Genomic DNA, 72089 nt, shown 5'->3' on the forward strand with positions numbered 1-72089 from the left:
AGACGACATTATTTTATGCACTTCCGCTGACAATATTACATATGTTTTGAACGAATTCAACAATTATAACGATAGACTACAATTTACATTGGAAAAGGAGGATAATCGTTGTATAAGCTTTTTAGACATAATGATCAAAGTAATAGATAACAAAATTTATTTAGATTGGTATCACAAAAAGACATTCTCAGGTAGATTACTTTCATTTTTTTCAAATCATCCGACTTGTCATAAAATAGGAACAATTTATAACTTGGTAGATAGAGCTTTATTACTATCACATCCGCAATTTCACAAAAAAAATATAGAGAAAGCTATTAACATTTTGCTATCCAACGGTTATCCTCTTGATCTAATTTTCACAGAAATAAAACGCAGATTAAAAAATCTCTCAACTAAGAAATTTAACAAGCCTAATAATAACAATATAACAGATACTAATAATACTAATACTAACATTAAATATTTTGTCATACCATATATAGAATCAATATCTGAGAAAGTTGCTTCAGCAATAAGAAGACCTGACGTAGTGGTAGGATATCGTTGCATTAAAAAATTGAATGACTTCATAAAAGTTCAAAAGGACAAAAATAATTGCCCCACGAATTCTAACGTTATTTACAAATTGAATTGCAACGATTGTGACGCCACATATGTCGGACAGACAAAAAGACAGTTAGGAACGAGACTTAAAGAACATAAAAATAATATTAAATTAGACTCTGCTAGACATTCGGTTATCACGGAACACATTCTAAACGAACAACATACATTTGACTGGGACAATATTAAAATTATGGATCATGAAAAGAATTACCATAAAAGACTAATATCTGAAATGATCCACATTAAAGAACAGAAAAATGGAATTAATTTAAATACAGACACCGAATTGTTAGACAGTAGTTATTTTGACATACTTAAAAAATTTGCTGAATCATAATTTAGAAAAAACATTGGTAATAAATAAATACATCACGCTCTCTATTTTGACATTTGGTATTCAGACTTCGCAACACACACTTGAAATATCGGGGAAAAGGACTTGTTAAAACGATAATGTAAGTTGAAAGATTTTTTAATTTTTTCTGACATTGATTTAATTCGCGTATTATATCCGTAGCATGCTCAAATGTCGCATAACTTGGCATCTCAGACCAATCGCCTTGCATATCTATTGGTCAACAGCGAAGAATCGTTTCAATTTTATATTTTAATATTTAACTAACTTTGTATTTTTAACATCTAACTTTATATTTTAATATTTAATTTTTATGTATTGATAAAGACTGTAGTGCAGTCGAAACGTTTACAATTTATATCGATTCTGTAACGGAATGTTAATTTAATGATTTAACTATTAATAAAAAAATTTTTACATCTTATTTATTTGCTCGTTTAGTTGGCCTACTATATATGATTGTTTAATTTTGTTTAATTTATACGAGCCTTTCATTAATTAATTTTATTTTTTATTTTTTATTTACACACACAGTAGAGAGGGTTTGGAGTCATTAAATACCGCGGAAGTGACGAACCGCGGGGTCCTCATCTCTACTGCAACACATGTACAAGTACACACACGCATACACACATGCACATACTCTGACATATGAGGTGTAAATCCGACCGGCAACCTCCACGCGGTACACCTCGGGTAATGCTAATGCCGGCGGTAATATATTAAATAAAAAAATATTAATATAATAAAATGTTTATTAATTTAAAAAAATGTTTCCCTTCTTCTTTCCTTATAGAAAAAAATATGTAAAAAACTAATGTAAAAAAAAATATGAATAAAAAGTAATGAATAAAAAAAAATGTTTTTCCTCCTCTCCTTCACATCCCTCGCCGCAACATCTCTCTCACAAAATCCAGGCTTGGATCTCTCTCGTTCACCGTCGCCTCTCTCGCCGTCGCCTCTCTCGCCGTCGCCTCTCTCGCCGTCGCCTCTCTCGCCACATCCAGGCTTGGATCTCTCTCGCCGCGAGCCGCCGAATCTCTCACCGCCGCGCGCTACCTCTCTCTCTCGCTCCGACGGGAGAGCCCGTATACCGCCGCGCGCTGAATCCAGGCTTGGATCTCTCTCTCTCGAATGCATGCTGAATCCAGGCTTGGATCTCTCTCTCACTTCCGCATCTCTCTCGAATGCGTGCTGCATCAAATGCGTGCTGCATCAAATGCGTGCGTCTTCTCTCTCGCCGCTACTTCCCTCTCTCTCACTCTTGAATGCGTGCTGAATCCAGGCTTGGATCTCTCTCTCACTTCCGCATCTCTCTCGAATGCGTGCTGCATCAAATGCGTGCGTCTTCTCTCTCGCCGCTACTTCCCTCTCTCTCACTCTTGAATGCGTGCGTCTTCTCTCTCGCGCTGCGGCCCGTTTTCTTTCTCTCTTAAGAGACGGTCGCGTAAACCTCGTAAGATAAAATTATCGATTTTTTCTCGCTGAATGCATTGTCCTTGACACAATAATTATATCTCGCAAAGTATGTAACGGGTGGCGCGCAAATAAAGTACACCATGATATATACATATAAGTATTTATTTGTCTTATATTTAATACATAATTATATAGTTTTATTACATATTAAAAACTAAAGCCACCAGCTCGCAATCGACAAGTTGGTGCATGTTGAAGGCATTGCTAGCGCGTATTGCATTCGACAATTCTCTCGCATTCGTTACAGTGGATGCAATATTGGAGAATTGCGTATGTTTGATATCGACCGTTGCGATGAGCCTCGTCAATCGATCGAACATTATTTCGATGCATGAATCGAGCTCGAACATACGACGTAACGTCGATTCGACCATCATCATGCGCACGTCCGCTGATTCGAGACTTATGAGCTTGGTGCCGTTTATCTTGTGAAAACGTACTGTTAGCGGCCCGACACTTATGCAATTATACACATCATTGCTGGGAGAGTCATTGTTCAGGTAATTGTGAATAGCGTGGCGTTGCTCGTAGAGTCCTTTCCACGTTTCGAGAGATAGTACTAGCTGTTTTCCTCGATGATCTCCTATGGCGATCTCCACGTAACTCGGTGGATCCACTCTGATGCCGATTTCGAGGAATTTGAATTCCGTGGTCGTCAATGCGTATCGTCTTCCTAGTATACGAACCGCACGAGACTCCAGCGAAACGCTGTAAAATTCGGAAAAAAAAAACTAAATTAGGAAAAAAGAAATTATAACTCGTAAAAAAATATAAAAATAGAAAATAGAAAAAATATAAAATAAAATTAAAAATATAAAATAGAAAAAGTTATACTTACTCGTCGCATTTCTTCTCGCACGTTTCTTCATGTCTCGGCATGTAGTAATTCATGCTGCTGCTTTTTTGGTGCAGAATATTTTTCTCGAGGGTATTAAAAAGTGAACCACCAGTCAGAACAGTTGACAAAAGACTGATTGTATAATAAGGTACTAATAATCGAGTAACGGTCATTTTTAAAATATTAGGAGAAGGGGATTCTTAGAAATATATCTGGAGGGAAAGAACAAAGAGAAATATTTAAAATATTAGGAGAAGGGGATTCTTAGAAATATATCTGGAGGGAAAGACAAATTATTAAAAGTAGTGGGGGTAAAAGAAATTCTTAGAAATACGATTGCATGAGAAATTTTTAAAAGTAGTGGGGGTAAAAGAAATTCTTAGAAATACGATTGCGTGAGAAATTTTTAAAATATTAGGAGAAGGGGTAAAACAAATTCTTAGAAATATATATATATCTGGTGAGGGAGAGAAATAACAAAGAAAATAGTATGTAAATAATATGTTTATTCAAAAAACGGATGATCGTCGGATCCAAGCCTGGATTTTGCGGCCGACCACCAATTAAATAATTTAAATACATTTTGTAACGCGCAATTTTTTACATGTTTATTACATCGTAGAGTATATGTGGGATCTAATTTATTTAATGCAGGCACATCTTCATATATGGCATCCAAGGTCTCAATGATGAAACCGCTGCACACATCGTCCACTATTTCGGCAAGCCACTCTCGCTTTTCGAGTCCTTTTACATACACGAGAGAGGACTCTTCCTCCTCGTCTTGTTCATTTATGCCATTGATAGCTGCCGTAATCAAGCGCTGAACCATGCAGTATGGAACATTTCCATCCTCCCATTGCAAGCTGTGATGATGTTGAGTTAGCCACGAGGCCTGACGCCTTTCCGACTTTATAAGCACGCTCCATGGCACAGGGCATGCGAAGAAATAGTGCGACAGGATATATCCTCTTCTCAGGATTGCCGCTTCCTTCACGATAAATCGCTTGTTTAGGATAAATCCTTGCAGGTCGACAAACGTTGGTGCGGACATGATCTCTTCGATGCGAGTCAGTCGAGAGGTATTACTTCACTAACATCAGACATCTCACATTATCTTGATTATGTATCCTCCTCCCCCTCTTTCACACGCGTATTTGTGTAAACATTTTTTAGGTGATTTTGCGCACAACGTTGGTCAACGGGTTGTACTGGATCACGCGATCGTGAATGATGAGGCAGTACGCAGTGGTATTATTAGGTATATTCTCCTTACACTCAAATTCCAATCTCACATCCACCGTTGCGCTCTTGACCGAATCGTTTTGTCGAGAACAATCGATAATCACAAACGGACCATTTTGTAAAAACCGTGTGATGGTGAGGCTCGGCTCGAGATACTCGTATCCGTAATAATTTTTGCAGAAACGCGCATACGTGTCATACAGAATCGACCATCTGTTTCTATCGAAATCCAGATTCATATCGTCGTACGGATAACATTCCGAGTTCAGATAGAGTTTCACGTTGGTTAATTTACAGTCGTCGAATCGACTCGTATCCTCGGACATGACATTTTTACGCCCCGTCTGCAGAGCAAAAATTACATATCGCGGCTTCTCCAGTTGAGTCGCGGTCTTAATGGCCCACGAATGCTTGGTCGTACGCTGCAATAGCGGAAATTCGTATAGATGCCCACGAACGGAAACCCATGCTGAGGTAACGTCCGCTTTCCAGAGCGCGCAGCATCGACAGCTTCTTAATCTCGCTCAACAACACATGTGGCATTCGCCATTGTATCTTGAATATGTTGATCACAGGCTCCAGTGCAGAATCTCCATACAGGCAATTATTGTCGTTGCGCGCTCGTATTAGGATCAACTCATGACGCGCATTAATAACAACGCGTTTGTAATCCTCGCAAAATCCCAGCAACATGTGCAGCGGCACACAAAAATTAAAGTATCCATTCACAGTAGTCGGGCTATCCCAGCCTGCATTTCGCATAATCACGCTTCTATCGGATGACATTGTCACATAGTTTTTCAGCAGACTTGTTATTCCCACATTCCTGTTGCGATCAATCTCCACACCATCGAGCTCATAGCGAATTTCGTCAAACATGAATGCGACGCAATTATTTCCCAGCATCACATTGGATCCCTCAACTGGATGAGTTATCCGCAGTTCACCCTCGATGTAGAGGAAACTCTCATACGGCAATGTATATAAATCCTGTTGTTGTATGGGTATTCTTATCTCGTCGCTGTATCCAAATGTTGTGTTGGCAAACGGGTTGTATGTGTGAGTCTCAATCTTCACGATGCGATCGTCAAAGACTGGCTCGATGTTGAGAATCTCAGTCATTGTTCAGATGGCGCGCACCGCAAATCCCAAAGATTGTAAAAACGCAACGTTTGACGAGGTGTGTCTCTTCTTCGTAGTTGATTTGATATTAGCGAATGATGTTGCTGCTGGTCTGATTGTGTTCTTCGTGTCTTTATTCAACACGAGCATCCCGTCGCACGAGGGTGGCTCGCCGTCGTACGTGCAATCTAATTGTTATTTCTTCACCTCGAAAATCGAGCAATCGTCCCTCCTGATCAGTAACGCGTAACACTAAATCAGTAATGCTCCGTACGAAGACCGGCAGGTAAATGATCTGCGCCGGCGTTTCCGATATCTTATATCCTGGTGGTACCCTCGGTGAAAATTCGTGTATCGTGTGAACGAGTTTATTGTTGCAGTATGCACCCGCGGTCACGTTACACTCTATGCGGATAATGTTCACGTTGATAATATTAATCGCCATGTTCGATTTGTGCCATTTTCGCGGTTGCAGTATACGATTCGAGAATCCCAGCAGCGATCCAAGGTTGTTGGGCATGCTAAAATTTATTCTGTAGGCACACTTGATCTCGCTTCTCATCGTATTGTAATTAGCGCGGAGCACGATTGGGTAATCTTCATCGTCGACACCTTTATCGCTAACAGCATTATGTTTTCGGGAAAGTGCACGTTTCAAAAATTCATGTATCGCTTGCAGCTCGTACGATCCCTCGGGAATCGTAATTTCCGCGTCGTCTGTGCCGTAGTAAAATTTATTATTCGAGGAATTCACATTCGATATAGTGTGATAAGTTTCAAAATCCGTCAGACCGAGCTCGTAGTCCGCGTCGCTCAAATCTATGGGCGGAAAGTAGGTCGCCGCGAGAACGCTACTCTTCCCAGTCAATGTTAGTGTTAGCGACATGTTGACAAAACTGAGTGAAATAGCGCAATGTCAGTCTTTAAATTCGCTGTAAGTTGAACTAAAATTCAATCTCTCGGAGAAACTGCAAGCACAACTGTCCACAGATACTCTGATCATACGTTTGATAAGAGGTGTAATTGTATTCCAATTTTGGCACATTTAAATATCGCACCAATTCCTCGGGTGGTCGAAGATTGCCAAAACTGTCGAAATAAATTGCGCGATTTCCTCTTTTTGCATACGCCACCCAATGGGACCGTCTGTACTGTCTAGATTAACGATACCACTCTCATTTTCTCGCGCGCCATTTATCGGTAAATTATTGCGCATAAATACACCTCTAAAGTATGGAATGTGCATACGTTTTGCAAGTTGTAGCAATTGCACATTTGTAGTTACACCTTTCGGCATTTTTAACGTTTTTTTGACGTTTTTTTTTTCTTCGCTCCTCGTCCATATTTGTAAGGGGCGAGATACAGTCCGCGGCCTTCCATGGCGCAATTGTGGCGTAGTATCTCTTGCAATTGACGTTGCGCGGCTTTATTGTCGTTTACCGCTTTTGCTACGCCAGCCGCTCCGCCAACCAGGGATCCGAGCGCGCCCAGCATTGGTAAAATCGGCAAAAATCCGCCTCGTTTCGCTGCCGAAAGTACCCTCTTCTTCGTCTTCCTCTTTTTCGTTTTCAAGCCCATGCCGAGCTTCGTCTTGGCTTTCATCGCTGCCCAGACAACTGCGGCCGCTGCTCTCTCACCGAGACTCGAGTTTTTCGCGACGATGCGAGTTTTCGCTTTCTCGGCGAGTACCTTATCCGCCGCGTGTCTCTCGGCGAGTTCGCTGCTCCGAGAGTACGCTATATCGTGTTCACGGCACGCCGCGTCCAATGGGTTGACACCTTGATCATCTCTAGCCAATCGCTTTTCCAAACGAGTTCCCGGGCCGCAAAATTGATAGCCGGGAATATGAAGCTCGACCGGAAGTGCGTTTATCGCACGATTTAATACACCTGTGCCTATTTTCGTTGACATCCGTTGCAATCTCTAGACGATACTGAGCAAAGCGCGAGTCCGCGCAGCTATAAATAGGCGGACGTTGGAGGTCAAATCGGGAGTGAGAAAATGAAATTCGTGCGACAACCTCTGACGATACGAGTGATGAATTACGACGACAGAGTACGCTGCAGCGTGAACGAAGGTGTGCGCAAACACGGTACGATGCTACCGACAACTATACGCGCGATCGTTTGCGGCCCCTCAAACTGCGGTAAAACCAACGTGTTGATAAGCCTGCTGGAAAGTCCGCACGGTGTGCGTTTCGAGAACGTGTACGTGTACTCTAAATCGCTGCAACAGCCGAAATATCGCTATTTGGAAGATTTATTGACGCTGATTGACGAAATCGGCTACTTTACATTCTCAAATAACAGTGACGTCATTCCACCGAGCGAGGCATGTCCAAATTCAATTTTTGTCTTTGATGACGTGGCATGCGACAAGCGAGATACGATAAGAGAGTACTTCTCAATGGGGCGCCACTCGAACATCGACTGCTTTTATCTCTGTCAGACATACGCGAGAATACCGAAACATCTTATACGCGACAACGCAAACCTGCTAATCCTGTTTAAACAGGACGCCACCAATTTGAAGCACGTGTACAACGATCACGTGAATACCGACATGTCATATGACGATTTCAGTAATTTATGTCGTACATGTTGGCAACAAAAGTATGGATTTCTAGTGATTGACAAGGACAGCTCGCTTTCGAACGGGCGATACAGAAAAGGATTTAACGAGTTCGCGATACCGCAGAGCCATTAGTCGTCGCCAACAATCCTCCCGGTCGAGAGAAACTCTAGAGAGAGTGCTGCCGACATGGCTGATAATATTCGCGAGTGTGAAAAGGTTGCCAAGGAGATTGCGAAGACGGCCGAATCGATCCGCAAGAAACATCGCGCTCTGAAGACCGGAAAAATCGATGATGATATCGCCGTCAAGACTCACTTTAAACCTATTATCGAGCCGCTACAAAAGATTGTCGACAACGCGACGATTTCGGTGAAAAACGAGCCTAACACCGACGACGACGACGGTGTGAAGATCGAGACACGGTATGAGGGGGAAACACCGAAAAAGAGTAAACATAAAACCATCAAGCGATATAAAGAGGAGGAGGAGGAGACATTGAAAAAAAGAAAATATGATATTTTGAAGCCATTGGACGCTTCATTGCCGACAACATCTACACCGAAAAACGCACAACCTGTGATACCCAAAATACTCGTAGACGAAAATGTTTTCGAAACCACGCGTAACCCGCCCGAAATATCCCTTCGACACTGGTTAAGATCGTCGGAAGGTCGACAAATGATGCGAAAGGATTGGGGGTCATTAGGACAAAAGTATATGGACGCTCTCCTCGGTGCTGATGAGAAGAAAGAAATTGATAATGTATACGGAGTCTATTTCGACGAGAATGAAATGCGCATCGGAAACAAGCGATTCGCGATTGACAAAGATGACAATATAATCATAGGCGACACGCGGTACTTGGAAAACGCCCGGGGGGATTACGAGTTGTTTTTTTCAAGATGGGAAAATTACCGGGGAGAAGATTTTGGAAAAACAAAAACATTATTATTGGGACAAACCGCATAAACGAATTTGTTTGCGCAAGGTGTGTGAAATTAGCAAGGGGGGGACAATAAAAATAATATCGCCCCCTTTTGATCGGGGAAATCGGACGACCCAAAATCCGGCGGGGGAATTTTTCGCGTGGGGACGAACCGACAATAAATTGATTGTTCACGGGAAAAGACCCCAACGAGAGTGCGGGGACGCAATGGGGGCCCGGGGCCCGGGTCCGGCCCGCGAGGTTTCCAATCGGCCCGCGACGTCCAAATTTTTACCAAGAAAAAAAAAATTTAAAATTTTTTGCACATAACGCCAAATTGGGGTTTTTTTACGTATAGCGCCCGGGAAACGAATCCCAAACCCAAAAACAACACAGTTTTGACAAGGGAAATTCTTTTTACAGGCCGACGCGGGCCGCCACGAAGCACGCGAAGGGGGAAAAATTTGCCCCCTTTCCCCGCGCTATCTTCTCGCTCTCCTCTTTGGTTTTTATCCCCACTCCAATCTCCCCTCTTACACCGTCACATGTCTCAAAGGGTCCCCCTCGTGCGTATGGAAGCGTTAGGGGGGAAACCGCCGGTCAGACCTTTTAGATCAAATTCAAAGCCACCGCTTTACTCGATTAAGAGACTTTGCTTTCTTGGCATTTACGTTTGTCGGTTCGGTGGAAAGAAAATCGACTCTTTTTTTTGTTTTTTTGCTAGCCAAAAAAAGCCGAGGCATAGGGACGCTTGAAACAATTTCGGTTGATGATTGTTGAGAGTCGCTTTTACGCAACAATCTTTAATTTAGTTGCGGATTTTTTTTTTTGTTTTCTTGTTCACGATGTTGAGCAAAGCGTGAAAATGATTTCAAAAAATAAAATTTTTAATAAAAAAATGATGAAAAATTTTCTTTGTTCTTCCACTCCAAAAAAAAAAAAAAGCAAAACCCCACATTTTTTAATTTTCCCACGAAACATTGTGTGTGCAAATAGCAAATTTAATCCCCATTATAAAAACAAAATTTAAAAAAGTTTTAAAAAGATTTTCCAAGGGTTTTTAAATTAGAATTAAAAAAGTTAATTCCTTTTTCATCTTTTGAACCTCTCAAATGGAAATGAAACGTTCGATTCCGAACAGGAAAAATGCACTGAAGTTTTTTACGTGTTGCAGGTTTTTTGGGCCAAACATAGGGGGCCCTTTTTTCCCCCCAATTCCGAGATAGTCAAAGAATTTTTGAGCAAGTCTAAAATGGGGTTTTTCGATAAAAGAAAAAATTCGAAATTTTTAAAAAAAATTTCCCAAATATCTCGTGATTCCGCGTTTCGTAAGCCCAAAAAATTTGTCCCAAAATCAGTTGTAAAAAGTATTTAGCAGATCTTACTAAAACACATTTTTTTCCCTGGATTGACGAATCTCAGATATATCTGTTTTGTAGCACAAAGGCGGGTTTTTATTTCGTTATTTTTTGAAAAATAATTTAAAGAAAAACTCTTGACATTTTTGGGCCATTGCATATCCCCAAAGCAAATATTTTTTTTGAACGTTTCCAAAATTATGAAAATAATGGCCTCTCTATAAAAAATTTTTTATAGTCACTGAGGGCACCACAATGGTAGGAAAAGAAAATGGTTTTGTAACATTTTTGAAGCAAATTTTTTCAAAAAATTTCATTAATTGCTAATTCACCAACAGTTTTTGTGCAAACTTTTTGGGGGATTTTCAAAAAAGTCATGAATACCCCAAATTTGAAAAAATTGTAATATTAGATCTCACCACATAAACTCGCTTTTCTCCCAGCATTTTTTTGGGGAAGAAGCGATTGAAACATTGTTTCTTTTGTAAAACGTTTCGCTGGTTGGCAAAAGGGAATGATCAAAATTTTATAATTTGTTTTTGAAAATTTTGGGTTTTCTTAAAAGTAAAATACAAAAAAAGCTCCAATTTTTGAGTTTCTTTTTAATTCAAATAATGTTACAACTTGCTTTTTGGGGGACATGTTCACATACAATGACCAAATTTGGCTTTGAAAGGAAAAAGGGGAAAAATGATTTGTTATGGGGAAAAATTAAACTTTAAAAAAAATTAAAATTTTTTGAGAATGATTGAATTTAAAAGCTGTTTTTTTTTCCTTTATTAAAAAATTTTAAAAGCAAGAAAGAAATTTCCAAAGTTTGGGAATACGAGGTTTTCAAAAAAAAATTAAAAATTTTAATTTTTTTCCCCCTTTTTTCTGATTTTGATAAAATTGGGACTTTTAGAGCAATAAAAAACCCTTTCAGTCTTGAAAAAAGGTAATTGGATTAAATACAGGAAAAATTACTCTTAAAAGGTAAATTTCAATTGGGAAATTTGTTTTTAAGAGATATGGGGCGGGGAATTTTTTCCACAACAATATAGCAAAATTTTTGGTAACACCCCCTGAAAAAATTTTTTTCCAAAAAAAAAAAAAAGGGGACATGCTAGACAATGTGGTTTTAATTTTTTTGGAAGCGTTTTCTAAAAAAAAAAAAAAAAAAATATCGAAACAAATGACCGACGACATTTGCGCGGACTGCATGCTAGTAGCCATACCACTTATGAACCAAGTTTCAAGAAAATAGCACAGAAGAGGAAAGCAAAATTTTCACATTAAAAATGCCTTTTATGGACATAAAAAGTGAAGTAAATTGCCTTGTCACGAGTTAGAATTTCGATCTTGGCGATATTAATATAAAACAAATAACACAAAATATATAAAAACAAAATAAAAACATAAGAAAACAAGAAAACAAATAAAAACAACAAAGTGAAAAAAAACAAAAATATAAAAAGATAAACCATAACAAGAAAAAACATAGTAAAGTATAATAAAAGAGAAAACCAATAAAAAGACAAAAACAAAAGTCCCTTAACCCCTAACCCCTAACCCTAAATACACCCTCCCTCTTTTCACCCTCCCACCCCAAAGGGATTCGACGTGCCTCACCTCCACGTGGTGATTCCTGGGTGATGCAAAGAAGGCAAACATATTTTAGCTATTGCGGCCCCGCAGTATCATATCAAATTTTACATTTGGCCCGCCACAAAATTTAGTTGCGTATTCCTGAGCTAGTGGATCGCCTACGATTGCTCGACGCTTCGCGCCAAGCCGGCAACAACGCGCACGACAACGAGATTTTGTCGATCATCGAAAAACTGCGGGAAGCGGGCATTATTATAAATTAAACGAAGGTCCCGACAATCTATTCAGTCCATCGCGTGACACTTTACAAAGCATTGCAAAAAATGTCTATCAATAAATTTGGATTATTCGAGAGAAGAATTGATACAATCAGCGATTATTGGTACACATTGATGAGAAAATGTGTGCGTAAAAACGCTCTATGTCGCGTCGCTACAGATTATGACGCGATATAGCGCAAGATTCGCCGTGTAGCGCTACCTGAGGCGGATACCGATGCCGTCAAACAAATTGTACTTGGAAGAGTGCTTTTAAAACATTGATGATCCAACAGAAAGAGTCAGATGAGAAGCTGGCTGCGTTAGAGAAGGATGTACGAGCGTTGGAGGACTGCGATAAAAGAACTTTTGCGTGCGCCAAACACTATCTCAGACATCTAATGAGCGGTTGGCTCGGAAACGTCCATCAAACAAACGTCTAGAAGAAGGGATTCTCGAGTGGTTACGATCGACGTGCTACCAAACAACAATGAGTGGTATCAGTGACCGACTCGGAAGCAGCAGCTGTGAACGACCCGGAAGCAGCAGTGAACGACCTGGAAACGGTGGTAAACGCGACCGCTACGATCGAGGTTACGATCATGTCAAACAGGGTTGCGAACGAGGCTACGAACAAGTCCTTAAAGGTTACATACAAGGTACAAACGTTGGAGGCTGCGATAAAAGAACTTTTGCGTGCGCCAAACATTACCTCAGAAATATCTATCTAATAAACGGTAGGCTCCGAAACGTCTGTCACAAATGGCTGGAAGAAATAGTTGCAAACAGTTGTCGAGCAGCTACGAAGGATTATCGGCGTGCTACCAATCTACAATAAAATGAGCAACGAGAGTTTTGTGACCGCCGAACTCTGCAGTAACAAGTATAGCAGTGAACGGCCTGTCGATTGTTGCGAACAAGGCTACGAACGGGTCAGACGCGGCTGCGAACGAAGCTACGAACAAGTACTTAAAAGCTACGATCGCCTCAGGTACAGCTGCAAACGGGGCCCAGGGCGGGCTACGAACGAGTCAGAAGCGGACTGCGAAAAAGGCTACGATCGAGTCAGGAGCGATTTTCGAAATTGTCAAGGACATGAGTGAACGAGAATTTAACCCGAAAGAACGAGAATCTAACCCGAAAGAACGCGAGCGTTAAATAAAGAACCAGAATGAATAGTAAAGATAACAACGAGCAACATAGTTTGGAGAGACGGCAGTTGGTAAACGAGTTGCATGCGTCAACGAGAAAAATTTCCCTTGAAGGCATGTCGTAGTGCGGAGATACGATGATCTGTGGCAAGCCGACATTGTCGAGATGCGTCCATACTCCCGTTTTCAACAAAGGATATCACTACATACTCACCGTTATCGATGTGTTGAGCAAGTATGCGTGGGCTGTACCACTCAAGAGTAAAGGAGGAAGCGAGACAGCTGACGCAATCGCCAAGATAATTCGTGATAGCAAGAGATGCCCGAAAAATATGCAAACCGATAACGGGAAGGAATTTTACAACGCCGATGTGCAACGGCTTATGCGAAAACACAACACTAATCACTATTCTACATATTTGGTATTGAAGGCGTCGGTCATCGAGCGATTCAATCGCACGCTAAAGAACGATATGTGGAAGATGTTTACGCTGAATGGCACGTACAAGTGGATTGACACGCTGTCGCGCCTCGTATCGGCTTACAATACACGCAAGCATCGAACGATCGGCATGCGACCCACCGACGTTACCCCCGCGGTCGCCGAAAGACTCTTGGCTACCGTGTACAATCGTGTAAAAATCGCAGGCCCGGCAAAGTTTAAAGTAGGTGATCAGGTACGCGTCAGCAAGTACAAACAACTTTTCGAGAAGGAATACACGCCAAATTGGACAACCGAGGTGTTTAAGATTGTTAAAGTGCAGCATACTAATCCCGTAACATATCTACTTGAAGATTATCATAAGACATCTATCGCTGGAGCGTTTTACGAGCACGAGCTGCATCGCGCAAATTATCCGGATGTGCACCTCGTGGAGAAAATACTGCGCAGGAGGGGTGACGAAGTTTACGTGAAATGGTTGAACACGAGCTGCATCGCGCAAATTATCCGGATGTGTACCTCGTGGAGAAAATACTGCGCAGGAGGGGTGACGAGGTTTACGTGAAATGGTTGAAATTCGACAGTTCGCACAACTCTTGGATACATAAAGACAATGTTATTTAATGTGCCTCATATTATATTCACTCATTTTATTGTATAAGATATATAAAATATATGAAATATATAACAAAAACAATATAATCCTTATTACTACATCCTTACAACATATACATATAATATTATAAATATAATAAATATAATTTACAACGGTATTCTATAATGTCCCCACGGCAAGGTGTCGGTCGACTCAGGTACGACATACCGTTTGTCGTCGTAGGGACTTAGAGTAATTTTTGTCTCGCTGACGGTATACACTTTATGCAATTTCGATCTTATACACGACTGCTGACGCGTCATTTCAATCTCGTCGTTAAGGCAGCGCGTATAATCGTCGAACGTTATCGTTCTCGCGACAACATTACTTTTGACATCTTTTGTTTTCTTCGTGTCCTTTTTACTATCCACCCTCACCGCGTACATTTTTGCTCTAAACCGGACGGATTCGGTCATTATCGCGCCGTTATTCTTATCCTTCATCAGACCCAGCACCTTTTTATTCGCGAGCGGTATACCGTACGCATTATTCGCAGCGCAATTGCTTGTATCAAATCGATCGATATCGCGTTTCAAATTTTCATTAACATCCTGGCATTTAATTTGATATATTAAACTGTCTGTGTCGGTATACCTTACCCGGCATTTGTCACGATAGAGCGGTGACATGTATTCATGGTGGAATTCGTAAAGACATACTTTCGATATGTTGAGTATGCACATGCCGACATAGATTGGTTTGTAGAATATAACTTCGAGTTTGCGTAGTTCTACGGCAACCAATTTTTCTGAAAATATGCTTCTACTATGAAAATTCGGTTTCGCGATTATTGCCTCCGCGTCGTATCGTCCGTCCTACTTTGTTATTAATTTTACGTCCACATAATTACGCACATTTTTCATTATTTTGCCGAATACCGCATTATTCATTAATTTATACAAATTTTTTTCAAAATCATTTTTCGCTTCGGTTCTAAACTGTGTGTTGAGTTCGATGTATTTTCGAAGCCACTCTGACTGCGTGAATTGTAGTATGCGGTATATTTTTGTTATGTGTAGCCCGTGGCGCGTGCACTGCTGCAGATTACGATAGTGTATTACGTAGCGCTTTTATCGTAAAGCGTTGCGAGGAGTTTATACTCCCGCTTGCCGGGCGGCTTATCGCGCGTCGGGCAAAACGGTAGGTCAATGTGCGCGTCATGAAGATGCCGCGGATACTCTAAATCTACTTCGAGAATATAACCTGTAGGCGAATCTTGCGTGATAGATGAGACGTCGAAATTTGGCACATCGTCGACCCACCGAAAATCAGCATACGGCAATTGCTGACACATTGCCCATCCGTACAAATTATTCACATCAAAATACATGAGGTAGGATGAGGGTTTCGATGGGTCGTACGATTGCATGTACTTGTTATTAGCACGCGCGTATCGGCCTGAACATTGACTAAGACCGCCGCGTATACCCCGATAAACATAATCATGTCAATGTCTGTTAATAATTCGGATGTAATATTTGTATGTTTTAATATAGCGTCACATGTATATCCTGGGAGAGTATAGTAATACGCGGGGGTCGAGTCCGTAACTTTTTACACAACTATCGTGAAATTTTTCAAATATGTCTGCCAATAACAAGATATCAATTTTTAAATATAAATCGTTATATTCGCCTAGCGTTCGAAGGGAGAATCGGCTCCAGACGGTCTCGGCGTGCGTGTAATCACTCTCGGATACAGTGTCGCCGGTCAGGGAGCTGTAAAATGAGTCGCGCGACAGTAAACATGTGTTTTGTAATCTGTCCACGCAGTCTATATATTCGTACGGAAAGACGTCCTTCCGTGTCAATAAATTGAACGTATTTGCCGATAAATTTTGGAATTCCGATTGTAAAATTTTTAATTTATTTTAGTAGGTATACTATGGGGGTTCTAGACCAGGGGCAATGAGGGGGAGTGAGTGGTGGGGTGAAATCGGGGGCGAGGGGGGTGACGTCACGCGGGGGGAAGTAGTCTTATCAGTAGATAAGCTTATCTTTTGTTTATAAACATATCAGATAACCTGATAAGGGGATCATGTTACCTGATAAGGGGATTATGTTACCTGATATGTTTATAAACAAGATAAGATAAGGGGATCATGTTACCTGATATGCTTATTTATAAAATAAATTCTGCGAATGGCTGCCGCAAAATCCAAGCTTGGATCCCGAGCGCCGACATTCAGATATCTATTACTAAGGGGGTTGCGTTTCTTCATCTAAATTTTCTCTGAAAATAAGATAATTCTGCGAATTATTAAGAACAAAAAGTTTGCCGACAATCAAGCGGGTTGATCCGTACAGGTTGCGACATGTCAATCCGATCCGGCGTGTCTTGCCGACGGGGTGAAATGAAATGGCGGCCTTATCTATGTATTTCTAAGAATTATCAGCGATATCTAAATTTTCTCTGAAGATAAGATAGCGCAAATATTTCTCGCGAATTAACAATTGCATCATCATCCCCACGAACAAAGGGATGACCGGAATATATAACGAAGACCGATGCAGCTGCCGGGCCATAGTACCACTGGCGAGCGCACGCTCTCTTCATTCAAAATGTTTGTAATACTATCAAGTGCTTCCGACATTCTCAGTTTAAGTGCCGAACAGTTGCAATATATTCCGAAGATTGTTTTACTGCAAAAATGCGGCTATTTCGTAGAGCATTTGTGGGACAAGCTTCCGGAGCATATTAAGACGGATCCGGAGGTTCAGACATATCGTCGCTGCCTCGAACACTACAATCGGCCGTGGATGCGAACGCATATTGACGGTCCAGCACCGATGATCAGGGATTGCAGCGAATGTCAGCGAAAATAGGCTGAGGTTAAAAGTGCGAATAAGTGATAGACATCGAAAAAATGGAGAGCGCACCGCAAAATCATGCAGAGTGTTATGAGAAGGGGTGTTATAAGACTGCCGAGAGATGGTATAGACTGTTACGTCCGGCAATTCACCTTATGGTAAATCACCTTATGCACAAGTCGGTCTTCTCTCGCGTCTACCTCGGTAAACGTTCGAGAAGCTGCTCTCTACTTTTTTAGGGCAACCTGCTAGGCCGGCTATACCCTGCGATGCCGAGAGCTTGAGATTCGATTGAGAAAGTCGGATGGAGAAGGAAACTGACGGGTCGGGTTGATAAATAAAGATAATTCGTTAATATAATATCGTTTATTTACTCATAAAACCTTCTCGTTGATATAAGGGTTATAGGTCCTGACGTGGTTCGTGGGGAACTTGAAATCGAGTTATAATATTGCTAAGTTCCTCTTCCGGATTGTCAGACTGATTAAGGTATGTAATAAAAGATGCGAAGTTGTCCCGAGCTCCTTCGGGGATGGAATCGCGAGTGTCGTTGAATGTGAGGTTAGCGGTGTCCTCGTCGAAAATGTAGAGGTCTTGTTCGTTATGAGGTTGTAGAATGGGATCGTATGATGATACGATATGTTGGCTTGGATCCGGAATATAATATTCGGGATCGGGTAAGAAATTATGATTCGTATTTGATTCTGAATGTGGCGGATTCGGAAATTGCGGATGAGAATAATCAATGTAAGGCGGAAGATTATTTATGGGCGAATAAACGTCTGGAGAAGGAGATCGAACGATTATTCGCGTTGGAAAGATCTGGACATGTAAATTAAGGGGCCTTCTTGTCCTACGTTCGCGTAGTCTATGGAGACGTTGCTCGTCGCGATCAATTTGATTCCTCCTTCGGAAGGGAGAGACCATCTAATGGTTGGATAATTTTATATGAATAATATGCATTATAGATCAAAGAATATTTTATAATGTAGAATAATTGAATTAGACTCACGTTTATATCGTGATTTACTCGTTAACGAAATCAAAATGAGATGAAAGGTTAATCTATGCTAGGATGCCCTTCACCTGTTAATTAATTAAGCCTTGTGTCAATTGTTGTTATAATTAAATGATATTAAACTGGAATTGATAATAAGGTAGAAAAAGAAAAAGGATTCTGAATGCGTATTAATATCTATATCATAAATAATTAAAATCTTAAATATTGAAGTAATAATTCTTAATAATTATCAAGACCTCTGTCATTCGGTTTGGTAAAGTATTTGCAACTATTGGAAAATGCAAGGTAATAAAAGCGTGAAGGCGATAGAGAGATAGGTGTTCATCCGGCTAGGCCGGGTTCTCTGGTCCTTGTCTTAATAGGCTAATGCGACGTTCACTTTACTAAACGTGCACCTCAGAGATGACTTGCGAATGTACCTTATGACAGGGTATATTTCTATTGGTATTAAATAGGGTAAGGTGGAGTACACTTGTCAAATAAATTTAAATATCAATATGCAAGATCACTGTCAGTCGGTGTGGTAAAGTAATTCGCAATTATTGGAAAGTGCAAGGTATTAAAAGCATAAAAGAATAGAGAGGTAGGTATACATCCGGTTATTCCGGGTTCTCAGGTCCTGGTCTTATTAGGCTAATGCTACGTTCACTTTACTAAACGTGCATCTCTGAGATGATTTGCGAATTTACCTTCTGACAGGATATAATATTCTAATGTGTACTGAGGAATTAGCGTTATTCAATTCGCTAATAGGTAGTAAGATACGGGATTACATGCATATATAAGTGAGCAGTAATACAATAAAATACATATATAATATATTTATATTGCAAGTACAACGAGTTAAATAGACATGCGATATCTGTTAAATATAGTTAAATAGTATCGAGTAAAATATTGAATATATGGACGATTGTAACGCAGGCGTATGCAGATACGAATCGTAAATCAGAGTAATATATGGCTTATGTCTGTATTCAAATTCAGAGTTCGTAATGTGAAATAAGATTGAGTTCGAAATTCAGTGGTTAAATAATTAATTAAATATAATGATTAAATATAATGAGTGTCCGTCGCGCTTTACTATTTAGGGATATGTGAACTGGCTTAAATACTCACAAGGTTAGACAATGTCTTATGTGCCTTGAGGTGGTACACTTCGCTACTATGTTCTTCCCTCTGAGTTGAAGAGCTGAGGAGCCTCGGTACCTCGGTCCGAAATGGCAGCTATGTCTCGATGTCTTCAGAGCTCCGTAGTAATTGCTTGGTTGGTTGTTGGATAACTTTACTTCTTAACTGCGGCGGGATCACTCTTGAGTGATGGATGGCGAATTCACTGCCGTTCCGTGCCGGGAGCCGGGTTTATATACCCAAAAATGGGGGTCGCTCCTCCCAACGGGCGATGTGGCTCAGCCAATGGTAGGAGAGATGTGCCGGGGAAGTACCGGAGATAATCTGTTCCAGGTAGAGATTGCGACGGTTAAGTCCCGGAGAGATGGCTTCTTAGTAGCGATAGCGGCGTTCCTTTGATGACTCATCGCCGGGCGCTCCGACTTTCCTTATCCTATTCTCGGTAGCGATAACGGTTGGCTATGCGTTACGACTCTCTTTGTTCCGTTATCGGTTTGCAGGTTGCAACTTGCTTCTGCGTTGCATCATGCATTGCATCACGCTATCGTTCTAGAGCCTTCTAGAATCTTCTGGATGTTTCCTTGCGAGTAAAGTCGAGTTCACATAGTAAAGCAGCTTTCATACATAATTATTTAATTATTTAGTATACTTCTTTATAAGCGATATATATATATAATTATATTTTCAGGTATAAGAAGTTTTGTGTGTTAATATATATATATATATATATATATATATATATATATCGTGCACATATTTAAAATTTAATACTATTGAATAATACATATTTAATATTAGTAAAATGAATATTATATCTTATACAGTCATTGAAATCGCCAGAGAATACTATATGTCTTATACAGTCATTGAAATCGCCAGAGAATACATATAGTGTCGTCAAAGTATACGATTGACATATATATATATATATGTGTGTCTGTTTCCCTTGTATATACGTTTAGATATGCAATTCCTATATGTATATACATAAGTCTTCCAGGACTGTCCCGGAAACTGCCATTTGACATATAATTCTTCCAGGTCAGGCCCGGAAGCCTGCAAATGTCAATAAGTGTCGGGAAGTGTCTTTTTTTATCTTTTTACTATTTTATACCTATGATTTTGAAAATCATGATAGACGGATAAAACTTGTCGATTTACCATTACTTTTCATAATTAATGATAGATAATTCGCGTGAGGAATGAATTTCTATATTTTCTGATATTTTGTATTTATGATCTGGTAATTACGATAGGCGGGTGGAAACCCTTAATTTACGTTTATATTCTTTAGTTAAATGCAAATTGGTACTTACTGTATGAAAGATCATAACCAGGATAAAATACCTTATTTAGTACTTTCGAACGTGTGACGGATACAATGTTACTACGCATTACGTGTACGATTTTTAAGTCTCTTGAATTATGAATAGTTATAATATAGGCATGCTTACTCTTATTTCAGGTTTATGTTTCCTAACGAATGATCGAGAGTAGAGAGTCTTTATTAATTATGCCTTTTATGTTATCAATATTATTAAAATTAAAAGTGAATTATTACTCTCGTTGTCATTTGTGAGAAGACATGTTTTAACCTGGGAGTAATTATATTTGTGATTAAATATTCGTTATTACCGGTCTTTCATGCAGGTTAGAGATTGTCATGACTAATAGATTAAAGAATAAAGTTTTGAAAAAGTTTGAAGTTTTGAAATTTGTCTGGACGTTACAGACATCTCGAGGTATGCTGTCACAATGAAAAAAAAGATAACCCGTTTTGTAATAAACGTGAAGCGGCGACTTCAATTGTATAATATGTACGAAATCGCGAACTTGGTGTGCGAAAACCGCATACAAGACGTGTAGCCCAGTTCCTGGAAACGCATGAAGACATTGTAAGAATGGCTGGTGATTTATCTAAATGCACCAGAACGTCTAAGCGACGCAAGCAAGTCGCATGTTATCAACGTCGATACAAAAATTGTGTCGATTATTTCACTGTAGACAACTATGATTTTGGCTACATGGACATGCCTTCACCATCGGTGTCATGCAAAACACAATCATCCGAAAATGATTCTCACCAAGAAATGGAGGAGGAGTCAGATAGGAGAGAACCGTCATCATCATCATCATCATCGCCAGATTTCTTGTCGGCAGCCTATTTATCTTTTCTGTGATAAAATAGGTGTACAACATATGTGATATCAACGTGTTCTGAGAGAGAGAGTAGATATGTCTTCGCGGAAGGTGTAAACATGTCGATAGACAACTACTGAGCAGCCGCTATTTTTGTTTCGTCGGAGATCATCTTTCGGAGATAATTGCATCATTGCATGAACAAAGGGATGACCGGGATATATAATGAGGACCGATGTCACTGCCGCGTCATAGTACGGTGACCACTGGCGATCATAGAAGTAGTGAGTGAGTGAATTGTTTTTAAAATTAAAAAAATGGAAAAAAGCGAGCAAGAAGATGGTGATCTCCGACGATGAAGAGATGGAGGTGGTCGTCGTCCCGGATGACGAGATGGAAGTCATAACCATCTCCGACGACGACAGCGACAGTGATGGTGCGATGTACGACCCTGTGTACGACAGGGAGGTGAACAACGTCCTGAATGAGATTGAGGAGATGGAGGTCGATATCGTACCCATTGATGAAGACGGCGATGACGATGACGATAACGATGACGATGACGATGACGATGACGATGACGATGAAGATGAAGATGAAGATGACGATGACGATGGGTACGATACTGACAACGCTGTCCGGGAGTCGTGCAGGTCCTATCTCTCATCAGGTTCTATCTCTGTCCGACATACGCGAGAATACCGAAACATCTTATACGCGACAACGCGAACCTGCTAATCCTATTTAAACAGGACGCCACCAATTTGAAGCACGTGTACAACGATCACGTAAATACCGACATGTCGTATGAGGATTTCAGTGAGTTATGTCGTACATGTTGGCAACAAAAGTATAGATTTCTAGTGATAGACAAGGACAGCTCGCTTACGAACGGGCGATACAGAAAAGGATTTAACGAGTTCGCGATACCGCAGAGCCATTAGTCGTCGACAGCACTCTCTAGAGTTTAGGATGGCTGATAATATTCGCGAGCGTGAAAAGGTTGCCATCGAGATTGCGAAGACGGCCGAATCGATCCGCAAGAAACACCGCGCTCTGAAGACCGGAAAGATCGATGATGATATCGCCGTCAAGACTCACTTTAAACCTATTATCGAGCTGCTACAAAAGATTGTCGACAACGCGACGATTTCGGTGGAAAACGAGCCTAACACCGACGACGACGACGACGACGACGGTGTGAAGATCGAGACACGGTATGAGGGAGAGACACCGAAAAAGAGAAAACATAAAACTATCAAGCGATATAAAGAGGAGGAGGAATTGAAAAAGAGAAAATATGATATTTCGAAGCCATTGGACGCTTCACTGCCGACAACATCTACACCGATAAGCGTACTACCTGTGATACCCAAAGCATTCGTAGACGAAAATGTTTTCGAAACCACGCGTAACCCGCCCGAAATATCCCTTCGACACTGGTTAAGATCGTCGGAAGGTCGACAAATGATGCGAAAGGATTGGGGGCCATTAGGACAAAAGTACATGGACGCTCTCCTCGATGCTGATGAGAAGAAAGAAATTGATAATGTATACGGAGTCTACTTCGGCGAGAATGAAATGCGGCTCGGCAGCAAGCGATTTGCGATTGACAAAGATGACAATATAATCATAGGCGACACGCGGTACATTGGAACGCCCGGATTGTACGAGTTGATCTTCAAGAAAAGACCCGATTACCAGGAGGACGATTTGCAAAAATACAAGCACATATTATTGGCGACAAACGTGCATAAACGCAATTTTGATGTGCAAGGTCGTGTGAAGGGTAACAAGGGGGACAAGTACAAATATATAATCGCACCGTTGACGCGGGTGGAGAGCCCAAAATCTGGCACTGGAATGCCTCGCGCTATGACGCTAACCGACAATAAGATTGATTACGTGCACTGGGACAACCCTAACGAGCTAGTGGATCGCCTACGATTGCTCGACGCTTCGCGCCAAGCTGGCAACAACGCGCATGACAACGAGATCCTGTCAATCATCGAGGAACTGCGGGAAGCGGGCATTATTATAAATTAAACGGGGGTCCCGACAATCTATTCAGTCCATCGCGTGACACTCTACAAAGCATTGCAAAAAAAATGTCTATCAATAAATTTGGATTATTCGAGAGGAGAATTGATACAACCGGCGATCATTGGCACACATTGATGAGAAGATGTGTGCGTAAAAACGCTCTATGTCGCGTCGCTGCAGATTTTGACGCGAGATCGCGCAAGATTCGCCGTGTAGCGCAACCTGAGGCGGATACCGATGCCGTCAACAAATTGTACCTGGAAGAGTGCTTTAAAACATTGATGGTCCAACAGAAAGAGTTAGATGAGAAGCTGACTGCGTTAGAGAAGGATGTACGAGCGTTGGAGACTGCGATAAAAGAACTTTTGCGTGCGCCAAACACTATCTCAGACATCTAATGAGCGGTTGGCTCGGAAACGTCCATCAAACAAACGTCTAGAAGAAGGGATTCTCGAGTGGTTACGATCGACGTGCTACCAAACAACAATGAGTGGTATCAGTGACCGACTCGGAAGCAGCAGCTGTGAACGACCCGGAAGCAGCAGTGAACGACCTGGAAACGGTGGTAAACGCGACCGCTACGATCGAGGTTACGATCATGTCAAACAGGGTTGCGAACGAGGCTACGAACAAGTCCTTAAAGGTTACATACAAGGCTATCACCAACTCAGTAAGGGTTGCGAACAGGTCAGGGACGGTTACGATCGATTCAAAAGCGGCTGCGAACGGATCAGAAACGACTGTGAAAAAGGTTGCAAACGAGTCAAAGACGATTTTCGAATGGGTCAAGGACGGGAGTGAACAACGTGGCACGAACGTGAACGAACCCCGAAAGAACCCCGAAACAACGTGAAAGAACTTCGAAACAACGTGAAAGAACCCCGAAACAACGTGGCACGAACCTCGAAACAACGTGAAAGAACCCCGAACAACGTGGCACGAACCCCGAAACAACCTGAAAGAACCCCGAAACAACGTGAAAGAACCCCGAAACAACGTGGCACGAACGTGAACGAATCCCGAAAGAACCCCGAAACAACGTGGCACGAACCCCGAAACAACGTGAAAGAAACCCGAAACAACGTGGCACGAACCCCGAAACAACGTGAAAGAACCTCGAAACAACGTGAAAGAACCCCGAAACAACGTGGCACGAACGTGAACGAACCCCGAAAGAACCCCGAAACAACGTGAAAGAACCCCGAAACAACCTCGAAACAACGTGAACAAACCCCGAAACAACGTGAAAGAACCCCGAAACAACGTGAAAGAACCCCGCAACAACGTGAAAGAACCCCGAAACAACGTGGCACGAACGTGAACGAACAAGGATGAATAGTGAAAATAACAACGAGCAACATAGTTTGGAGAGAAGGCAGTTGGTAAACGAGTTGCACGCGTCAGCGAGAAAAAATTTCCCTCAAAGGCATGTCATAGTGCGAGGATACGATGATCTGTGGCAAGCCGACATTGTCGAGATGCGTCCGTACTCCCGTTTCAACAGAGATTACCACTACATACTCACCGTCATCGATGTGTTGAGCAAGTATGCGTGGGCTGTACCACTCAAGAGTAAAGGAGGAAACGAGATAGCTGACGCAATCGTTGAGATAATTCAAGACAGCAAGAGATGTCCGAAAAACATGCAAATCGATAACGGGAAGGAATTTTACAACGCCGATGTGCAACGACTTATGCGAAAACATGACATTAATCACTATTCGACATATTCGGTATTGAAGGCGACGGTCGTCGAGCGATTCAATCGCACGCTAAAAAACGACATGTGGAAGATGTTTACGCTGAATGGCACTTACAAGTGGTTCGACATACTGCCACGCCTCGTATCAGATTACAACAGACGCAAGCATCGAACGATTGGTATGCGACCCGCCGACGTTACCCCCGCGATCGCCGAAAGACTCTTGGCTACCGTGTACAATCGTGTAAAAATCGCGGGCCCGGCAAAGTTCAAAGTAGGTGATCAGGTACGCGTCAGCAAGTACAAACAACTTTTCGAGAAGGGTTACACGCCAAATTGGACAACCGAGGTGTTTAAGATTGTTAAAGTGCAGCATACTAATCCCGTAACATATCTACTCGAGGATTATCGCAAGACATCTATCGCTGGAGCGTTTTACGAGCACGAGCTGCATCGCGCAAATTGTCCGGAAGTGTACCTCGTGGAGAAAATACTGCGCAGGAGGGGTGACGAGGTTTACGTGAAATGGCTGGGATTCGACAGTTCGCACAACTCTTGGATACATAAAAACAATGTTATTTAATGTATTTTATTCAATCATTGTATAACATAATATATATATTGTATACCATATATAAAATATATAACAAAAAATATATATACTTTTCATTAATACATCCTCACAATATAATACATATAATAAATATAATAAATATAATAAATATAATAAATATAATAAATATAATAAATATAATTTACAACGGTATTCTATAATGTCCCCACGGCAAGGTATCGGTCGACTCAGGTACGACATACCGTTTGTCGTCGTAGGGACTTAGAGCAATTTTTGTCTCGCTGGTGGTATACACTTTATGCAATTTCGATCTTATGCATGACTGCTGACGCGTCATTTCAATTTCGTCATTAAGACAACGCGTATAATCGTCGAATGTTATACTACGCGCTACGACGTTACTTTTGACACCTTTTGCCTTTTTAGTCCTTTTTACCATCCACCCGCAAAGCATACATTTTTGCTCTAAGCCCGACGAATTCGGTCATTATCGCGCCGTTATTCTCATCTTTCATCAGACCCGGCACCTTTTTATTCGCGAGTGGTATACCGTACGCATTATTCGCGGCGTAGTCGCTGGTATCGAATCGAGCGATATCGCGTTTCAAATTTTCATAGACATCCTGACATTTAATTTGATAAATTAAACTGTCCGTGTCGGTGTACATTACTCTACAATTGTCACGATAGAGCGGTGACATGTATTCGTGATGAAATTCATAAAGACATACTTTTGATATGTCGAGTATGCACATGCCGACGTAGAATGGTTTGTAGATTTTAACTTCGAGTTTGCGTAATTCAATTGCAACTAATTTTTCCGAAAATATGCTAGTACTATGAAAATTTGGTTTCGCGATCATTGCCTCCGCACCGTACCGTCCGTCCCATTTGTTTAATAATTTTACATCCACATGATTGCGCACATTTTCCATCGTCTTGCCAAATACCGCATTATTCATCAATTTATATAAATTTTTTTCAAAATCGTTTTTCGCATGTGTTCTAAACTGCGTGTTGAGTTCGATGTATTTTTGCAGCCACGCTGACTGCGTGAATTGTAGTATGCGGTATATTTTTGTTATGCGTAGCCCGTGGCGCGTGCACTGCTGTAGATTACGATAGTGTATCACGTAGCGCTTCTTATCGCAAAGCGTTGCGAGGAGTTTATACTCCCGCTTGCCGGGCGGCTTATCGCGCGTCGGGCAAAACGGTAGGTCAATGTGCGCGTCATGAAGATGCCGCGGATACTCTAAATCTACTTCGAGAACATAGCCAATAGGCGAATCGAACGCGATAGATGATACGTCAAAATTCGATCGACCCACCGAAAATCGGCATACGGAAATGGTTGACACATTGCCCATTCGTACAAATTATTTACATCGAAATACATGAGGTACGATGAGGGTTTCGATGGGTCGTACGATTGCATGTACTTGTTATTAGCCTGTGCGTATCGGCCTGAACATTGACTAAGGCCGCCGCGTATACCTCGTTCGACAAACATAACCATGTCAATGTCTGTTAATAATTCAAATTTTATATTTGTATGTTTTAACATGGCGTCCCATGTATATCCGGGGAGAGTATAATAATACGCGGGATCGAGTCCGTAACTTTTTATACAACTATCGCGAAAATTCTCAAATATATCGGTCAATAACAAGACATCAATTTTTAAATATAAATCACTATATTTGCCTAGCGTTCGAAGGGAGAATCGGCTCCAGACGGTCTCGGCGTGCGCGTAATCACTCTCGGATACTGTGTCGCCGATTAAGGAACTGTAAAATGAGTCGCGCGGCGGTAAACGTGTGTCTTGTAATCTGTCCACGCAGTCAATGTATTCGTACGGAAAGACGCCCTTCCGTGTCAATAAATTAAATTTTTCACTAGTTAAATTTGGTTATTCCGAATGTAAAATTTTTAGTTTTTCTTTATCCAAAAATGACGCTAATTTGTCGAGACTAGCGCTGAGAAACTTGTACGAATCGATAAAGCGTAATTTAATATAATTTTTCGAATTATTATCTTGTGTCAATCTAACAGTCTTCGAGAATGAAATGTATTTTTCCTTTGTTATCGGCAGTAATTCGATTTCCCCTTCGAACGCTGTGGCTATGTCCTCGATAATAAAATGTGCGTCGTAGCCGGACAGATTGTGAAAGACTATAGGGATACAAAATGATTCTTTGTAATTTAAGTTACAATTTGAATGCGCAGGACCCCTGTACCGCCCGGTGAGGTGGCAATGATCGCGGACGCGTATATCGTCTTTGTCAAACGGTTTTTCGCAAATGTGACAATGCGTCGCGGTGCGAAATTTTAACCACTCGTCAGGCGTTAAATTTACCATGGGGACATTGGTCGTTAAAATATTTTTTACGCGGATTGCTAAATTTTTAAGCTGTTCGGCGAACCATGCGACGCAATCGACACTACGGCGGGAATTGTACGCGGATAACGAACTGTCGTACGAACACTGTACATAGTATGCGATGCTGAACACTTAATGGTGTTGATGATTTTTGGCATCTTCGGTCTTTGCCAAAACACACTCGAGGTCGGCGTACACTACAAACGGCAGCCGCTCCTTCCTCGTGTAATTGTCGAAGCTGAGCCACTTGTCATTCTCGCTCGGCAACCGGATAGCGCAGTCGTTCAGTTTCCCGCAATCTTCCATATGCGTCTGCAACTGGTCCTCAGAATAGAAATAATGTAGGCATCTGTAAAAAAAAAAAAATTTAATTAGAAATATTTTAAATATAATTTAAGTTTACTATATACTTACCGATCGCAAATAAATTTTCTACATTTGTGTTTGCTCAGTTGCGAGCTCACGAGACGAGACAGATTTTTAATGCATGTGAAATGTCCAACGCTGTTTTCGTCCTCCACGTACAGCAGATTGACGTGCCTGTCCTTCTTTTTTTCCGAAAGACGCAACGGGACGATGTTCTCGTTCTCGATGATGTACACGTTTACGGAGATGTCGTTTGCAAGTTCGAATTTTTTAATTTGATTCACAGTCACTGAAAACTCAATGTTTTGGAGGTTCAGCACTGTGGTGTAATGCGGATAGGAGGATTCTCGATCCACATGTATATCAGCGGGGTACAGAGCGGCCACCACTGACCATGCGAAACACGCATTGTCCGCTGATCGCACATTAACAACCGCTCTCTTTGTTACAATTTTTTGCGGTAATGTGATACGACATCCCGCGCGCATAGGATTATACTTGTTGATATTTACTGTCAAATCTATTATCCGCGACAATGCCCAGCCGCTATCGCGTTCCTGGAACTCTTCTAGCGATGCTAGCGTGGGCTCGATTACGCGGCGCTCGTACCACTCGCGTACATCGGACGTGCGAAAGAGTTCAAAGATTCTCGTGTTAATACTTTTATTGGCGCGCTTGTCACCGGACACAAATTCACCGTTGAAAACAGTGTTCACTTTTACACTGATGTGTCTCTGCAGCACATTCTCCACGTTCTCGACTACAATGTCTGCGGCATTTTAAAAAAACTGACGCGGTTCGATGTGGTCTGCGTTAATTATCGCACCGGTAAGTATACGGCTATCGAACGCCGTATCGATTTCGCGCCAAACGAGTCTTTGCGCGTTATTGCCGCCGCCACTGAATCCGCCGCCACTAGGCATGGATTCACCGACATACCGTCTCTGCAAGCGCATCTTTGCACCCTCGAGTCGCGCTATTCTCGCCACCAGAGATTGTCTATGTCCAATCGAGAGACGCGGACGCTTGGCACGGCTGCGTTCTTCCAGCTCTTCGATAAATTCTTCGCACTCTTAGCCATCCGAAATATTCGCCCAAGTTAGCAACTTGGCGGGAACGCTCCAACAGGTCGCGCTCAATGTTCTCCATTTTTGTAAAAAATTTACTTTTTCACACTTATTACAAAAAAAACTACTTTGCACACTAAACTTTTTTTCTTGCACCTCGAATAAAGCGTGCGCTCGCCAGTGGTACTATGGCCCGGCAGCTGCATCGGTCCTCGTTATATATCCCGATCATCCCTTTGTTCGTGGGGATGATGATGCAATTGTTAATTTGCGAGAAATATTTGCGCTATCTTATCTTCAGAGAAAATTTAGATATCGCTGATAATTCTTAGAAATACATAGATAAGGCCGCCATTTCATTTCACCCCGTCGGCAAGACACGCCGGATCGGATTGACATGTCGCAACCTGTACGGATCAACCCGCTTGATTGTCGGCAAACCTTTTGTTCTTAATAATTCGCAGAATTATCTTATCTTCAGAGAAAATTTAGATGAAGAAACGCAACCCCCTTAGTAATAGATATCTGAATGTCGGCGCTCGGGATCCAAGCTTGGATTTTGCGGCAGCCATTCGCAGAATTTATCTTATCTTGGGGTAATACATATCTATTTGTCGGCGCTCGATCCAAGCCTGAAACGGCGGCAGCTATTCGCAGAATTTTTATCTTATCTTGGATTTTCGGAGAAAATTTATGAAAACTTAGATACCGCTCAAGCTTATCTTATCTTGTTTATGAAAACTTAGATACCGCTCAAGCTTATCTTATCTTGTTTATAAACATATCAGGTAACATGATCCCCTTATCTTATCTTGTTTATAAACATATCAGGTAACATGATCTCCTTATCAGGTAACATGATCCCCTTATCAGGTTATCTGATATGTTTATAAACAAAAGATAAGCTTATCTACTGATAAGACCCCCTCCCCCCGCGTGACGTCACCTCCCTCGCCCCCGATTCCCCCCCCCTGCCCCTCACCCCCCCCCTCATTGCCCCTGGTCTAGAACCCCCATAGTATACCTACTTATTTTTATTAAAAAAAGACGCCAGTTTGTCGAGACTAGCGCTGAGAAATTTATACGAATCGATAAAGCGTAATTTGATATAATTTTTCGCATTGTTGTCTTGCGTTAATTTAACAGTTTTCGAGAATAATATATATTTTTCCTTCGTTATCGGCAGTAATTCGATTTCCCCTTCGAACGCTGTGGCTATGTCCTCGATAATGAAATGCGCGTCATAGCCGGACAGATTGTGAAAGACTATAGAAATACGAAAAGATTCTTTGTAATTTAAGTTACAATTTGAGTGCGCGAGACCCCTGTATCATCTTCGTCAAACGGTTTCCCACAAATGTGACAATGTGTCGCGGTGCGAAATTTTAAGGGGGGAGTCTGATTTAGGAGCCCAAGAAAAAGCGTTTTTTCAGCAATTTTTTTGAAAGGGAAGGAAATGATTACTGTAAGCGTAAGTTTGAGAACATATTGTACTGTATTTTAGCTTTAAAAAACAATTTTTGTTATTAAAAAAATATTAAAATTCCTCAAGTTATGATAATTTTGCCCGAGCGCCTGGAGTCTGCACTTGCTAATCGGTGCCGGTGATGGAGGTCGTGCGGTGCGTCTGAAACAGTCGAGACAAAATTTTTTTTAATTTTTATAAGTTTCTTTTCTATATAAACTAAGAAAATACCGAAGAAGTTGTCAAATTCCAAATTTTTTCGAAGTTTAAAAAAAATTCACTTTTTTGAAAAAAAAATTCACTTTAAGTTGCAAAAAAAGTAGTTTAAATAATACTTTTGTCCAACTTTTTTAGTTCAAATAGAAGATAATTTAATACTGAAGCTAGATCACTTTGATTTTTTTCGATCGGACGTATATTCTTTTTGCTATTGCCGGCACCGTTTTCTACAAATCGTAAAAATGAAAACTCGAGAAAACGCGCTTTAAAGTTTTCGGTCCCAAAAAATATAAGTTTTTGGGTACTTACAGTAATTAGAGGTTACTCAGCTATCCCTGGGCCATACAGTAGTCTTTTCTCTTCTTCAAAAAACTCGTTCTGACTCAGGGTTTCCAATCTTCGGGCTGTACCTCCTTGATAGAAACTGATGCGCGCCGGTTCTCCCGCGTTATGCGCTCGGCATCGACGGCGTCAGCAAAATTTTTGCATCGCTGACCGATGATGATATCGAGCAGCTGCATAGTGGAGAGTACAGCAGAGTAGCCCTCGTTGAAAATGCCTGCAGCTATATATGCTGCAATTTCGACGATTTTATGGCCGGAATTCAGATGTTTCGAACTTAGGTGCCACACAAGCAAATTGAACGATTCGTTGGAATTTTGAGTGTGGCCGCCTAAACACCGCGTCATTAAATCGTCATTAGAGAGCTCTTCGTAAATCGGACGAATGTGGTTCTCCACGGTTTCATCGATTAATCTCGTCGGATGTTTATAAGATGCAAGACTATTCGCCGCTTGAGCCTTGCGCCATTCACACCAACTCTCGGCGCCTTCTGGACAATTTTCATGCCGAGGATTTTTATCCGTGGAACAGTAGTGATCTAATGTCGCTATAATAGCTTTCTTCATGCCTTCCACTGAATCAATATTTCGGCGAATTGCCAGACCGTAGTATATTGTCAATTTCTTGATTACGCTTTCCGCTGGCCGCTTCTTTCCTCCGAGTTTCTCGGTTTTTCTTTTATTTCGTAAACGAGTACCCATGCGCTTTTGCACGTGTCCAACACACTCATTTTTAGTCACTGTGCACTCGTCCCCGTAAGGATTGCTATTTAAGATACTAGTAAAAGTTTTCGAGTCGCCATCGCCGATATAATTAGTGTACATAACTCCGAATTTCTCGACGGATCTGGAAAATATCTCCATTATGGAATCCACCTCCATCTTCCCTGCCGAACCTGCATGATTTGAGGAGCATGAGTCTTTATGATTCTCATACCACTCCTCAAATGCGTCTTTGTCCAAAGTATTTTTACTCATGGCACACGAATGACAATATCCACTTTTTACAATGAGATCGATTACTTTGCCACTGTAGTATCCGATGAGCGTTGTTACACCGTACAAGGAAGTATAACCGCGCTTTTTCCACGATCCATTGCCCGAAACCTTCAAATGATTCGCAGGTCTTTCATGTTCAACGTTTCTTTCTTTTTCTTCCTTGACGGCTTTTTCGCAGGTGCTCTCAAACATTGTCTTCGACGCTGCGTACAAATGCTCAACAATATTTTGGTAAGTAGATTTTGCTAAACCTATAGAAATATCTATAAGGTCGCAGAATACGTTTATCCCTTCTCGTGCGATACCAAGAAGCCTCATAACAAAAACAATTCGTCTGTTGATTTCGTAGCCGGTATGGATTTCGCGTCGACCACACATACACTGGACAATAATTTTAAATTTTAGGCCTCGATGCCCGCTTTCTTGAAACGTTAGTTTTTGCTTGCACGATCGGCAAATTGCGATTTCCGAAATGGCGAGAAACACAGATATAAATTCAATAATACGGTAGCAGTGCGCAGAATAAATAATGACGTCATCGCAGCTTGCTGTCGTTAACTTCTGCTTACTGCGGCTTGTGTCTAAGTCTCCGTCGTCCGATGAAACACTTGCAAAACGATTGCCGTGAAATTTCCGCTTTCGCGGTTCCGCAGCACGCTCTCTTTTAGATCGATCACCTTTCGGGTAGCTTGACATTTCGATGTGTACTCGGCAAAATCAAAAGTGGAACTGAAAGCTGACGCTACAAACAGCGTCACAGAACGGTTGGACCTTTTCAGGTATATACGAGTATAGTCGAATAATAGAATAGCGCGCTCGAGTCTGCCCGAGCAGTCGCACCTGCTCGACGCTCGGCCACTAAAACTGCTCTAGCTTTGGAAATAGGTTGAATTGGCCTCTGAAATTTTTCAAAACTATTCTTGGATAGTTTTGGAATAGTTTTTAGCAAAAAAATTGGATTTTTTGAAGCCTGTAAATCAGACTCCCCCCTTAATCGCTTTCAGTACCATTCGTTTGTAGTATTCTCTACGTCTACCTTCTCTATCGCGGTATTCACCAAAACGTTATCTGGTTCGGTATTCGGTAATATTCCGGTATCTTCCCCCTCGTACATGCGTGATAGAGCATCCGGCACGTGATGCAACGCTCCCTTACGGTGTATGACCTCGTAGTCATATTCTAACAATTCTAGCGCCCATCTTGCCAACCTACCCGTCGGATTCTTTAAATTATGTAGCCAGCGTAGGCTACTATGATCGGTAATTACTGTGAAGCGGTATCCTTCGAGGTACGGTCGAAACTTCTGAATTGCCCATACAACCGCTAAACATTCTTGCTCGGTAACCGTGTATCTCGTTTCGGCGTCTGCCAGTGCTCTACTCGCGAACGCTATCACTCTCTCTTCCCCGTCCATTGTTTGCGTTAACACCGCGCCTAATCCCACCGAACTCGCGTCTGTCTGTAATACGAACGGTATCTCAAAATTTGTACAAGCCAATGTCGGAGCGGTAACTAAATGTCCTCGTATCTGTTGAAAGGCGCGATCCTGATCATCCCCCCATTCCCAGCGCCTGCCCTTCTTCAATAGACGCGTTATGGGCTCGCTGAGCGTCGCGAACTGCGGTATAAAACGACGGTACCAAGATGACATTCCCATAAACCTTCTCAATTGCTTAATATTTCGCGGCGCGGGATATTCCAGGATCGGTCGCGTCTTTTCGGGATCTACGGTGAGGCCCTCTTGTTGCACAATAAATCCTAAATACCGCACCTGAGAGCGACAAAATTCGCATTTGTCCGGGTTAACGGTAAGTCCGGCGGTAACTATCTTGTCTAAAACTTTCTTTAGCCACATCATATGCTCTTCGAACGTAGGCGTGACTATCACGATATCGTCCAGGTATGCGAACGCGTGAGGCTCCATTTCGGGGCCTATTAACCGATCTAATAGACGTTGGAAAGTAGCCGGAGCTCTCGTAAGCCCATATGGCATTTGCGTAAAATAATATAATCTCATCCCTGGAACACTAAATGCGGTAATCTCTCTACTATTTTTGGCTAACGGTATCTGAAAATATGCCTGGCTCAAATCGATAGTTGAAATATATTTAGCTGATCGTAACTTGTCCAAAATCCCGTTCATATTTGACAATGGATACGCGTCTTTTTTCGATACCCCGTTAACTTTTCGGAAATCCAGGCAAAAGCGGTATTTACCGTTCGGTTTCTTGACCATCACTATCGGATTCGACCACTCGCTATAGGATGGCTCTATAATTCCCGCCGCGAGCATTTTCTCAGTCTCCGCCCGTATCGCTTCCTGTACTTTTGGCGATACTAAATAGCAACGTTGCTTAATCGGGGGGTTCGAACCCACGTCTATGGTGTGCTCTGTTAGTGTGGTAACTCCGGGGGTGTCTGTGATGGGCGGTAGCGTTCGTAAAAATTTTCCCAGAGTTTGTTCTTGTGTGGGCGTCAAGTCGGATAACCCAGCACGATATCCCCTGCGTACCTTCGGTAGTGAGACGGTAACGAATGTGTGGCGTTTGCGTAAAATACCATTCGCTTGTGGCAAAATCTATCGCTATTCCGAACTTCGTTAAGAAATCAATCCCGAGTATACACGGTACGGCTAAATTCGGTAACAACCCAACGGTAATTTCACGGCATCTATCCTCTAATTGTATCGGTATGGTGGCCTCGGCTATAATATCCGCGAGCTAACCGTTCGTGGTTCGGATCTGAATCTCTCTAGTGCGCGACGGGATGTTTAGCGCGTCGATAATTTTCATTCCCTCGCGGCCCATCAAGGTACGATTCGACCCCGAGTCCACGAGAGTCGTGAGGCTATGGCCGCGTATCATAACGCAGAAGAAACGTAAAGACGGTAATTTTTCTTCCCCGACGGTAACATAAGAATAACTGCGGGTCTCGTTCTTAAAACTCAGAGTCGTAGGGACTCCCTCTACGGGCTCCGGTTCGCGTTTCCCGTACACTTTGCACACGTTTGCACGGTAACATCCGGTTTCCCGCAGCAATAACAATATTTTCGGCGAGGTTCCGCACACCCGCGTGCGCGATGTCCGGTCTTGTTACAATTCCAGCATTTTATTATGCTGGCGTTGTTTACAGCCGGACTTACGGTATCCCCGGAGACGGTATCTGAGACGGTAACCGCCGCGGTAACTGGAGCTCCGATATTCGTGGCGATATTCGCGGTCTTCCTCTCTTTTCGAGTCGCGGCCGCAACGGTAATCGGGGTCCGCGTTTTCCCTTTTGGTGCGTGATACGCCAAATCCGGGAAGATAGACTGTTCGGGCGGTAACGGGGGACGGTAATTTTTTTCGGCCAGAAAACTACGCTCGACTCGCGTCGCCAAATATTCGAGCGTCGAAAAATCCTCGAACTCTTGTCGCCGGATCGTAATTTGCAACTTTGGTAACATATTGCAATATGCAAAATTTAGCTGCTCCGCCAGGGGCCACTGAGGGGACATCCGACTCAACAAAGCCCTTAAACAGGTCAAATAGTCGGCCGCGCTCTCAAATTCTCCCTGCGTTCTACGGAAAATTTCGTCTCGGAGCGCGTATTGATAATCGGGGTCTCCAAATCTCTCCCTCCAGGCGGTCTCGAAATCTCGCCAATCCCTCCAATTTTCTGCCTCTAATCTCACCCAATATAAAGCGGTATCCGATAGGAACAACGGTAGGCACTTAAACAGATCCGCGTCCGAAATCGGTACAATGGCGCGGGCCTCCTTAATGCGTAGCAAAAATGCCTCCGCGTCGCTACCCCGTTTCCCCGAGAAGTGTAAATTCCACTTCCTCATAAGGTTATATGCCTCCGCGGTGGACGCTCGTCCGGGTCGCGGGTTATTCGCCTCCGACGCGGGATCGCGGTATCTAACTCGCGGCCTAATCGATTTTCGCTCCACCTCCTGTATCCCCTCGAATGACTCGAATAAGGGGGGTGTAGGATCGGCTGCGGCCCCCTCTTCTAAGGGGTTCCTACTTAGTAAAGGGTCCGATACCCCTCCGGGGGTTCCCTCTTCTGTCGCCATGTGCCCTCTCGCTAGTCCCTCCTCGTATTGCAACAATCGCACCCTTAATACCGGCACAATACCCTGGGTACTCAGGTTCCTATCAGCTAAGTGATGTCGCGCTTGACTCTCCGTTAAGCTTTGTATCCACCGGTGCGGATCGCTGCCTGGCCTCATCGGTAACTTTAAACGGAACGGTAATAAAATCGGCAAGTTTGGATCTAGTTGAGAGTAAACCGAAGCAAAAACTGTTAAAAGTGATTAGTTAATTTTAAGAAACGAGCGGAAAAAGAAAAGAAAAGGAAAAAAAAATTTTTTGGTGTAAACGGGAGTCGATAATCATAAAATAATAATAAAATTACTAATAAAGAAAATTATATTGAGTGTTGATCCGCACTAATAATTTGGAATAATCCGAAAGAGAAAAAAAAATAAACGGAATCAAACGGAATAATAATAATAATAATCCCAGAGCTATAAAAAATTAAAAATAATAATAAATTCAATACGGAAAAGGAAAAAAAAAATAATAAAAACAGACAAAACACCAAAAAAAAAAATTTTTGCTAAGAGGTTTCGATAACTAGACTTAAAAAAAATAAAACAAAAAAAAATGATAATAAATCGCGGTATTAAACAGGAAAAATAATAACTTTCAGTCGCAAAGTGCAGATTATAAAAGAAAAGAAGAGGAAAAAAAAATAATAATAACTTCAACAATATAAAAAGATGATGATAACACAGAAAGAAAATAATAATAATGACTCTAACAGCATTCGATAAGAAAGACGGAAGGAAGAAGAAAAAAAAATTATACTAACAATAAGTATGTTTACCCCTCAACGGTTGACTCAAGTATCCAAAAAAAGAAAACGAGAAAATAAAAACTCTACTGTTGTTCCGAAAAAGTAACACGAAAGAACGAGAGAGCAAAAAAAATGATAATATCTCATACAAAACAAACGACTAAATTTGGTATCCGTGTATAGGTCGAAACGGTATCAAGAGGCCAGGGTACTCGCCCTAAGGCTGAGTAGCGGTATCCGCGCACAACAAACCAAACAAGCGGAGAAAAAAAAATTTTTTATATATCGGAAATCGAAAATAACAACTTATCCGATCTCTTTAGAAGTCGGAACAAAACCCAATACGGAGAGCGAGAAGGCAAAAAAAAAAACAAAGAAAGTGATAAATATAAGGCCAACTTATCGAGCTGAATATTCGAGATGTTCAGTCAACTACCATTTATTACATGTATAAATTATAAAACTACAGTCATTAGATATTAAAACTAACGCAAATTACAATCATTCTACAAAAGTTTCGACCGCACGCGGTCTTCTTCAGTATAATTATTGAAATATAAATTCATACAACTTTACATAATATCGAAATTTAATTATAGTTATTCAGAATCGAGAGTTTTTGAGCAATTAACGCGTGTTCTAATCCGTCATGTCCAACAATGTTCGCCTCGATATGATCTCTGATTTTGCTCAGATCTCGGATAGTTTCATCGTTAATATGCGAGAAATTAACCCGTTCCGTAGGCGCTGCGATTAATAAAAAATTAACGATTAACGTATGTCGAAATTATAATATATATCCCCTACAATTGGTAATATGCTTACCTATCATCGTCCTTCTTGACAATTTTGCTACTTATTAACAGTTATTAAGGATGACACATAACAAACCAACAATACAGAAAGACAGCTCATTTTAAACTCTATTTGATCGGAGAGCGTGCGTGTTTATATATGATCTAATATCTATGTTTTACTCGTTAATGTCCTATTTGTCCTATTATTATTTCTTGTTCGCTAATATATCCAAAATATCAAAATACGACTCGCTAAGTAACTCAGTATCTTTGTTTAAATTTAGTCCATTTTTTTGTTCCTTGATATGTAGCATCTCAGAAATGAGTCTTTTATAATAATTATTTTCGTTGTCCATGATCTTAACATTGTCCCAATTAAAAGTATGATGTTCATTTCTTATGTGTTCAGAAATTACTGAATGTTTCGTTGAGTCCAACCTAATATTATTTCTATGTTCTTGTATTCGCGTCTGCAATTGCCTCTTTGTTTGGCCTACATAAGATGCATTACAATTATTGCAACTGATCTTATAAACCACATTCGAATTGCATGGATGTTTTGTTTTATCTTTCTGTGTTTTAATAATATTATCCAGTTTGTTGAGACATCTATACCCTACAATACAATTTTTATTTTTTACCGAGGAAACAATCATTTCTGAGATCCTATCTATATACGGAATGACAAAGAATTTTTTATTAACCGAGTCATCTCCTATACTTTTTGTTCTTTCTATGTTGGCCTGTCTCTCTATAATGCTTCCCTTAGATATGATGTGTTCTATCCGATGATTAATTTTGTTAAAAATCAGATCAAGAGGGTAACCATTGCTTATGAATATATTAATGATTAACTCCAAATTTTTATTAAAAAATAGTGGATGTGATAGCAATAGACATCTGTCTACAAGGTTATATATTATTCCAATTTTTTGGCATAATGGGTGGTTTGAATAAAATGATAACGTCCTTCCTGAGAAGGTTTCTTTCTGATACCAGTCTATGTATATTGTGTTATTAATAATTTTAAGTGATAAATCTAAGAAATTCAAGCTATGATTAACCTCTTGTTCGACCGTGAATTTAAGTCTTTCATGATAGTTGTTAAAATTATTCACAATCTGAGTCATATTAGTCATAGAGGTGGCCACTATTATGTCATCCACATAACAAAAATAAAACAAACATTCCAAATTCAACGCTTTGAGAACTGTATCCTCAAGATCTTGCATAACCAGGTCTGCAATAATTGGTGATAACGGTGACCCCATAGGGGTCCCAAACGTCTGTTTATAAATTATGTCATTAAATGTAAAATATGTAGAAGTCAATATGAATTTTATACCCCCCAAAAATTCGTTTTTCGGTATTTTAGTATTTATTCCAATGTGATCCCATCTATCGTTAATACCGTCAATCACAAGATCCAGAGGAACGTTCGTAAACAAAGACACTACATCCAAGGAAAACATCCTATCATTCTCATCAATCTTTTTACCAGACAATATGCTGTACAAATCAAAACTATTATTAATATGACTTTTCGCTTTGGGTAGGCTAGGTCGTAAGGTGTTTTGTAAAAACGAAGCCAGCGAGTATAGAGCTGTATCAACCGATAAAATTATGATTCTAACTGGATAGTTTTCCTTATAGATTTTAGGTAATCCATACGTTTTTGGAAGGAGAGAATCACTACAACGTAATTTATAATATTCATTTTTTGAAATATAATCTTCCTTAAGCCATCTCTTCAACAAATCATTCAAATCGTTCTCTATTTTTTTGCACGGATTTTTTTTAACAATAGTGTAAGTGTTGACATCTTTTAAAACATTTTCCATTTTCAGAAATAAATATTTTTATCGGCTCTCAATATAAATTATATAAGTATGCTGTCGTTTCCTTGGCTCTATTGCCCAGCTTAGAAGACAGCATACTTATATTATTTATATTGAGAGCCGATAAAAATATTTATTTCTGAGTTTATTCACGCCTTGGGCTAATCACGGCGGTATTTACTAACATCTACTAAAAAGGCAAATGAAAAATATAGGATCGAAAGGGTCTGAATAGCTTAGTTGGTAAGAGCAGTCGCCCGGAAAGTGAAAGACGCGGGTTCGATTCCCGCTTCAGCGACTTTTCGGACCTATATTTTTCTCGCTTATTTCTCCATATGTAAGTTTCGAAATTAATTTATATGTGGAACTTTGGGATCTCAAATTGAGATACAGTTCCGTTTAATTAATTTTTCGTTTCGTTTCCTTGGCTCTATTGCCCAGCTTAGAAGACAGCATACTTATATTTTTTTCCATTTTATTAATATAATAAGATCTTTCCATTGCAACCGTAGCATTACCTTTGTCCGCGCGTGTGAATAGAACATTCGGATTGTCTTTACAAAATTTTATTAAATCTCTGTGTGCACCAAGTAATTTTTGTTGACTTACGTCATTTTTATCCTTTATCCGGAACGGTATTCGGTACTTAGATATACGGTAACAAAAAAAATTCACAAAATATTCGGTATCAGGCCTAAAACGATAGGTCGGAAAAGAGAAGAAAAGAAAAAAAAACTGCGCAAAATTATCGGCACTTTCCCCTCAATAAGGATTTTAATAAAACGGTACTTAGCGCACTCAATTACAGCGCCGCGGTATCGCAATCGGCCTATTCCCTATGGCTCACAAGTTTCAGAAGCGAGGACAGCTAGCGAAATCACTTACCCAAAAGAAATTCCCCAATCCTCAAATTTTCCCTTTACGGTTATCACGACACTAAAAATTTTCCCACTAACTAACAAACAATAACTAAAAGAACGAAAACGAGAACGAAAAGACGGAAAAAACTGTTAAAAAAAACACAGGAAATATCAATTCACACACAAAAAAAAATTTTTCGGTAAATAATTTAAAAAGGAAAAGGAAAAATGTTCAGGTATAATACTCTCTCTCTCTATTGGCGTGGCCCCACGTTGGGCGCCAAAAATTTGCAACGTCTTTTCGTGCTCCGAAACGCCAAGTTCGGACAGGGGAGCGTTCAATTTAAAGATTCCCCAAGTTTAAATGATGAAACGGTAAAAATCGGTATCAGAAGAGTTAATTACTCGCACTTAGGGGCGTTTATTAACTCACAGTTGGGCGCCAGGCGCATGTGAACGCGCCACGAGACTAATGTGAACGGTACTTAAGTTAACTTCCCCAGATGTTATACAGAGTCGCGGGTCTAGAGAATTGTTGGGTCTATGGTTGAGAGAGAGGTATAGAGAGACATACACGTGGTGTTATAATTTGACAGATACATATATTTGACACTTAGGATTTACAATTTGACATCTGATAAATACAATTGGATAATATAATTATGTAACAAACAGTAATATATAACCTGGCGGTAGGGAATATAATATCAAGATCTACGAATATCGGTATTTCGGTATTGTTCTACAAAATTCTTATTAATTATACAATATGAAACATCTTAGATAATTTCGCGACAATTGAATGCGAACGGGATAAACAAAGACAAAATCGGTAAACGTTATGATGGTCTAACTTATTTTCGCGGGCACGCGGTATAGACAGAGGTCACAATACGATACTCCGAGACACGGCACGGTATGCAAAAAAAGATAACAACTAGAAGACGGTAATTTCGTGACTCTCTCGCACGACTCTCTCGCCGAGTCGAAAACAATGAAATATTTAACAAACTTGCGGAGAACGGCTACACGCAAATTCCGAAAATCTAATAATCGAGCCTATAGGAAACGTGACTCTGAATATCTCGGTAATCCGAATTTATAATAATTACTTTCGAGACGATGGACTGTCGGCGGCACTTCTCGGAGAGGGCTCGGCTCGCGAAACGCAAAGTCGGCTGGCCCCGCGGTACGATACTCCAAAAAAAAGACAAGAGAAAGACCGCTCTCTCACACACAAAACGATACGAAAAATGAGAGAGTGCGGTACTCACGGTAATTACAATACACGATCAATACCTACGGTACCAACCAACACAGATCTACGACTACTCGAGAGGCGGCTTACAGTTTCTGGCGACGAATTCTGGTCCTCGGGTCGTACGTGTGGGAGTTCTGGAGGCACCCTCTCTGCTCTAAGGCACACCGAACAGTGGAGAGCCGGGCCTCGCGCGCCTCGGTACCCTACGTGCCGCGCCGATCTCTCGCGCATTCCCTCGATGATAGGGTCGATGGCGGGGCCCTAAAGGTGCCTTTACATAGGAGCGTCGAGCGTCGAAAGGTATGAGCATGCGTAGTGATGCCTAGTGATTTGATGCTGAAACGCAGGATCAATTGGAGCAGTCAGTTGATTATTACTGTCATTTAAATTGCGAAACATTAAAAAAATGTCGATTAATTATCGTTATCATCAATGATTGTTAGAATGCAATAGCATTATCAATCATGAATATAACGAACGAAGAAAAGTTGAATTAATTGCAGCGATACCAGCAATAGTCAATATAATAAATGCAAACAATAAAAGGAAGAGGAAATTCTGGGTGTCAAAAATATTTGCCGAAAGGCAGAGACACGGATTGTATCATGCAACATTGCCCAATGTAAGGCTGGAAGATCTGCGTATTAGAAATTTTACAAGAATGACTACGATACAATTGGAAGATTTGTTGTTAATAGTAGGACATGATTTAAAGAAACTTTATGTTGTGCGTGAACCTATAAATGAAGAGCAACGTCTATTAGTTACTTTAAGGCATGTATACTTATAAACTTAAACTATATTATTGTAATAATGTGTAATACAAAAAATCTCTCTGACAATGTAAAATAGTAAAGTATATATTACATATTTCTTATACTCATTAATATTATAGATATCTCGCCTCAGGAGACAGTATGACATCTTTGTCATATCAATTTTTAATATCTGCAAGTAGTATTTCAAATATTATACGTGAAACATGTTCTGTCTTATGGGAGCGTTTATATCCTATTATACTTGCACAATGTGACACAAATGACTGGAAAAAAATTGCAAATGACTTTGATAATAAATGGCAGTTCCCTCATTGTATTGGTGCAATTGATGGAAAATACGTCATTATTCAAGTAATTCTTAAAATGACAAAAATATGTAAATGAATATATATGTAACTCAAACTGAAGCAATTTAATTTTACTTAATATTATTTCAGTGTCCTGACAACGCAGGATCAGAATATTATAATTATAAAGGCAGTCACAGCATTATTTTACTCGCAATAAGTGATGCAAATTACATCATACGCTGTGTAGACATTGGTGCTCCTGGAAGACAGGGTGATGCAGGCGTTTTTAAAAATAGTGCTATGGGCTTATTATTAGAAAGAAAAGAATTAAATATTCCACCTCCTAAAGCACTATATGACAATGGTCCAATTTTGCCATATGTATTGGTAGGAGACGAGGCATTTCCTTTAACAGAATATATGATGCGACCATATCCAGGAAGAAATGGAATGACATTAGAGAAACGGATATACAATTATCGTTTATCTCGAGCTCGTCGAACAGTCGAAAATGTGTTCGGTATCTTAGCTAATCAATGGCGCCTGCTAAGACGACCAATTATAGCGAACATTTCAAATGCAATAAAAATGGTTCAAGCAATAATTTGTCTTCATAATTGGCTGAGAAAGCGTGATGTTGAGCGAGAAACGTATATAACACAAAATCTTGCAGATCGATCTGTATTAGACGGAGACATTGAAGATGGCTCTTGGAGAAACAATGTTAACGATTATCAAGGATTTATGGATATAAGATGTACTCAAGCGAGAGCATATTCGTTACGCGCAGCTCACATTCGAGAAGAATTTTGCAGATATTTCAATGAAGAAGGAGAAGTAGGTTGGCAAAACATTCAAATATACAAACGAAGCAAATGTAAATGTATTATATAATGTATTATATCATTTGTACTTTTGAATCAGCCTAAAGGTAATATTGCGGTAACTGATGTTATTATGCTAAAGAGAAACACACAATGCTTCGTAAATATAATAAATATTAGAAATCTATGTTATACAAAAATAACACGTTATAAAACATTTGACAATAAATTATACATATAAAGTAACGTCTCAATATATTTTTAAATGAAGTTAAAAAGAACTGTTACTAACATCATCTTAATTTATCTTATAAAATTATCAGATACACAAAAAAATTATATTATAACAAAATAAAAGAGTAATGTAATTCAAACAAATAATTGTACCTTTCAATTATATTAATGAAGCAAGAATAAGAAAACAAAAATAACATAGGAACATAGCAATTATCAATATATATCATGACAAATTATTCACCCTCATTTTGTTCTTCCTTAGTAATATCTTGTAGAAATGTTAATAAAAGTGTATCCTGTGTTTTTTTTATTCAGTTTAAGCAATTTTTGTTTTATATAAATAAATATACCATCCAATGCATCCATTTCAGGTGGCTTTGGAAGATTTATAACAGGCATTTCTTTATTACAAAATGCTTCAGCTATACGATTCATTGATGCACTTAAATCATTGTTAATTTTAGCTCGTTTAGTACTAGGTTTAACATAAAGCTCATCTGCAAAGAGATTGTTTGACTGTATCTATAATGCCTGTTCATTAATACGTAAACACTTTCTATAATACAATCGGTCAGTCAGCAAATAATAGATAAGATGTATAACTATTAAACCTACCTTCGTTACTTTCATGTTGTTCATTGCTGTCTAAGCTGTTCTCAAAAAGATTGTTGGACTCGATACTTTGAGTCGTAAGGTTAGAAATGGAGCTGTAAAATAAAGTATGTAAAATAAAGTTGTACACATGTGTAAAAAGTGATATACTTTCTGCTTGTAGAAACTGAACGTAAAAAGGACATTGCTTCAAAATGTTTCCATGGTTTTTGTGAATTTGATCTCGCTGACCCACTTGGTTTTTTTCCTTCAGCCACTGCTTTACTAAACGTGTCTTTAAGTGATTTCCACCTCTTTTTAGCATCTTCAGGACTGATACGACCTAAAATATTTATAAAAACATCCTTTAAAAATAAATTAATACAAATTGTCGCTCGTGTATTGAAAACAAAGTGATAAATATAAGGCCAACTTATCGAGCTGAATATTCGAGATGTTCAGTCAACTACCATTTATTACATGTATAAATTATAAACTAAAAATAATATTAGGTTGGACTCAACGAAACATTCAGTAATTTCTGAACACATAATAAATGAACATCATACTTTTAATTGGGACAATGTTAAGATCATGGACAACGAAAATAATTATTATAAAAGACTCATTTCTGAGATGCTACATATCAAGGAACAAAAAAATGGACTAAATTTAAACAAAGATACTGAGTTACTTAGCGAGTCGTATTTTGATATTTTGGATATATTGGCGAACAATAAATAATAATGGGACAAATAGGACATTAACGAGTAAAACATAGATATTAGATCATATATAAACACGCACGCTCTCCGATCAAGTAGAGTTTAAAATGAGCTGTCTTTCTGTATTGTTGTTTGTTAAGTGTCATCCTTAATAACTGTTAATAAGTAGCAAAATTGTCAAGAAGAACGATGATAGGTAAGCATACTACCAATTGTAGGGGATATATATTATAATTTGGACATACGTTGATCGGTAATTTTTTATTAATCGCAGCGCCTACGGTACGGGTTAATTTCTCGCATATTAACGATGAAATCATCCAAGATCTGAACAAAATCAGAGATCATATCGAGGCGAACATTGTTGGACAGGACGGATTGAAACACGCGTTAATTGCTCAAAAACTCTCGATTCTGAATAACTATAATTAAATTTCGATATCATATGAATTGTAAGAATTTATTTTTCAATAATTATACTGAAGAAGACCGCGTGCGGTCGAAACGTTTATAGAATGATTGTAATTTGCGTTAATTTGCGTTAGTTTTAATATAATATAATGACTGTAGTTTATAATTTATACATGTAATAAATGGTAGTTGACTGAACATCTCGAATATTCAGCTCGATAAGTTGGCCTTATATTTATCACTTTATCCTTTAAAAATATTTAATAGCTACGATCGAGTTGGCGTACAAATGCTTTGAAACATTTGTTTTCTCTTTTAGCTTTAGAGATTCCAAGGAAAAAAGAGAAAAAGAAATGCTTTGAAGCATTTGTAGTGCTGACTCAATCACAGCCAACATCAATATTTTTTTTTTTATAATTTAGGTTTATGTGAAAATTGGTACCATTAAGAGCATTAGAAATTTCTTTCCATAACTCTGCAAGTTTGTATCTGCCACGAACAGACAAAGGCAATGTATAATCATACAAAGGAGGTCTTTTTCTGACTTCTTCGATTAACGCTTCTTCTAATATACTTTTGTCTGTTGTCAAGCACAGTATTGATTGTCGATCTTCTTCTACAATAAAGCAATCATCTGTGGATTTAACCACTCTTTCGTCTATTCCTTTGTTGTCAAATGATAAGCTCTTTGATTTATCTTGTAGTAATACAAGTTGTTCCTCATCACATTTTTTTTCAAAATATTGTCCTTGTTCTGCAATATCACAATAGTACTAGTTACAATTATAATACCTAAAAAAATGAGTGGATAATCATCGTATACTTGCATTAATTATAGTTCTTACCATTAGTAGGATAAAACATTTTAGTATCTCCATTAATTGTGATACTATACCAATCTTTCATGCATTGATGATAAAAATCTTGTATTTATTAACTTTTGATATGCACACTCCACATGTTAAATCCGATTCCTATACAAAGAGTACATTGTTATAGATAATACTCATGTTATATTTATAAAAGAGTGCAAATTATTTTCTTCATGTTAGGTTAAGTTGTAATATACGGTGCCAATTGCGCAATTCTATAATATATCTACTGTTTAATAATATCTATTATATATTATATACATTAATATATTTTTCCATGTAGAATATAATATAACATATTAACCTTTATAGCGTCTATTAAACTTTTATCACTAGACATTGTAATAAGCGTCAAGATGCTGAAATCTGCCAGTTCTGAATCATGCGCAAGGGCGTTGCGCACGCGTTTTTGAAGCTTGACGCTCGACGCTCGACGCTCCTATGTAAAGGCACCTTAAAGTCTTCCCCGCCTCCCCCTCTAGCGGGGTAATTCTCTCGCCGGTATCTTCCTGCTGCTCGAGAGGATTTTTTTTCTCCGGGTTTGTTCCTGCGGCTTTTCTCCTGGGGGAACAAGCGGTAGGCTGGCCGGGCCCTCCGTCGTTCTTCTCCAAGAGCGGTCCAGGTGTAGGCGCGACTCGGAGTCCTCTCGGTATCCTAGAATATCCGTACGGCATCAACATTGCGCGAGAGATAATAAATAAAATTCGGCTACTTGATACTTAACTGCGCGCGGTCCCGTGCTCTCTCTCTCTCTCTCACTCTCGATCTATCCTTCTCTCTCGGCTGTGGTATTCCGGCATCCTCCGTCTCTCTCTCTCTCTTGCTTTACAACCTCTCCTGCCGCTCTCTCGGGCCGTCGTTGTCGCTCTCCCTACGAATCGTGTTGCACGCGCATCGACGGGCCGATGCTACGTGCAATTGCGATTCTCGCAAAAATACGGTAATAAAAAACGAAATAACGCAAACGGATCGCACTCTCCCCGAAATGAGGGGCGCTCCAGATCCCCGCGTCCTACCCGATCGGGCTTTTCGCCCTTGTGACGGCGCTCTCAAAAGCGTCACGTCACAATATATATGCATATGTAAAAATCTCTCTCTCTCTCTCTCTCTTTCTCTCTCACACACACACACACACACACAACGGGGGCCAAATCTCTTAAATTGGTCTCATGATCAATTAGCCTGGCGTCGCACCAGGGGCAAAGTCTTTTGGTAAAATCTACGAAATTTAGCACGGACTCGAACCAGGGGCAAAGTGTGTCGATAAGGGGCAAAATCTATCGCACGAAAATGGCGGTTTCTTCTTTAGGCAGGCCTTTGGCGATCTGTCTATTAATTTGTGGTACAGACATACATCACTACATAGAACAGCTCCATTAGCTCAGCCGGTCAACTTCGATTTTTTAAATTTTTGTTTGTTGGTCGTTTGTTGGTTATTGTTGGCCCAATTGCAACGTTTGTTGATTTATATATTTTTTTTTAATTAAAAAAGAAAAATTAGCATTAAGTTAATCGGAAAAATCTCATTTTTAATTAAAAAACGGTCTAATCGATGCGTAATCGTTTGTTGATGATTGTTGATCGAATTTTATCGTTTGTTGGTTTATTATTAGTCTTAAAAACAAAAAATTATTAAATATAAGAGTTTTAACAAGGCTCTATAATATAAATATAAATTTAACGTATAAGACGGGCAACAAGAGCCAAATCGCGGATGACAATGCGTTATCCTAACGAAACTAAATAATTTTTCGTTAGAATTAAAATACCGGTGCACAAGGCACCAAATTTTTACTTGGACACGGCCAAGATTTTAAATATGAAATAATCTCATATTTTGAGATTTAATTTCAATACCCCTTTAACCCCCCTACGGAAAATAAATAAATGAATGCAAGAGAAAAATATAGATCCGAAAATCGCTGAATCGGGAATCGAACCCGAGACCTTTCGCTTGCCGGGCGACTGCTCTTCCAGCTGAGCTATTCAGATCCTTTCGATTCTATACTTTTCTCTGTTATACACGGCAAGCGAAAGGTCTCGGGTTCGATTCCCGATTCAGCGATTTTCGGATCTATATTTTTCTCTTGCATTCATTTATTTATTTTCCGTAGGGGGGTTAAAGGGGTATTGAAATTAAATCTCAAAATATGAGATTATTTCATATTTAAAATCTTGGCCGTGTCCAAGTAAAAATTTGGTGCCTTGTGCACCGGTATTTTAATTCTAACGAAAAATTATTTAGTTTTGTTAGGATAACGCATTGTCATCCGCGATTTGGCTCTTGTTGCCCGTCTTATACGTTAAATTTATAAAAAAATTATTACATTGAGACCGCATCTACATAAATCGAATATTATAATTTTGGTTTATTGCTTACGATTTAAGGCTTATTTCTATAAATGTAAGGCTAACAGGCTATGAATACGGACCTTAACTTCGGCAGGAAATTGAAAATATTTATTTTCTTCTTTAATAGTAAGTTGAAATGATAAATTGCAAAATGTGAGATATTTATTAGACAAAGAATAAACTTGTATTTATATCTTTTTGTAATCTTGAAGTTTTTAGATCTGTATTATATATCATCAATTCAATGCTAGTTAAAATATAAATTTAGCTTTTGTTATCATTTTCCAGAAGAACTTTGATGTATTATTTATATACATTTTTATTTTTAAACAATTATTAAAAATTAGTCAATGTAATATGAAATGGAAATTAGTAAGAAGTACATATATGTGTTTCATTTATTTAGTTTAATGTCATTTAATGTATATTAAAAATATACATTATGTACAGGTATATGTTATTTTTAAATTATATTTTTAAATTACATTTAATAAATATTATAATTGAGATTTGGATTTGTATTGTTCCAAGTTATTTCTCATCAAAAAAAGAAGATTAGATTATAGAAGTTTATATGTAAGCATAATTAGTAATTAATTATAGCATTAGTTATTAATTATAGTAATAATAGCATTAATTATAATAATTAGTTATTGCAGTAATAAATTATAACATCTCTTTTCTGTAAATAAAAATCATATTTTACATGATTGTGTGATAAAAGAATAAATTTATATAAATTAAAATAAAGTAAAAATTGATCAAAAAGATTGATTTGAAATACTTTTTTCTAATCATTAAAAATAAAAATACTATTAGAAATACGAAGTATGCATAAGTCATCGACGAAGTTGTTTCATACTTATCAAATTATAATATTTTGTATCCTTATATTATTATTACTTGTCTTATGTTAATGTTGTGACAAACAACTTATAAAGCGAACAATAGCTTGTTATTATCTTGATAGTATGTGTTATTATAAAGACTAAGTATTATATTTGCTCCGTTTATAACGCACCGATTGTTATCGGGTTGAATTGATTTAGGACACGAGGAAGTGATCGACTTATTTCGGTAAAATTCGCGACCTGCGAGACCGCCCGTGGAGACTACTTAATATAATGTCACGTATTCGGCGAAAGAAAAACATTATTATTCCTATCTCACTGCCTCAAGTTATTTCTCTCTGAGCAATGTAATAAAGAATCGATCAAGTCAAAGCAGCATTTTAAATTATTCCAAAATCTATCGTAATCGTCACCGTCAAATAAAGAGAAACCAGAGACTTGTGTCTCGACTTGCGTCGATCGAGAAATATACTTTCTTTTTAAGATTTTTTTGAAGAAAATCGAAGATGTTTAAATTTGAGAAAAAATTAATTTTTACTTTGTTTTTTGAAAATCTTATATAAATTGTTATTGAAAGAAAAAACTAATTTTACAAGATTAAAGTACGTAAAGAAACCTTTCGAAATCACACCTTATTTTTTAAAATCGGAGGAGTCTTCTGAAATTTATCAACGTTTGAAGTTGGACGTAACGGTCAAAATGATAAAAATTCCAGTCCCTGTTAACACAGAGCCTGTATAGTGTGGGCCAAACAACTTGAAGAATAATTTTACTTTTGATAAGACTACACTTTCTGCAAATTTCAGCGTGATTGAAAAACTTTGGGTGGATTACTTTCATAAATAATACCTCATATATTATATATATATAATAATTAACAATAAATTATTAAATTACTAAACTTATTATATAAATTATTTTAATTATACTACATATATGTATATACATATAATATACTAATTATATACTATTAAACTTATATATATAAATGATTAAACTATTAAAATATTAAACTATAAAATTATTAAACTTTACACTATTTATAATTTTTGCTTTTTGTTACTTAATTTATATATTTTCTTATTATATTATAATTATTTATCTCAATATATCTTTTTTAATATTCCGTAATTTTATATGTTCGAGTTTGAACTAAACATGCAATAACTTTTTGGAAATTTATAATTGATTTGTTTACAAACAATATTTGTTACCTGATACTGTATCTAAACTCTTAAGTTTAGGCGACACGTTTGCCTTGCCGATTCATTGCTCAAATAAGAACGACCGACTAAATTATACCGTTGAAGTGATAAAGAATTTTGAATCGAATTGTCGTTATGTTCCTGAGGATGCTTTGGAAACAACTAGAATATCCATTGCCAATTCACTACAAAAATTTCTATCTAAAAGTAAACATATCAATTATAGTGACAGATTTATTCAGAATGCGTTTACTATTTCTAATAAATATTTGCAGAATAATAACGATTTGATTGTTACCAAAGCTGACAAAGGACAAGTGACAGTGGTTATGAATAGAAATGATTACGTGACTAATATGGAATTATTGTTAAGTGATTCGATGACATACAAAAAATTAAATAAAAATCCGATTACACGTCTGACGAACAAACTTCATACGTTAGTAAAGTCATGGCATAATAATGAGATCATTGATGATCAAACATATAAATTTCTGAATTGCACAAATGGTAATTTACCACGGTGTTATGGGCTCCCAAAGATCTATAAGAGCGGGTATCCATTGAAAATCATTGTGTCATCGTTAGGCAGTCCCGGATTCAAATGTTAAAGATGGTTGGACGTTTGTGAATACTATTAAAAATACAAGGGTTAATGACGATGACGTAATGATTTCCTTAGATGTTTGTTCGTTGTTTACAAATATGCCAAAAAATTTAGTTTTTTCTGCAATTGAAAGTCGTTGGAGTGACATAAGTCTAAAAACTAAATTTAATTTGCAACAGTTTCTATACGCTATTGATGTAATACTTACTTCAACTAGTTTTCAATTTAATGAGCAGTACTATGAACAGATTTATGGAAGCCCTATGGGATCCCCTCTATCACCGATATTAGCTGACTTGGTAATGGATGACTTGGAAACAAATTGTTTAAATTCTTTAAGTTTTAAAGTTCAGACTTTTTATAGATATGTGGACGACATTTTTGTTATTTTACCTAGTTCTAAAATAAATGAAATTTTAAGTACATTTAATAATTATCATGAACGTTTAAAATTTACACATGAAATAGAGACCAATTCTTCTATTAATTTTTTAAATTCTACAGTTATCCGCAATGGGAATAAATTGACAACTAATTGGTTTAGGAAATCTACATGTTCTGACAGATACATCAATTTTCTTTCGAGTCATCCTATTAAGTACAAAATTAATGCGATTTACAATTTAGTAGACCATGCAATTTTACTTTCTAACGAACAATTTCATAATACGAATATTGAGATTGTAAAGAACATTTTAATTAATAATTGTTTTCCGGATCATATTATTAATAAGTATGTAAATAAAAGAATTAATGTACTGAATAACAACAGGAATGTTAACGGTCACAATGCGGATAATAACGACAGTTTGAGTAATGATTTAGATAATAACGTTAATGTGAATTCGGCTCAAGATAAGAATTATGTAATTCCACTCCCATACGTTAAAGATGTTAGCGACAGTATTAAAAGGTCACTTAAAAATGCTAACATAAATGTCGTTTATAGTTTGCCAAAAAAGTTGAATAGGCTGATAAAACGAGGTAAAGATTTAATAACTAATGATATTAAAACGAATGTAGTATACAAGATTAATTGTGAAAATTGTAATGCATCATACATTGGACAAACGAAAAGACATTTATGCACTAGAGTGAAGGAACATGCCAGCAATATTAAATTACATGAGTCTAATCATTCGGTTTTAAGCAAACACAGATGTGATTTTGGGCATAACGTTGATTGGAAATCACCGACCATTTTACATAACGAGAAACATGTAAGAAAGAGAGAGATTGCTGAAATGTTCTTCATAAAGAAGCATGACAATACAGTTAACCTACAGAAAGACACCGAGAATTTGACAAACATTTACGACAAAATAATAAAGATTGTTTAGTGGCGCGTTTCAAATTTAGTCGTTGACGAAACATCATAACGATGGGACGTGTTCCTCTTTTAACTTTTAACTTTCAACATCATAACGATGGGACGTGTTCCTCTTTTAACTTTTAACTTTCGATTTTAAATAACACCAGTGTGATGTTACGTTAACCTCGGTTTAATTGATGGGTATGTTTATAAAATTTATATTTATTTTAATAATTTAACACTTAAATGAGTTCTCGTATGTTAAAAACTATTGTGTAATATTATGTTGTAGAAATTTCACTTGAAAAGGACCACAACCAAATGGTCGAAACGTCGTGAAATAATTAAATAAAATTTGCTAGTTACGTCGAAGTCAAGTTTTCTAAGAATATTTGTTAATTTATCGAATATATTAAATTCTTGATTTAAAAAATTACCATGTAAAATGTGGAGTATAAATAAGAAGATAAAGTGATAACATTTCCTTTGCTAGCAGAAGAAAGAAGAGTATTTGTACTGTGAATTTCGAGCAGAATTTCTTCTAACATATTTGTACTTATATACGCACTTCTCTGCTAATTACAAATCTATTATCAAATTAGAAATAATTATTATCAGAAATGAAAATACGAGCGTTAATAAAATATAAGTTTAGTAAACTGCGTCACTTGTCTGTAAGTAAAATGTTCCTTTGTTCTAGAATTTCTCATTTTTTATCCAAATGTGTCGAATAATAATAAAATTAAATTATACTTTTTTTATTTGTTATTACTTTATTAAGTGAGTTATTACTTAAGTATAATAGCAAATAAAAAATTTAATATAAATACATATTAAGAGTTTAACTAGGCTCTGTAATATATAAATATAAATTTAACATATATAAGATAGGCAATAAGAGCCAAATCACGGATGACAGTGCGTTATTCTAAACGAAACTAAAATTTTTTCGTTAGAATTAAATACCTGTGCACAAGGCACCAAATTTTTACTTGGACACGGCCAAGATATAAAATTGGAATAATCTCTACAAGAGATTTTTAATTCCATGTATCCCCTATTCCCCCTCAAGAAATAAAGTGCGAGAGAAAAATATAGATCTGAAAGTCGCAGAATCGGGAATCGAACCCGAGACCTTTCGCTTGCCGGGCGACTTCTCTTCCAACTGAGCTATTCAGATCCTTTCGATTCTATACTTTTCTCTGTTATATATATTAATGTTGGTAAATAAACGCCTTCAAGCCAGCGTGTATAAATTAAGAGTTTAACTAGGCTCTGTAATATATAAATATAAATTTAACATATATAAGATAGGCAATAAGAGCCAAATCGCGGATGACAGTGCGTTATTCTAAACGCGTTTATTTACCAACATTGATATATATAACAGAGAAAAGTATAGAATCGAAAGGATCTGAATAGCTCAGTTGGAAGAGCAGTCGCCCGGCAAGCGAAAGGTCTCGGGTTCGATTCCCGATTCTGCGACTTTCGGATCTATATTTTTCTCTCGCACTTTATTTCTTTAGGGGGGAATAGGGGATACATGGAATTAAAAATCTCTTGTAGAGATTATTTCAATTTTATATCTTGGCCGTGTCCAAGTAAAAATTTGGTGCCTTGTGCACAGGTATTTAATTCTAACGAAAAAATTTAGTTTCGTTTAGAATAACGCACTGTCATCCGCGATTTGGCTCTTATTGCCTATCTTATATATGTTAAATTTATATTTATATATTACAGAGCCTAGTTAAACTCTTAATTTATACACGCTGGCTTAAAGGCGTTTATTTACCAACATTAATATATATAACAGAGAAAAGTATAGAATCGAAAGGATCTGAATAGCTCAGTTGGAAGAGCAGTCGCCCGGCAAGCGAAAGGTCTCGGGTTCGATTCCCGATTCTGCGACTTTCGGATCTATATTTTTCTCTCGCACTTTATTTCTTTAGGGGGAATAGGGGATACATGGAATTAAAAATCTCTTGTAGAGATTATTCCAATTTTATATCTTGGCCGTGTCCAAGTAAAAATTTGGTGCCTTGTGCACAGGTATTTAATTCTAACGAAAAAATTTAGTTTCGTTTAGAATAACGCACTGTCATCCGCGATTTGGCTCTTATTGCCTATCTTATATATGTTAAATTTATAAATACATATATTTCTATAATATAATTTATATATATAAATTATATTTTGCAAATATAGTAACGATTATAAAGCAATGAGATTATAAAGTAAATGAGAATAACTCATCCTACATTTTTGTGTACACATGAAAATGTAGAATAAACTACTCTCGTTTACTAGACTTCCAAATTGATATCTAAACATTCACTTATATTCTTTTATCCAATGTGAAATCCAGTCTGATCTAATTTTAGGTAAAAAGCTATCCGTATAGCCAATAAATAGATTTATAGTTTATCTAACATCACATTTTGACGATAAAACAGGAAAAAAACAACAGACTTCTCAAAGGCGTTCAGAATCTTCTTAAGCCACAATTATATTTTCATAGTAAAACGCTTGTAACATATACTACACCGCCAGACAAGACTGCGCGCGAAAGCACTCGCGGAAATCCGTCCGTAAAGTCGTGCACTCGTTCGTGCCTTCGCCGCTACGCGGCGTCTTTTCTCGCAGTTAGAATTCCGCTGAGTGAGAATATAAGGCCACGCGCTGCACTGCCGAAACATATTTGTGAATATATACGTATACATATATACGATCAATGAGTGCCATTAAATTATTATTGGACACTCTGTTTATAGCAGTATTTTATTGTAAAATTACTTGGAGAGACATTTTTGGTCAACAAGTATGTCGGAAAACAACTGTGACTTTTTCGAAAGTAAAGATTTTAGCCTATCTCTTTTTAAATTTAAATTCTCATTTTTCAAAATAAAGGACGGTATTCCATAGTCCGTTCTTATATTTAAGATTGTCTTTAAGTACAAAGTCTTTTAAGATGCTTTTCTCTTCTTAAGCTTAGTCGGATTCATAATCAAATCTTGATGGTCTTTATTTAGTGATGGGGGCATAATCGGTCATTTCAAAAAATCGATTGGACTACTATAATAATCGATTATAATTGTGTAATTCTGTTATTTTCTTTATCTCAGTAATTATTTAACACACTTATTTCAATACAACTTTTGGAAAAGAATATCAAAATAAATAAAAATTACTCAAATATATGAAAATATTAAATATTAAATAACTCAACTTAAAAATTTTTATTTGAAAAGTATTTATTCAAAATATTTATTCAAAATTATAAACTTGCATTTAAAATAGTTTAATATACAAGTTTATAATTTTTATTCAAAAAACTTAAGATTTTTACATTTTTCGGAGATAATCGGTTTCTTCTTTCAGAAATAATATATTCAGTAGTAGAGAATAACCGTTCTACAGGTACAGAACTGCCTGGAGTACATAAATATTTTAAGGCTATTTGAAAAATTTCTGGATGCCTATTTTTTAAATAATGTAGAGGATCTTCGGACAAATTAATATTTGCACATGTTAGATAATTTCTTGTTAAAACAATATTATCAATATTAGCTACAGAAGATTGCGACGAATGTTCCATAAAACTGAAGATTCCAGTAGGCTTGGCAACACTACAATTGTTTGTCTTGTTATTAATAAAGTGAGTTAGGTTAACATTTTTTTCAATTTGATCCGAACTTTTAAATTAAGCAGCAAGAAGATTTTGTAACATGTTAACTGCTTCTTCGTAATTTGCTTGTGAACGAAATCCTATTTTTTTAAATCTTGGGTCAATCAACGTAGCTACTTTGCCAATCGTTCTTTGTTCATAATGTATTAATTTTTCGTCAATAAATTGTCGAATTTTTTCATAAAATGAAAGTGCTGCTGGATAACTTAATGTTTTATGAATAGCTTCCAGTTTTAATATTTTGTCTTTTATACAAGGAATTACGAGTGAAATAGAAACATAATCTTCACCTAGAAAAATTAAAACATTTTCAATAAGATTCATATATATTATATTCAGATAAAAAGTTTGCAATATATATTATAATATATATATATATACATACCAGAAATATCTTTAGTTGCTTGCTCAAAGGTTCTAATATCATATTTATTTGCTTGGTTAATTGTATTTCTTCTTTTGTTAAAATTGGAAGTTCTGAGTACTCGTCATTTAGTTGAATCAATTTAATACCATTATGATTATCAATGATACTATTGATCATATGATATAATGTATTCCATCTTGTGTCAATCTATATATTGTAACATAGAAAAGATATAGAAAAAAGAATTGTTTTTTATATTTAATAAAATCTGTTGACACATTTTTAAATTAATTACTTAATACTTACATATTGTATTAATTTACAAGGAACAGTTTCTCCTTCCTCAGCTAATTTTTTGTTTGCTTCTTTTAACATTCTACTAGCCTTAGGACTGTGATGAAAAAATGTGACTAAGTTTTTACATTTTGTAATAATTGAAAGAACCTGCATTTTTCAAAACGAGATTGAGACTATGTGCAAAACATGGAAAATGTTTTTTATTGAGCAACTCCACAGTTAGCTTCATGTTTGCTGCATTATCAGTTACAATATGATTCACTTTGTCAAATATTTCCCAATCAGTTAAACAGTTTCTGATTAACTGACTTAAGTTATTTGCAGTCTCGTCTTTTTCAATTAATATTACATCTAAGGTAGTAGAATGCAAAGTCAAAAAATTAGTTACTTTAAAAAAGTGACACGTAATACCCAAATAGCTTTCATTTGCATTGGATGTCCATCCATCTATTGTTAAAGAAACAGCATGAGTTTCTCTTAATAAAGTTTTCAAATTATTCTTTGCTATTTCATAGCATTCAGGTAATATGGAGTTAGTTAATGATTTTCTTGAAATTATATTGTATCTAGGATTTAAAGCATGTATAAATTCACGAAATCCCTCGTCTTCAACTAAAGATAAAGGCTGAAAATCTCTGGCTACCATCATAGCGAGTTTCTGATCTAAGTCTTTTTTCTTTTTACTATTTTTATCGCATGGAATAACGCTTTTGAATAGATTTTTAAATGATTTTTTTTAGACATAGAACCTAAAGACAGCCAAACAATATAAAGAAAAATAATGTAATAAAGATAAGTATAAAATAATATAAGAAGGATAAATATGATATAATTAATGTTCTTATTATTATTAACTAACCTGAAACACAGACATTTGTGGAGGTGATTGATTTTGAATCCTCGGAACATAATCCTTCAGAATCTGAACCACTTAAATATTGTTTATTAAATTCGACTTCATGTTGTTTCTTTATATGTATCAAAAAGTTAGTAGTATTCCCACAATTTTTAAATATTTTCTTACAAATATTGCATCGAGCATGTGTTGTATCAATTTTTGTAAAAAAATCCTATGCATTAGACTTTGTACGATACATTCTTAAAAATAAAAATTTAATATTTAATAAAATTATACACACATTTTATATAGTCTATATATAGTCTGTAAATAAAAATAATGTATTGTTTCTTGATTTTTACGTACCGTTTTTTTAACTTTTTCTCTTGCTTGCTACTATTTATATTGCTATTTACACTATTTATACTATTTATACTGCTATTTACACTATTTACAGATTTATTGCTATTTACAAAACAAAAGAAAAAATTACATATTAGTAATATTCAGCATAAGAAAAAAATAAACTCATTCTATACAATATAAATATTAATTACAAACCTAGTATTAAATTCTTTCTTTGAATTTTTTGAATATTCTGTATTATCATTATCAGAAACATTTCCAAAACATAAGGATGCTTTAGAACTGTAAATCAAAGATAATAGATGTGTGTATATACAAATATTTTTTATAATGATCTGTAGCACAAAAATGTCTTACCGTTTTACACGAGAAAGAAAAGAAGCTTTACTGGATATAGTTGATCGGCTTCTATAAGTTTCTATTTCACTCTCTGAAGTAGACATCTCTATTATCTCTAATATTTTAAGAAAAAATGATTATTGAAAGAATAATTGCATGATGCTACTATAACAACTTTAGTTATTATAAATTAAATAAAAGTTATTTTTATATTATTTTTATATTAATTTAATAAGAATTACCTTCATTATCATTTTCATTTTGTAATCTCTCTCCCCTATTTTTTTTATTTTTTATCCAATTTTTCAACATGTTTATCCAGGTACAGATGGTTGATCAGCGACTGAAGGTTATTTATTATTAAGTATTAAAAAATATTTTCGTGAATATAAATTCCGAGATGTTCCACAAGTTTATAATAAATATATACGTACCACACTTTATAAATTAGAGTTTCCTTTACTGATTACTGATTCTAGATATTCTACGCACTGCGAACACGCACTACGGCCACTACGCAATACGTACAACGTACATAGTACATAGAGTCACTGGTCTTGTTTGCAATGACATACGGTCATACGCGTACTAAGCACTACTACTGCCCAATAGCCGCGTTCAGACCAATCACAAACTGAAATTATATCAGAACTTTGATGTGATTGATCAGATGAAAGTCAGTCGGCCTTCTGATACGGGCTTTAGAGAAATGGATATGATTGGCCAGTGTAAATACTTACAATACGCATATCTAAGTCGATCCCAATTTGTTAGTTTGGATCACGTGACGTCTTTTGATGCTGAAAATGAGCGTGAGCATGAATTTGCATCTTAATTGAACTTATTCTCAAAGGAACAAGAAAAAACGAAAAAAATAGTCGATTATTGTTTGAATAATCGATTAACATCGATTAAGTTTTTTTTGCATTAATCGATTGTTTTCGATTATTTATTTTTAGATAATCGATTAATCGATTATAAATCGATTATTTGCCCATCACTAGTCTTATTTGAATCGAATAAGATCGTGTTTATTAGAAAGTAAGGTTATGTTTTCAAATCAGTCGTACATGACTTTAAGATAAGCTTATTATTAAATATTATGGAATTAATGGAAGAAATTGATGATATTGAAAATATTGATTGTGAAATATTGATCGTGATTTTCAAGTAGAGAGACCGCGTACGAAAACGATACATTCGTGATGGACTTTTTAAAACCCTTTTATAATAATTTACAATTTAAAAGACGCTATAGATTAATAAGGATTCCTCCTATAAGGAATATTACCAAAAATTGAAGAAGGATTAGAGCAAAAATTAACAATCGTGGTCTGCCGATTCCACCAGTACAATACAAATTGTTAATATGCTTAAGATACTACGCAACACACACACACACACACACACACACACACACAGAGAGAGGGGTGTGTCTAAAAATAAATATATTAATAAAATTTATCTTTATTATTATTTTTAATTATTGCATTTACTGGATTATTTTCTTTTTCAGCATCATCAGTCTCATTACTGCTTGAGTCTGTAACATTCAATTGTCATTGTCATAAATTCTAAATTCTTATTCATAAACAAATATGTTAATAGAAAATATCAATAAAATTAATTATCATTTGTATGAAGTGTGATAATAGAATCATTATTAACTTCCTGGAAATTATCATCAATAAAGTCTATGCTCTCCACATTTTCAATTAATTCCTCAGGAATACAATCATTAATATTCTTTGTTGTCGTTCTGAAAAATATTCATTGTTACTATTTTTTCAATTTTTATTATAATATAAATAAATAAAATAAAGATGAAATTACCTTCTAGTATTTTATCTGATAAATTTGATGAAAATAATGTTGGCGCAATTGTCATTAAATTGGGTGCTATTGCGGCAATGTCCGAGTCAATCTCTGCAGATTTAGGTTCAGGTCCACCACCTGTTGATAAACGTGCATGTTTTTCCTGCGTAAGGACATCTCTCTGTACTGATTTTAAATTACCCCATAATTTTCTAAATTGAACGCTTCTCTGTAATAATTTATTACACATTAAAATGTTAAAAATTAAATTACTTTGAATATAAAAAGTATTTAAAATCTAGCTTAAAAATGAAACTATCTACCGCAAATATCATATTAGATTTTCTTCAGATATAATTAACATTTTTATTTTTAGCATTTAACATACCTAATTAGAAAAAATATATTATATTTCTTACCTTACTTGTAACAATAGATATATGCATCGCAAGTTTGATTCCATGCTTCTTCTTTGTCTTTCAAAGTTGTAGTATTACTTTTTTTCAAGGAGAATATTTTGTTAAAATTTTAAGGAAGAATTCTTTTCGGGATCTATATGTTTTTTGCTTGACATTTTTTTTTTACAGAAAAGTCACTTTCTAACAATACTTTAGAGTCTGCAATAATTTGATACATGAATAAATGGTATAGACATACAACTCGTTAAATTTTTCTATATTTAAACACACATTTCATTGGCTGATACATCAGAAAAATCCCGAAGATTACTGAAAGTAAATCAGATCATCTTAAGCACTAACTTCAGTAAAAAAATCTTAAATAAAAAGAAGTGCTTATTTCTTTATGAAGATCGTCTCATTTTAAATAAAACTGTGAATACATGAAGTCTCAAGTCATACTTATACAAACAAGACGATCTTAATCAAGAAAATCTTAAGACGATGTTTAAGCTTGGACTATGAATACCGTCCAAAGTCTCTAAAATTTGTCTATTTTTTTATTCCTTTGATTATTTTAAAATGTGTATTGCATAAAAAAATTATACTGATTTATTTGATTGTGGTAACTTTTAGGTATATATACTCGATATATTACATTTGTCAAAAGTATCAAGTTATTTTACGTTTATTGATAGAATTTTTGTGAAGATAGATATAATATATAATGACTTTAGCATGTCTCTCTCTAGATATAAGAAAATATTTCTCTAGATATAAGAATATATTAATTAAAAAAAAATATTGTGTTATAAGCAATAAGAATAGTAATGTTATAATATTAATTTGTTGTATAAAATATTATAATCCTTTTAAGGTTGATTACGATAGTGACAGCAAAAAGAGAGTTAGAAAGAAAAAAAGTTATTGTGCAACCGGCGCGCGGAAAGTCGCCCTTTGATGGGATTTTAGAAAGGGCTCTTTCCACGCACCGGTCACAAAATATCGTAGCCAACATGTGCGGGTCGTAAATCGGTCGAGAGTGCGGAAGTTTGGCTAACTAGGCTTCGCCTCATATTCTTGAGATGAGCAATATAAAAATCACTTTCTGTTACGTAAATTCTAATTGACTAATGGGTTTATTTATGCTCGCATATTCTATCAAAGATTTATTTCGCCGTAACTCAATAACACTCCTGAGGGGTTCTCATTTTACTTTATTTAATTTCTTTTTCATTCATCCAACTCACTCATATGCATTTATTATAACAATAATATTTAGACATGCATAAATTGTCGACGTTGTCTTTATCCGTTTTTTACAATATGCTACATTAAATAATAATATATTTAGACTATCTATATTTAGACATTCGCCTAATAATATATTTAGACTATCTATATTTAGAATTCGCCTAATAATATATTTAGACTATCTATATTTATAGACATTCACCTCTGGTTTTGAAATATTAATTTAAAATTCCAAATAAAATTTACCTAAATAGAATATAATATATATTTATATCATTAAATTTCGGGTGTTAACCTATCGTTAATTATAACATACAATATTCTAATTAAATATAAAATAATTTACATTTATAATATCCTATTTGGATATTCACCTTTCATTAATTGGTTAACTATTAGAGTTTATCTATTATACATTATAGGATTTTACAATTGGCCTAGTACCCAAAATTGGTTACCAGGTTACTTATATTGGCGCGGTAATAGCAATCATAACTGGCCTATCAATGGGAATATTATGGAATGAGAACTTCGGTCTGATAAAGGATAATTATACGCGGCCAAACATGGTGAACAATGTTCAGCCATTAATGGTTAGTTAATTTATTATGCCCATATTCAATGCCAATAATGGCTTTAATATAGTGCCGTACTTTCTTTATTTTTTTAAATATTTAATAATTGTTTATATAATTATATTGCTATTATACTAAAAATAACTTGTTGGAGAAAATTATTATTTCTGCATAAAGTACCTACATATTTATTAAAATATCTTTTGTATACAATTTTTGAAATTTATATTAAACGTAAACTTTTAAAGACTTTTAAAAAACGTACTTTTAAAGAAATACATATTAATTATATAATATATGTATAAGTTTTGTTTATTTAGATTATGAAATTATATGAATATTCTATTATTTTTTTTAGTTTTAGAACTCAGAACTCAGAACACATTTAAAAATAGTGTCACATATCAACTGTGTCAGAAAAACAAAGATAATGAAAAATAAATTAAATAGTTCTAAACAATATTAAATGTAAAAGACGTTTACATCTAGAGACGTTTACATCTTAAAAAATTTACATGCATTCTCGTTAATTCATATATATGACTGAAGGTAATACTGGAATATTAATCAAAATAATCATTATGTTTATAATTTATCGTCACTATGTAGAAAAAAATGACGCATTGTTTTCTAGTTCGTGTGTGAAATTTAAACGAGTGTGGTAATTATTGAAACTCGTGAAAACCTGTTCAATCTTGTCTTCCGGAATAATAGCAATGATGTCGTCTACATATCTATAATATAGAGGAATTGTGAAATCCAACATGTTTAGGATTCTAAGTCATTAAGTGCTAAATCCGCCAAAATCGGAGAAAACGGAGATCCCATCTAATCGGACTGCCAAAAACTTGTTCATAAAACTTGTCATTGAATTTAAAACTCGTTGATTCTAAGATTACTCTAATCGCATATAAAAATTATTGTAAGTTAAATTTAGTATTACTGGTTATTTCCGTCCAACGTTTTTCAATCGCCTTGAACACCAATTCACTAGGAATAACTTAGTGAACAAGGAAGTGACATCTAAGGATATCAGTATCTTGCCATCATTCATCGTTCTATTTTCGATAACTTTAGCGAAAGACCAACCATCTCTAATGTGTGATTTTGATTTCTGTGTTGATTTGACCAGAATGCCATGTATGTAATCAGCCAAATTATATAGAGGACTGCCTAAAGTTGAGATAATAATTCTTAGAGGAAAATTAGTTCTATGCATTTTCGGAAGCTCGTAACAACGTCGAAGATCTCCACTTGTGTTTCTTAGAAATTTGTACGTCGACTCGTCGATTAAATCATTGTCACGCCACGATTTAACGAGAGAGTTAATCTTATTGTTAATTTGTTTAGTCGGATCTTTTTTCAGTGTTTTGTACGTGGACTCATCGCTAAGTAACACGTTCATTTTCTCAATATAGTCAGTTTTATCCATTATCACAGTAACTTGTTCTTTATCAGCTCTCGTGACCAATAGATCGTCATTCGCACGTAGAAATTTTTTGCAATTAGAGAAACAATTTAAAATGTATCTATCATTATGGTTAATGTGATTATGTTTACATAAAAATTTTTGAAGAGCTTTCTCCACGACACTCTCCACATCTCGTTGATTTCAGAATTTCAGTTTGAATTTTATGGCAATTAGTTGTTAAGTTTTTGTCGGGAAACAGGATAATAATGTTTAAGTCTTGTACTTTTAATACACGTTGTATTATCGAACTATACGACAAAGAACAAAGAAGAAGAGGAGGAAGTAAGTATATATATCTCAGGCTCGATTACCGCGTAGAGAAGCAGGCGTGCAAACCTAACGGCCAGAGAATTACCAAAATAAAAATACCAACATAAAGTAAACAAATATACTAACTGAATAGTAATAAATTGTATAGTGTGTAGTGATCTAACTTAATAGAAAATAATCTAGACATAAATATATATCTAACACTTCCCCTATCAGTACACACTCAAAAAAAATAAAACAAAATTATATATTTAATTTAGATTAATAATGTCTTTGCACTTTGACATTTTGTTTTTCAACAATGATTTCGTGAACAAGTCCGCAGGGTTATCATCAGTTGGAATGTATTGCACGATGATCTCCTTTGCTTCTTGAGCTTCCCTCGTAAAATGGAATCGGATGTCCACATGTTTACTTCTCTCATGATATATATTATCCTTGGTTGAATTTTATAGCGCTTTGGTTGTCACAATTTATGCTGGTTGGCTTGTCCATATGGGTATTATCTTTCATATGAGTTAAAAGTCGTCGACTACTTATTACTTTCTTTACTACTTTAGAAAGCGCCATATATTCCGCCTCCATAGTTGATAGAGCGACTGATTTTTGCTGTTTGCATTTCCAATTGATGGGGCCTTCCGCTAACATTAGGACAAATCAAGTACAAGAACGTCGATTGTCAAGGTTTCATCCCAAATCGGAGTCGACATAAGCGTGAAGTGGTTTCCTTGATTTTCTGTAATTTATTCCAAGACTTGATGTGCCTATTAAATATCTTGTGCGTGCTTCGCTGCTATCCAATGCTTTCTTCCGGGGTTTGCATTGAAACGGCTCAAGGTGCTTGCTGTAAACACAAGATCTGGTTTTGTGGTATTTGCTATGTAAATTAGGCTTCCTACGAGTTCCCGGTAGGGTATTTTTCTCATCTCATCTTTCTCTTTCTTTGATGATGCTTCATCTTCGCGTGATAACTTTATGCCAGCTTCCATGGGTGTTGAAACTGGGTTCGCACAGGACATACCAAATCTTTCAACAATGTTCTTCACGTATGCTTCTTGTGAAATATGTATGTTTCCTGTGGCTCCTTCTTGCCTAACTCGCATTCTTAACTCGTAGTCCTCTCATAAAAATAATACGAGATTATAGTCATCCGGTGTACGAAACATTTTTCCGATGGTCCATAGAAAATATTAATGAATTAGAGATTGATTGCTTACCTATTACTTATATTACAGAAACATATCCCGATTTTTACGATTTTTTTATATTCCATGGTATCCGCAAATTCAAGCAGAAAATCAAAACTATTATTTTTTTAAGAAGATAGTTGGATGATATTCAATATGTAACAATTGATAAATATCGATCATTGACTCATTATGACTTATTACTCGTCTTCATTTTACACACACACACAATTGATATTATTTTATATTTTTGTCTATTTTATTCATTATCGTATAAAAATCTGAAATATTCATTATATATAACTATAATAGTTTTAAAATGTTTTGTGTAATGTTCTGCATTATTTAATATAATATATATAATTAAGGTATACATCAGTGTTTTTTATATTATATCAATCAATATTAAAATTATATATTTATAAATATGTATTGTGACGTGACGCTTTTGGAGCGCCGTCACAAGGGCGAAAAAGCCCGATCGGGTAGGCCGCGGAGACCTGGAGCGCCCCTCACTTCGGGGAGGGTGCGATCCGTCGTTTTTCGTATTTCGTATTACCGTATTTTTTGCGAGAATCGCCGTTGCACTCAGCATCGGCCTGTCGATGCGCGTGCGACGCGATTCGTAGGTAGAGCGACAAGGACGGCTCAAGAGAGCGGCCGGAGAGAAACATGTTAAGCAAGAGAGAGAGGGAGGATGCCGGAGTGCCGCAGCAAGAGAGAGAAGGAGGATGCCGGAATACCGCAGCGCGAAAGGAGGATGAAGCGAGCGTAGGAGAGAGAGAGCGCGGGACCTCGCGCAGTTAAGTATCAAGTATTCGTAATTTAATTTGATATATCTCGCGCAGAATCTAGGCGTTGAAATATTATAGATACCGAGAGGACTCCGGGAGCGAAGTAAACCACAGGGCCGATCCTGAAGGGGGACTACAGAGGGCCCGGCCAGCCCCCGTTTGTTCCCGAAGGAGAGATGCCGCGGGAAGAAACCCGGAGGAAAATCCTGTCGAACAGCGTTCCGCTCCCGGCGGGAGAATTACCTCAGCTAAAGGGGAAGGCGGGGGGAGACCTTAGGGCCCCCGCCATCGACCCTATCATCGAGGGATGCGCAAAAGATCGGCGCGAAAAAGAAGGTACCGAGACGCGCGAGGCCCGGCTCTCCACTGTTCGGTGTGCCGTAGACTAGAGAGGGTGCCTCCAGGACTCCACAAGTGCGACTCAAGGACTCGAAATTCACCGCCAGAAACTGTAAGCCGCTTCTCGAGTAGTCGTAGTTACGTGTTGGTTGGTACCGTAGATATTGATCGTGTACCGTAATTACCGTGAGTACCGTACTCTCTCATTTTTCGTATCGTTTTGTGTGTGAGAGAGCGGTCTCTCTCTTTTCGTTTTTCGGGGTATCGTATCGCGGGGCCAGCCGACTTTGCGTTTCGCGAAGAGAGCCCTCTCCGAAAAGTGCCGCCGACAGTCTATCGTCTCGAAAATAATTATCGTAAATTCGGGTTACCGAAATATTCAGAGTCACGTTTTTATTAGCTCGATTATTAGATTTTCGGGATTTGCGTGTAGCCGTCTCCGCGAGTTTGTTAACTATTTCATTGTTCTCGACTCGGCGAGAGAGTCGTGCGAGAGAATCACGAAATCTCCGTCATCTAGTTGTTATCTTGTTTTTTTATACCGTGCCGTGTCTCGGAATATCGTATTGTGACCTCTGTCTATTCCGCGTGCCCGCAAAAATAAGTTAGACCATCATAACGTTTACCGATTTTGTCTTTGTTATTCCGTTTGTATATTATCGTCGCAAAATGATATAAAATGTTTCACCTTGTATAATTAATACTAATTTTGTAAGTCAATTCCGAAAATACCGTTACTCGCAGATCTTATTATATTATATTTTTGATTCGCTACCGCTAGTTTATATCTTACTGTTTGTTACATAATTTTATTATCCAATTGTATGTATCCGATGTCAAATTGTAAATCCTAAGTGTCAAATATATATATCTGTCAAACTCTAACACCACGTGTATGTCTCTCTATACCTCTCTCTCAACCATAGACCCATCACTCCTATAGACCCGCGACTCTGTATGAAATTTGGAAAAGTAACTTTAAGTACCGTTCACAGTATTATCGTGGCGCGTTCACACGCGCCTGGCGCCCAACTTTACCGTGAGTTAATGAACGCCCTAAGGGCGTAGAATTAACTCTTCTGATACCGATTTTTACCGTTTATTAGTTAAACTTGGAGAATCTTTAAATTGAACGTTCCCCTGTCCGAACTTGGCGTTTCGGCACAGGAAAAGACGTTGCAGTATTTTGTGCTAATAATAATAAAAATTATAAAAAAGTTAATTATATTTATAAAATTAATATAATAATAAGTGCAAAGTAACATACAATTTTCGTAACATTACATGTTACAGAAATTACACTGATTAGTAAAAATAATTGTGAAGAAGTTAATCGGAATACAATTAGAAAATATGGTTGCAAAGTCAATGTAATAGCTATCAGATGTTTTAGTGAAATCAGCAGTGCACTGTCGAAGGAGATCATAAAATAAATAAGATTGTTTTTACCAAGTTATAGATTTTCTGCCTTAAGGGGATCCTAAATGCACGGGCGAACTCCGATAGGGTCGATAATGAAGATTTTTTAAATATAATTATCGACAAAACTCGACAGATGTCGCAATAAAAAAGTTGTCAATCGACACACACATACATATACGGGTGTCCCATTTTATATAATTTATAATTATATAAAAATTATATATACACAGGTTGTTACACATACATATACACATATGTATGCGTGTGTGTATTTTATACAAGGTGTCCCATTTTTACTACCCCTAATATCTCTTTGTTTCAATGCATTTTATAATAAAACAACAAAAGTTGTACGGTTTCAAAGGAACCATAAAATAGTACCATTAGTGTTGACCTTGCACAGTCATAAAGATTACGTGAAAGTCACTATCACATGATAAGTTAGAAAGTTTCAACATTGCAATATCGCTTCTGAGAATTTTGCACACATGCAAACTGCATCTGGGGTAAAATATTTTGTACAGTTATCAGCAAACGCGAATAGATCGCCTCTGAATAAAATTTAACCAGAACGTACATCCAAAACGTTTCTATATATATATATATATATATATTCTATATATATATATATATATATATAACAATGTGTATATATAATTATTTTTTATAAAATTACAAGTTATATAAAATGGGACATCCTATTTAAATATATATCCTATATATATATACAATATATATAGGATATATATTTAAATAGGATGTCCCATTTTATATAACTTGTAATTTTATAAAAAATAATTATATATACACATTGTTATATATATATATATATATATATATATATACATAGAAACGTTTTGGATGTACGTTCTGGTTAAATTTTATTCAGAGGCGATCTATTCGCGTTTGCTGATAACTGTACAAAATATTTTACACAATACATATACAAATATATATACACATTGTTACACATCATCTTATACGCATATATTTACGTATTATATAATGTCGATGATAAGAATATAAATATAAATGTGTTTTTTTTACTTTATTTGAACACAATTTATTGTTCACTTTGACATACATAATATGTATATGTGTTTCTATATTTATATTTATATGATGAAAAGGTACAAGTGTCTGTACAATTTCTTTTAGACACTAAAAAACATGATATAAAATGTACTTCTAATTTAATTTTTTGTTGCTCTCTTATTTACACCTTTTAGTATAAAGCTTTCTCACCACGACAAGGTAGGTGTAAATCGAGAAAGAATTTTTGTTTCATTTTACAGGGAGAAGAGACAAGTGCTGATATTTATAGCAATATTGACATTTATGTATTATTTGCAAAATCGATATAATTTCGATATATACAAAAACATGCACCTCTTTATGTATATATCGTTAGATATAAATACATAAAATTTGTGTTATATTTATTTGAGGCATCTTTTCCTTTTGTTGGGATACTGGCCAATGATCTCATAATTTTGAACAAGCAACACCTTACAGGTTGATTTGAGGAGCAAGCGGAATATAGAGCTTGACAGTTCCTGAATATAGGAGGCTCCAATCGATCTGGATCAATAGAAACAGCAAGTACATTTGCGAGTGCCTTCCATCTATTCTTAAACCATCCATCTCTGTTTACCTCAGTCACATTCTTCCCTATTAGGATTAAGGTGGACAGAGCAACGACCGTGAAGGCTTGGGGTGCATCTTCAAAGCTCTCCAACCCCATCTCTTTAGCAACTTCCTCCCTTACTGCTTCAGTATCATTCCTAATACTCTCTCTATCCTCCCATACATGGAGGTCTACCTCTGCGTTACAGCGGGCCAAGAATGCTTCCAGCCCCGAGTCTCTCATGTTATTGTAGTAGGTATAGGAAGATAAGATAGTAATAATACCTCCAAAAAGCTCCATATAGTCTGTATTGGGGTCATCCTGCCATCCACGAGTATATAGGGTAGCCAGTGCATAAGCACATATGCAGCTCCTGTCATACTCTTCGAGAGGATCTTGTCCTAGGTAACAGAATACATTCACCTTCCTTTTAGCTTGAGGAATGAAATCTATCCTGTCATATGCTTTTTGCCCTTTGCCTGCTGAGAAACCTGCATTCTGTACTAAGAACCTGTCATCACTCCTATAGAAATCTTGATGCTCTGCCGGTAACCCCTTAAGCATTTTCATACGTTGTTGGTTAATGTTTAAAGGTTTGTACACCTCTGCCAAGTCTCCAAGAGTTTAGATTTCATCACTGTATTATAGAGAAATCGCAACAATGGCCACTCGAGGAGACATAAATGTTCGATAGCAGAGCGAAAACGCGAGCGATAAGTTTCAAGAGAGAAGTGCGCGACAAGGAAAGGGACGCTTTCGAAATAGCGATTAATTAGAGAGTCGATTGTTAGACACATACAATGTATATTTCAGACGGACACTATTTACAGGCTATTTACACTGGTTAAATAAACCGTGGTTTAATAAGTGCATCCGCGAGCTACGGAGAAGGCGTTGCGTTAATTGCTGGCTAAACGCGAGCTACGTAAAGTCAAAAACGCGCCGAAATCGTACTTGCACTTGCGACAGATATGCGTCTAATTCTAAGAGCGACTATAAACCGGTCGATCTCGGGGTGCCCTTTTATAGCAACGTTTTTCGAGAGGATTCTAGATGCTTTTAGAATAACATGTTATTATTTTAGAATAATCTCGAAGGACATTAGCGTATTATTTTTCGTAGAAAGACTGTTGTTGTTTACAGTTCTCCTATTAGCGCTTGCTATAGGCGCTTTGGACTGTATACGCGTGGTGTAGCGATTGGCAAAAATAATCCGCGGTAAATTTGCCTAAATTCGACTTGCACTAGGGCGTTTTTAAACATTTCCTAAAGATTCTTTTTTTAGAATTTTGGAAAAGGCGACAAATTATTTTCTTCGATAATGTAAAGAAAATGTTGCCTCATATTATCAATACGATTCGAATATGTCATATTACAAGGATTTTCTCCTAAAGCTATAGTTGTAGCGAAAGCTGCAGCATAAATTCCACAACATGTGCCATCAGGTTGTTTTTGAACCTTTTCAAATATAATATCATTTGCACTTATTTGTGGATAACGACGATGAATGTAATTTTTTTCTTTAGGCACCGGC

At 37.2% G+C, this 72089-nt stretch overlaps 4 protein-coding genes and 1 pseudogene across 5 annotated transcripts; 1 reads left to right on the plus strand and 4 right to left on the minus strand.

Moving 5' to 3' along the window:
• The first annotated feature begins 22670 nt into the window (after window positions 1–22670).
• LOC146723775 (uncharacterized) lies at window positions 22671–23744 on the plus strand. Its single transcript, XM_085481061.1, has 2 exons — window positions 22671–22915; window positions 23054–23744. The coding sequence occupies exons 1-2, from the start codon at window positions 22671–22673 to the stop codon at window positions 23742–23744; spliced, it is 936 nt and encodes a 311-aa protein (XP_085337187.1).
• A 7586-nt stretch (window positions 23745–31330) lies between these two features.
• Window positions 31331–33550, minus strand: LOC146723776 (uncharacterized). The gene is given in 3 exon segments (XM_085481062.1): window positions 31331–31457; window positions 31824–31924; window positions 31927–33550. Coding segments are annotated over 2 exon segments (1713 nt in total). The 3' UTR covers window positions 31331–31457; window positions 31824–31835.
• Window positions 33551–44402: 10852 nt separating this feature from the next.
• On the minus strand, window positions 44403–47623 carry LOC114942666 (uncharacterized). The gene is made up of 6 exons (XM_085481057.1): window positions 47489–47623; window positions 47158–47286; window positions 46755–47066; window positions 45348–45519; window positions 45201–45292; window positions 44403–45082 (listed from the first exon to the last, which is right to left on the minus strand). Exons 2-6 carry the CDS (start codon window positions 47216–47218, stop codon window positions 44844–44846), a joined length of 876 nt encoding a protein of 291 aa, XP_085337183.1. The 5' UTR covers window positions 47219–47286; window positions 47489–47623; the 3' UTR covers window positions 44403–44843.
• A 9186-nt stretch (window positions 47624–56809) lies between these two features.
• Window positions 56810–58378, minus strand: LOC114945761 (E3 SUMO-protein ligase ZBED1-like; annotated as a pseudogene). Its single transcript, XR_014924363.1, has 3 exons — window positions 57870–58378; window positions 57578–57770; window positions 56810–57486 (listed from the first exon to the last, which is right to left on the minus strand). The product of XR_014924363.1 is annotated as an E3 SUMO-protein ligase ZBED1-like (transcript).
• LOC114945760 (uncharacterized) lies at window positions 58253–59933 on the minus strand. The gene is made up of 7 exons (XM_085481060.1): window positions 59838–59933; window positions 59646–59746; window positions 59422–59518; window positions 59260–59346; window positions 59065–59163; window positions 58720–58958; window positions 58253–58307 (listed from the first exon to the last, which is right to left on the minus strand). The coding sequence occupies exons 2-6, from the start codon at window positions 59713–59715 to the stop codon at window positions 58931–58933; spliced, it is 381 nt and encodes a 126-aa protein (XP_085337186.1). The 5' UTR covers window positions 59716–59746; window positions 59838–59933; the 3' UTR covers window positions 58253–58307; window positions 58720–58930.
• Window positions 59934–72089: the final 12156 nt, after the last annotated feature.

This window comes from Nylanderia fulva, unplaced genomic scaffold, assembly GCF_048542155.1.
Source record: "Nylanderia fulva isolate GAGA-0341 unplaced genomic scaffold, ASM4854215v1 Scaffold169, whole genome shotgun sequence".
Taxonomy (NCBI): Eukaryota; Metazoa; Arthropoda; class Insecta; order Hymenoptera; family Formicidae; genus Nylanderia; species Nylanderia fulva.

What these genes read in the sequence shown, in the direction of transcription:
- LOC114942666 (XM_085481057.1), bottom strand. Translation starts at nt 47,218, where the DNA reads ATGAAAGATTGGTATAGTATCACAATTAATGGAGATACTAAAATGTTT. An exon ending in AATTTCTAATGCTCTTAATG is followed by an intron (nt 45,520 to 46,754) that starts GTACCAATTTTC and finishes TAAATATTTTAG; the next exon opens with GTCGTATCAGTCCTGAAGAT. An exon ending in ACAACATGAAAGTAACGAAG is followed by an intron (nt 45,083 to 45,200) that starts GTAGGTTTAATA and finishes ATCTCTTTGCAG; the next exon opens with ATGAGCTTTATGTTAAACCT.
- LOC114945760 (XM_085481060.1), bottom strand. Translation starts at nt 59,715, where the DNA reads ATGTTGAAAAATTGGATAAAAAATAAAAAAAATAGGGGAGAGAGATTA. An exon ending in AAATGAAAATGATAATGAAG is followed by an intron (nt 59,519 to 59,645) that starts GTAATTCTTATT and finishes TTAAAATATTAG; the next exon opens with AGATAATAGAGATGTCTACT. An exon ending in AAGAAAGAATTTAATACTAG is followed by an intron (nt 59,164 to 59,259) that starts GTTTGTAATTAA and finishes TTTTGTAAATAG; the next exon opens with CAATAAATCTGTAAATAGTG.
- LOC146723775 (XM_085481061.1), top strand. Translation starts at nt 22,671, where the DNA reads ATGGCTGATAATATTCGCGAGCGTGAAAAGGTTGCCATCGAGATTGCG. An exon ending in GGTGTGAAGATCGAGACACG is followed by an intron (nt 22,916 to 23,053) that starts GTATGAGGGAGA and finishes TACACCGATAAG; the next exon opens with CGTACTACCTGTGATACCCA.